At 37.7% G+C, this 72,089-nt stretch overlaps 1 long non-coding RNA gene across 1 annotated transcript; it reads right to left on the reverse strand.

Moving 5' to 3' along the window:
* Positions 1-3,909: 3,909 nt before the first annotated feature.
* LOC145981530 (uncharacterized) lies at positions 3,910-41,774 on the reverse strand. The gene is made up of 6 exons (XR_014440966.1): positions 41,751-41,774; positions 40,079-40,094; positions 25,208-25,231; positions 24,541-24,576; positions 13,547-13,564; positions 3,910-3,947 (listed from the first exon to the last, which is right to left on the reverse strand). It is a non-coding gene; the product is annotated as an uncharacterized LOC145981530 (long non-coding RNA).
* Between the last annotated feature and the right edge of the window lie 30,315 nt (positions 41,775-72,089).

Genomic DNA, 72,089 nt, shown 5'->3' on the forward strand with positions numbered 1-72,089 from the left:
ATCTGAGGAGGAACTGGCGGCTCCCCCATCTTCAGATCGGGCACAAGCTTGGGGTGAGGCTTACCAACACTTGCTGCGTTCTTGGCATTCACGCCGACGTAAATATGATCCTTCCCGTGTTCCGGTTTCCTATAAACCTGGGGACATGGTTCTTTACCGTGTTTTTCCCTTAAGTAACGCCTTCAATAAAACTTCCTCTAAACTTCAGGAACGATGGTCGGGTCCCGTACAAATATTCAAAATGTTAACACCAGTGACGGCCTTATTGGTGGATCCCGATACTCAACAGTTGATCCGTAAGGCACATGTGACTCATCTGAAACCGTATATTATACGGAACCTTGATTCTCCTATGTCACCTGTGGTCTTGGCACATACCCAGGTGGGTCAGACACTACATAATTCTCCTAACCCCTAGACCTACTTATGTATCAACATTTTGTTTTTTTTTCTATTATTTAAATTGTCAACATAAGCGGTGTCTTAGATGTAAGGGTGTTATGGTAATATTTATATGCATTGTTGTTGTTAAGTGTATTATCCTTATAATTGTGTCTCTTTTTCAATACAATGTTTATGGAGTGATATTATGTAAACGTATTATTGTCTCTGGATTGGGTATATTGATTAATCACAAGTATTTGTAATGCATGCGCTCTGTAATGATGCTACTTCCTTCTCTTCCTTCCTTTGTAGCATGTAGTCTTAACTTTCCTGTTTCTCTCTCTAACTTCTACCTTTATTATTCTTGTTTTGATTCCTTTCCTTTTCTTTTTTTTCATATCTTCACGAGGCTACTTCTATACTACAATTACGCCATGGGAGAATTCCGTTGCATCCTTGCTAGTGTGACCATCTTGCGACGAGTGTGTATTACGCCTCGGAACATTTCGTAGTGTTGCGCATCGCTTTAATTCTTGTGTAGGCATTTGCCTGGTGGTGATTTTGTGTTCTGGCGTCGTCCAGTTTGGAAAACATTTTTGCCATCTCTTTTGCTATTTAATCTACATGTGATAAATTTGGTAATTTTGCCTGTGTATGATCTCTTTGTAATATTGGATCCGGGATGGCCAATATGGAATTTAAGGTTAAATTATATGTCTTGTGGACTTTGATATATCATCTTGTTGCTATTTATGTTGGCATTTTTAACCGGTATGTTATTATACCTTGATGGATTTCTTTTTGCCAATATTAATATTAATCTAACTATTCTGGGTGTTATACTCTGAGTTGATATTTATATTATGTTTTTGGTTCTGATTACCATACGTAAACGCTTAGGAATTTTTTTCCCTGCAGGTTCTTTTTGGGGGATTGTACATATTTGGTGTGTATTTCTATTTTAATTGTAATTTCTCTGCTCACACTGTATTTTTGCGTTGAAGCTGAGCAAAAGGTCATTTTATAACATGTATATATTAGGGTGTTTGTTTTATGCATATTATCATAATATACGTGCAACTTTTGTCTTGTAAGACTTTGAAGCTACTTGGTCGTTTAGGCCATTATGTCATTGTTACTTTATTTTGCGGGCAGTTTTTTCTTTCTTTTCCCAGGGCCCGGGAGTTTGTAACATTCCAAATATTATATATTCAATTTGGGAATATTACTCGTACTTTTGTACGTTTATAGAGTTTATTTCGGAGAAAATAAACTCTCTACCGCAAAATACGATAGCGCTACGACATTTAGATGGTGTTGCCATCTGTCGTAGATACGCTAAACTATACTCTCCTCCCTCCCCTTTTTTTCTTGCACGATTCCCAATCGTCAGTAACCCAGTTCGTATCCGGTCTTCGAAACAGACACATACAGTCAGCTAGCAGCGGAGCAGGGTCGCCTTGCCTGTACGCAATTCCTTCGCCCACGCATTTGCAATGGTGAGATTGGAATACAACTTTGGAAGCCACGATTTCTAGAGTCGTGAAGAGCCGCACGAATGCAGTTGCGTAATCCATGCCATGTGCTTGCGATTGTGATAAGGACCATCAGAAGGATTGCTTCAAGGTAAAGTGGACGTTTGTAGATTTCTTTGATCCTGTTACCGACTTGCCCTGTTTGAACTGTACAATTACTCTCCCTTTTTGTGTGATTATTCGACGAGCTGTTTGTTCGGAGTTCTTTCTACAATACATTACTGTTCCTACCCCTTTTTTGACTTGGATGTAAATTAACGTGCCGAATATATTGGTACAGTGCTTTCGGAGAGTGAACTATAATAATTTATGTTGCATTTTGGGAACTGAGAATGATACCAAGTAAAAGTACGTCCGTCACGAAACATTAAACGTTTCTACTTCAATATTTCGTATAACCGTCCAATCCTAAAGAAAGATCGATTAACTCTATATTCTCATGCCCCCTTTTTGGAGTTTGAATAATCGATTGTGGCAAAAGAAAATAAATTTGTTTACGCAAGGAATTGCTGTGTAGATCCTGCGGAAAGACAGGAAGCAACAGTTTTAAAATCAAGTTTGTCAAATGACAATGTGCCCCTTTTTCTAATTCTCCCCCCTTTTATTCCCACTTTAACAAGTCATACCCCCGGAACACCTTACGCAGTAGCCTCAAAGCCATGCACAGTAAATAAGTATACATATGTACATGTAGGGGACTTATACTTGATTGTACGTAGATGCTAAGGATACATTTGTTATTGCGGAATACCTCCGTAGATTGTTATTGGCATTGCATTGCCTTTTGTTAAGCAATACAGTTACTGAAACGTTGAATTATCAATTGGACTTGTTCCTTGTACTCGTTTTTTGTAAAGAATATTCCCCCTCTTTTAAAATGAGAGGTTGAGGGTCATGTAATAATGTTTCGTGTGTTATTAGAAAGTCAAGACAGATTAAAATTGTTAAAATAAATAGGAGGTTAAAATTGAAGTCTTCTTTCCTTTATTTTTTTACTTCATTCCGTTAGAGTTAAATCGGACACATTGAATGAAAAGCAGTATATATATATATGTATAAATATGTTTTCTTGAATAGGAACCAGGATACTGTCCTCGAATGGTTAAAGTCATTTTGCAACTTTTTGACTGTTCTCTCCCCCCCCTTTATTCAGTCTGTTGGTCAATTAGTATTAAGTGAATTAATAGTGAATGAGTATATTTTGACGTAATCATTTGTTACAGGAACATTGCTGTTGACAATATAAATAAGCATAGTAGTAATTGGAACGGAATCTTCGTGATTTTGATCGTTCCTCGGATTCCTGCTTTTAGCGGAACGCGACGTTGCCTTTCTGTTGATGGTTTACATGTTTTGGAACTTGTTTACTCAACGGAAACGTAGCGTCGAAAGGTGTTTGTGACCCTTGTTTGGAATAGGCACTAACAGGGATATATTTACCACGCGCTTCCAAATAACTATCATTAACTTACCGGGTTTGTTAGTTGCCTTACCCACACAAGCGTCATAAGTTAGAGTCAAACTCACGTATTTAGGAAGGCCTTCCTGAGGGAGTAGTGGTAGCGTCGTCGCTTTGAAATCAAGGGGTTCTTATTTTGATACACGTGGAGGCACGTAGTGTTTTCTTCTTTTCTTTAATCTGTAGATCGAGTCCACATTAACCTATCTGCGTATAAAATTTACTTGAAACAAACTTGAATTTTCCAAACATTGGAAGAACATTATGATTATTCACTGAATAAAGTACCTCATTTCCCCTCTAAATCAGCCTTTAACCTGCCTCAAAACAAAAGTAATTTGTAGGATGTATGGCAACAATCATTATATTTTTCTCTCCTGCATTTGCTCACTCCCTCTCCGCTCTCTTTGTCTTTCCTTCCCTGTCACACACAAGCGTGTACACCCCCCCCCCCCACAAACACACACATGGACGTATATACCGACTTTATGATAATAAATTAGTAGTAATTTTATTCTAGGAATAATGATAACTTACTGCACCCATTCCTGCTTCCTCTTGTTTCTTAGCTGCAACAAAAAAATGTTAAAATTGTTGAAATTATGTCACATTGTCTCCCTTGCATATACTCTAAACTGTGTTAAATCAATATAAAATGGAGTGCATTAAGTTTAAAATTGTATCCACCGCAAAAGCATCATGAGAGTAATGTGCATATACCTATGTAGCAAAATAAATAATTTGGGTACAATAAGTGTTGGATATGATGTCACTGTATCGGGTAATAATTACATGTAAATAAATGCAATCTGTATTCGTCAATGTGCGGAGTGGGGTACAATTACCACTGTGTTGATGTTATCCGTCACAAAAATATCATTATTCGTTGTGAAATGTCAACTGGTAATCACTACTCAAGAATGAACATCATGATCAAATAACAAACCGTTTACCGCCTTCCTGTCTTTTAGCGCATACTGATTATGAACAGACGATGATATTTGGAATCGAAAGTGATCTTAGTTTTCTCCTTCCCAACACAGAAAGCAAAAGAGCAGTTTCGCTAACAGAAAGGAAAGTACAAGTGATATACTTTGCGGAAACTTTCGCTTCACATTATTTGTAACGATATCCAGGTAACCTGCTGTTTTGGGCCAAGGAGAGGATTGAACTACTTGCACTGTCAAAAATTTTAAACGTGATGAACATGTTTGAGTTTCGAACTGTGTCGCAAGTTAAATTGGAGGATTCTGTAGGGTGCTGCATAATTTGCCGTCGCCTCAAATACATAATCGTCAATTACAAATACGAGCTTCGGGGGATGACTCAAGAACATTAGCCATCGTGGATATTGTGAGCCTCTGAAGAACATAACAAGTTCACTTCCACATAACTCCGCCTTTCATGGTAGCACTTCAAACTCTCTTTGTTATCACGATATTCCAACGTCATCCAGCAAGAACCATTAGTGGGTTTAGTATTGTGAAATCGCATTGTTCATCACCTAATATGCTATGTAAGAAGTGAGGTTACTGGGATCATATTCGTTAGCCTTTTACTTGTTTGTTTTCACATAACGCAAAGGACGTTGAACAATATTAACTGAAATAGCTATCTGTTTGAAAGGTAAACGGTCTATGGTAGTGAGAACATCCAATTCAGGTCGACTGATTTTCAGTATTGCTTGTTATGACTACAGAAGCCAACAGCATCACATCCAGTTTTAGGTGGAGATTGTGGTAGTCACCCGTGGTCTTAAAGTTGAAGGCTTTTTGGAACATTTTGAGATTGTTGGTAATTGTCCTCAGAGCAATCCCTATCTGTAAGCCGGATGTGAATGATTCTCGTGGACAAAGCGGTGATGCAGAATTTGGCAAAATCGTTTATATACTATAGAGATATAAGCCCTTTCGTCTTTACAAGAATGCGTTTTCGTTGTCAAAACATTGCCAATGTTGGACGCGCGAAGATCACAATCTGCAAGTTGGTCTGTTATTTTGGCTAAGCTTTGCGATTGAAAATTGTATGGATCGAATGATCGGATTTGATTGGACGAGTTCCTTTGATGTACATAAAATTCCTCAACGAAATGTATTTTTCCTGGTTGCGTGTAAGACGATCAACGAGATTTTGGTCTCATCCACGTTCATTGATGATGAAACAGGCATCATAAGCTTCAAGATGGAAGATGGACACAGGGATCTATTCTGAGTTTGGAATCTGGAAATGGCACTTATTGCGCCGAGAGCTCCACTACTGTGTTGTGGTTAAGATAGTATACTATTTAGGCATTATCCGAGAAACACATTTCTCGTGTTACACGGTCTCTCTTTTAGTTTTGTTGCTCTTATGGTGTAGGTGGTGTAATTGGAATGTCCACATACAGTGTGAGTTAATAATCTCAAGAGTTGTACGATCGTCTCTAGAAATTTATTGATAGGATCCTTGCCACGGTACAGAGAAGTGCCCCTGCCGTGTTGTCATAGGTTCCTACTACTTGCAATGTAAAGCTGCAGGTTGTGATACGAAATATGTGATGAATTTCAAATTCTTCGGTTGGATTCACAAGAACATATAGGCGCCAACGAACTTTCAAAATATAAATTTATACTTCATGTCTTGATTCAGTACAATTCTGTGTGTGCTTCTGTTGTCGCACGGAGAATGTCAAGACGATAATCGAGTTTTTCACACCTTCCTTTTCGTCTTGCCGTCACCCACAGACAAAAGGAGCACACACAAAAGTGTACTGAATCAAGACATAAAGCTTGTTGAGTTTATTTATTTGTATCTTCATTAGTTTCTGATTTATTAATAATTAAAATGTGTCAGACACTTTCTGTAGACCATGTACAATAATTTGGTCATAAGGTGGACAAATCAACAGTCAGATTATATAAAACTAAGAGTAATTATAAATACAGGGGAATCAATCTGTTCAATATGCCCCTAAACTAAACATCGTGGTGCAACAGCCCCCGAAGGGCAAGGGGCCTGCAACAGCGTCTTTTCATTGGTGACGCGTTGTCAGCGCATCGCATCCCATCGCCGCTGTTTTTCTGGCTTTCGTAACCGGAGCCCGCTACTTCTTGAAGAAGTTTCCCAATTGTCTTCACGACGCTGGGTCACCGCCGAAATTTTGGGGCACCCATAGGGAATCGAACCCGGGACCGCTCGCACCAAAGGCGAGAGCTCTAAACACTTAGCTACGCGGTAGCCCCCAATATGCTCCTAGTGACTGCATAACATGAGTCCCCTGAAATGTTTAAAAAATTACTACTTTGGTTAATGGACCAGGCATGCCATGGTACAAAACAATTTGAGATTCATCACAAAAATGATTTGTCATTCTAGTGTTTATTATTTCTTTCTTAAGCTCCAAACTTGTCCTGTGTTCAATGCATAGAACTGCAACTACCACATTTGGTCCTACTCATATGCCTAATCAACTTATTGTCTGTATATTTAGTCTCAACTTTATTGAGTAGGTGTGTATATATGTATGTGTGTGTATGTATATACATATGTATATATGTATACATACAGTATATGTATTAGAGCGGGGGTGTAAGGGGTGATTTTACTCGTAGTACACCCAATTGTCAGCCTCACTTCCACGTTAGTACACCCTGGACTACGTTTTGCAGACGAACGAGGCTCTGGCGACTGGCACTCTGGCCAGTATAATTTTGTGTGTGTTGTCCTGTTTTTTGTCCTTGTGTGTGCTGAGGGCCCTTTATAGCCTCAGCTTTTAACGGAAGTCAGAACATTTTAAGCTTTTAAGATTTTACTTATGCAACTTTAGAATTGTTCTTTGTAAAGATAAGGGGCAGGACCCCGTATAATGTGACGGGTGTAAAATAGCCTAAGTGCTGACGCACCCAAAATTTTAAAATCAAATCAAAAAATCAATGTATTAGAGCGGTCCACAAATACACGAGTTTCTTTTCTTCACATAGATATTTAAAAACATTCCAAATTTACCTTCAAACAAACAATATTTGGATGTTAGCCCGCCCCAATTTACACTTTTATATAATTAAGTTGTACATCTTATTTAAGAGCTGCACATTAAGGAACATAAGTCATTAAATTTGCTTCTGATGGAATTGGAAACTTTCTTCTGTGATTTGCTTCGCTAACTTCGGATTGTTCACTTCATCTGTGATCTGCAGACGTCGAGGGGGATGGAAGATAAGGATGGGTGATGATATGATGAAATTAATGAAGGGACAGTCACCAATAACACCCATGTCCATGCCGGGATTTTACACCTAAGACATGTGGCGTCGTAGAGATGTTTATTTAAGTGCGAGCTCCAAGAATCCATCAAGTTAGTCGGCGCTAGAGAACAATAATAACCTGTGTGTGAAAATTGTTTTGAATTACTTCGTTTTTCCACAATAACTTGGAAATATTTCCTGAGAGCAAAGAAAAAAAACGTAGAATGGGGCGACCTCCAAATACGCATCAATTAATTTAAAATTGTACACAGAAGTAGGTCAGTATTAGAGAACAAAAATAAGGTATGTGGAGAATTGTTTTGAGCTACTTCAGCCTTTTACTAAATAATTTGGACCACCATAATACATTATAATAGGTATTTATATATATATATATATATATATATATATATATATATATATATATATATATATATATATATACGTAAATGAATGAACGCCAATTAAAAATTTGAAAGATGTTACTGTATGTAACTGATGGCTGAATGTTTAAAATTTATAATTTTTAATTAACAAATATTTGTTAACTCAGAAAGATGTATCACAATCTTTTAGATAATTTGTCAAAACTTACTCATGTACAAAAAACACATTTTATTCTAAGCCGCAGTTGTTGGAACGTAACAACTTACCTAAGGACAACGCATAGTATGCAGAACAGTAACATGTTTATTACCATGCACGAATGGCGTCAAAAGGGAGATATGCATGTTACGACATACGAATCAACTTGTGAGAATGGTACCAGTAAAAATCGGCATTATTTGGCACACACTATAATCCATCAAAAACTACAATTTCACTTCCCTACCTTCGTTTTATGCGTCGCAACTTATAGGTTCTGGCAGGGGACGACTTCCTTCACTCTTGGGTGTACGGGCATCGTGTGGTGAGAAACCGAAGTACCTCACTCTCCCATTTTCCATCTCACTGGCTGCATACAAATTGTCAAATGCCATATTCCTTCCTATGCTTCAATTCTGCAACTAGCACCATATTCCAAACGTATGTACGTCTATTTCGCATTGAAGACTTGATTAAATGTTCTACAAATCTCGGCAATTCATCAGGAGTTTCTGAAGACGACAAAGCCCAAACTACGTATCACGAGAGTCATTTTTACAGTGGAGCACGCGAATTACGTCTATTGCCGATACCAAGCACAAGACGCAACTGTTCTGTGGTCACGCACATACCTACACACTGCCTTCCTTCACTTCCTGTAACTTCCGAGCTGCAGATGGCGTGATAACAACGAAATATTTCACAAATAGTCAGTGTTGCCCTCTGGCGGAAGATCATGGAATTAACTGATAAGTCGTTTTTTATCGCTATTCTGAGCGGAGCAATTTCCAACACAACGAGTTGAACGTTGTAAGATTTAGCAATGTGAATTCCAGTAAATCGCTACAGTTTCAAGCGTCAACGTCAAGTCACAATTACTTGAGAACTACTTGACGTATTACAATGTAACAAAGGCCATTCTTAATGAATTTTTCCGTACTTTCAAATGAGCTAAAAATAAACTGTAGTTTCCATAAAAAAAAAACAAATTTGTGTTGAAAATCGTTCTTCCTTACGTAGTTGAACGTTTTTGGTTCACTAACATCACGAGTTCCTCTTATTCATACCTATACAGGGTGACTGGTAATTAGATGTATTCCCTGAAAGGGGTTAATGTATAGACAATTTGCAATAAATTTGACCATATGATACCCCGTCCGAAAATTAGTAGTTTTCGAGATAATCGAATTTCTTTCGTTTCTTTAAAAAATGACAATTTTCCACATAAAAAGATGAATTGAGAAAAAACTGCTCATCGTATGGAACTTATTTCAGCATTTTCTGATAGCTAACAAATAAGTGGTTCGTTGAAAAAAAAAGTCTTCCCAACTAACAATCACATGTAAGTTACGGGTGGGTCTAAACTTACAAGTGATGATAAAAAATGCACTCTCACTTTACTTGGCAACGTATTAATAACAAAAATGGTATGACACGAAGCGTACAAATTACTTAAATTACTTCCTTGTGTCATCAGCTATCCAACAAGGTACAAATGTTGCTAACATTCACATTTGTGTACAAGAAATAATACTTCATTCATCTTCAGTTGAATGGAATCAATGAACAATACAATTAAAGAACATTACACGTCTTGCTCAAAGTGGGCACCTCCGTTACGAATGCAGGCACGCAGGTTTTTACGGACATTTGGTCTCGTAACTCGTGATGTGATGGTGTCCTTGATGGGTTGACCAGCTGTTAAGATCTTCTCCCTGAGCTCTTCTTGCGAGTTTACCGGTGTCTTGTAAATTAAGTCTTTCATGTGGCTCCAAATGTAAAAGTCGCAAGACGTCAAATCGATCGGGGGATCGAGCCGGCCAGGGAATCGGGCAGCCTCGGCCAATCCATTTCTTTGGGTAATTTTCATCCAGCCACTGTCGCACGCACAGGCAGAAGTATGGATGGGCGTCATCAACAATCATTAGATCGAGCCACTTTTCCTGCCCCAAATCTTAAATGGCATCACTTATGAACATTTTTTGAGCAATGTAATGGCAATGTTATTGGAGGATGTGCCTCTGGCTACAAGACGTGACATGCTTTACCAGCATGATTGCTGCCCAGCCAAGGAAGTAATTTAAGTAATTTGTACGCTTCGTGTCATACCATTTTTTTTATTAATACGTTGCCAAGTAAACTAAGAGTGCATTTTTTTATCATCACTTGTAAGTTTAGACGCACCCGGCACTTACGTGTGATTGTTATTTGGGAAAAACTTTTTTTTTTCAACGAACCACTTATTTGTTAGCTATCAGAAAATACTGAAATAAGTTCCATACGATGAGCAGTTTTTTCTCAATTCATCTTTTTATGTGGAAAATTGTCATTTTTTAAAGAAACAAAAGAAATTAGATTATCTCGAAAACTACTAATTTTCGGACGGGGTATCATATGGTCAAATTTATTGCAAATTGTCTATACTTTAACCCCTTTCAGGGAATACATCTAATTACCAGTGACCCTGTATATCTGCGAAAGCAGTTTTTATGTATTTATTGTTGTTCACAAAATATTTCCGGTGGTAATTTTATCTGATTTACCCAGTATATATAGATTAATGAATAGGCAAATTGTAAACACATGTAGTTATTGACGAAGTCTATTTAATTAAAATGCTTCATGTGGAATGTGTTCTCTTCTGTTGTAGAAACTTATGATACACACGTATAGGCGTGTGTATTACTTTTTGTTTACATAAGAGGTGATCAACATACTTTCGCTTACCTGTTTTGTCTAAGAAGAGAACAAAACATTGTATTATTTGCTATCCTTCTTCCGTTTCATCAATAACTTTAAGTCAATGTAAAATACTTTCTACCTCAGACAATACGTCGGAACTTGTTTCTTCAATGACAAATATATTCTTTCGATTGGAATGAAATCACTACCAAAATAATATTTTATTCCTACGTATTGTATGTTCTTTTGGTTACCATACTCTAAACTCCATCTAATTCATTTCTCTCTCAAGAAGTAGTTAATGGTGTGTACTGAGCAATAGTATAAAATGTATTTAATGTATAAAACCTATTTATATAATTTAAAATTTTGGGTACTATTTTTTTACGTTGACATGGAAATACAATTCTAATCTCATACATGTTGTTCTTTTCAGATAATGATAAATATAATTTTTAGCAAATAGTTATTTTGATAAATTACGTTCAGTATAAGGGATTGATCATAATTCACGAGCACATCTAGTTTAAAATAGTACCACGTTTATAGAAGAGAATTAATGAAAAATAACTGGCGACTTATTCATTTTTTATTTCAACAGGTCAAAGTTCTTCTTGTGGACAGCGTCTGTCTTTATGTTAGCATTGAAATTTACCTAAAAAAGACTCAAAATTAATGACAGATCTTAACAAAATAAGCCTTATTGAGAGTAAACAAGTAACAACTAAAATGTTTCTAAATTTGAGAATGATTTATGAAAAGACGTGTTGTGCCTCTGGCTACAAGACGTGACATGCTTTACCAGCATGATTGCTGCCCAGCCAAGGAAGTAATTTAAGTAATTTGTACGCTTCGTGTCATACCATTTTTTTTATTAATACGTTGCCAAGTAAACTAAGAGTGCATTTTTTTATCATCACTTGTAAGTTTAGACGCACCCGGCACTTACGTGTGATTGTTATTTGGGAAAAACTTTTTTTTTTCAACGAACCACTTATTTGTTAGCTATCAGAAAATACTGAAATAAGTTCCATACGATGAGCAGTTTTTTCTCAATTCATCTTTTTATGTGGAAAATTGTCATTTTTTAAAGAAACAAAAGAAATTAGATTATCTCGAAAACTACTAATTTTCGGACGGGGTATCATATGGTCAAATTTATTGCAAATTGTCTATACTTTAACCCCTTTCAGGGAATACATCTAATTACCAGTGACCCTGTATATCTGCGAAAGCAGTTTTTATGTATTTATTGTTGTTCACAAAATATTTCCGGTGGTAATTTTATCTGATTTACCCAGTATATATAGATTAATGAATAGGCAAATTGTAAACACATGTAGTTATTGACGAAGTCTATTTAATTAAAATGCTTCATGTGGAATGTGTTCTCTTCTGTTGTAGAAACTTATGATACACACGTATAGGCGTGTGTATTACTTTTTGTTTACATAAGAGGTGATCAACATACTTTCGCTTACCTGTTTTGTCTAAGAAGAGAACAAAACATTGTATTATTTGCTATCCTTCTTCCGTTTCATCAATAACTTTAAGTCAATGTAAAATACTTTCTACCTCAGACAATACGTCGGAACTTGTTTCTTCAATGACAAATATATTCTTTCGATTGGAATGAAATCACTACCAAAATAATATTTTATTCCTACGTATTGTATGTTCTTTTGGTTACCATACTCTAAACTCCATCTAATTCATTTCTCTCTCAAGAAGTAGTTAATGGTGTGTACTGAGCAATAGTATAAAATGTATTTAATGTATAAAACCTATTTATATAATTTAAAATTTTGGGTACTATTTTTTTACGTTGACATGGAAATACAATTCTAATCTCATACATGTTGTTCTTTTCGGATAATGATAAATATAATTTTTAGCAAATAGTTATTTTGATAAATTACGTTCAGTATAAGGGATTGATCATAATTCACGCGCACATCTAGTTTAAAATAGTACCACGTTTATAGAAGAGAATTAATGAAAAATAACTGGCGACTTATTCATTTTTTATTTCAACAGGTCAAAGTTCTTCTTGTGGACAGCGTCTGTCTTTATGTTAGCATTGAAATTTACCTAAAAAGACTCAAAATTAATGACAGATCTTAACAAAATAAGCCTTATTGAGAGTAAACAAGTAACAACTAAAATGTTTCTAAATTTGAGAATGATTTATGAAAAGGATTCATGCTCAATACCCCTAATTAAATTCACAACTTGAAACACAAAGCTTCATAGAATAAATAACTTGATTATATGTCGTAAATATGACATAATGAAAACAAAACAAATGTTATTAATATTGTTAAACGTATAAGCTAGGTACAATAATTAAATGTTAATCGTAAATAATAAAATCAAAGTAAATTCTAATAAAAGTTTTGGAATTTAGTTTCTAATTAATCTCTCTTGGCGTCGTTGTGGCCTTCTGGTTAAACTAAAATTCACATATTTATTAGCGCCACCAAGTGCATAACTTTGCATCAACTTCCTCTTGATGGGTTTGCTTCCACACTTGTTTAGGGGAAATTCTTTCTTTCATTTGCTCCAACGTATCTTCGATACATGTATTTTATCAATTAAACTCTTATAGAAAACGATGGGAAAATTCACAATAAAATATATTACCAGAATATCAAAACTATGACTGAAAGTTCACTTACTGGACTTAGGTAGCGTATCTAGAGGAAACATAAAACATGACAATTTAATATATTAAGGTTTTACAGTGTGTTTCACAAACTGCACAACCATAATAAGTGCGTCTAAAATTAAAGTTGTTCGACATATTCACATCAGGCTTCTGCATTATGAAACTTTGTCCATTGGCATATTTATGAATATTTTTTGACGGTTAAAACAAACGTAAAATAAAATAAAAATATTTATTAATTAATTAATGGCTTGACTTATGAATACACTCCTACCTTTCCCCTTGGAAAATTGTTGTACACTGCATTCATTTTAACATTGAATATCTAAGAAACATAATGCAGTTTTTGTCAATCGCAAAGATCATATTTTAAACGCAAGGAGCCAATTTATATACATTATAGCAAGCAAATCTCCACTGCAGATACATAAATGTTGTACTCCTTGTACTCATATTAGCCATTGCTTTGCTCTCTAGACAACTGAATCTAACTGATTCCTACCTAGAAATTGCATATTATGCAGGTATAATAGATTGATTGATTGATTGATTTAGTTTATTTTACTTCGCGTTTTGTGCCTCTTGGCTAATTTGCGAAGATGAGGATGATAGGATGAAATTGATGAATGGACATTCACAAACAACCAAGCCCGACCGGGATTCGAATCCGGGACCCTTGGCGTCGCAGCGCGATGTGCTAACCGCTCGGCCATAGGGTCGGGCAGGTATAATAGAGTTCCCTACCCCTCAAACCCAAGAGAGAAAATTCCCCAACAGGACTTCTACACCACTGAATACAATAATATATTTTCACACACAAGAATAAAAAACTATATATACATTTTAGCTGGTCTTTTTTAATTCAGCGTCCTTGAAAATGTATATGACTTTCCGCAATGTCCATCATAGCATTTATATCCTCCATTTAGTAGAAATGGCCACTGTTTTGAATCTTAAGGCATTATTTTTTATATCAATTTCCGAAAAGTGCTATACTATCGTGATATGCAAGAAGTTGCACACGTTCCTACGTATTATGAATTCATTTGTTATAGCCTCCTACCCCTCTCTGACTCATTCCATTCCGGTTGATGTAGCTTTTTATTTCCGGGAAGGTAGGGAAGAAATTTCCTGGTAATTCAATAATTTCTCTCTTGTGTCCCTTCCTAACCCATTAGTGCCCAGAATTTTTTATTCAGATATTAGTTTTATACTTGAACATAAATCTATTGAGGGGGAGATATTATGCTTAACTTCAGTTTCAATATGATATGTTTACTTGTGAATGATTTGATTTGGTGTTTTAAGTGCAATTTATGCACAGTAAGGCTAATCGGGACTGGACCTACAGTTTAAAGTGGGATCCGAACCACTTATGCCTCCAAGGGGGCCAGAAATGTGGGCACTGGTCACCAATGGGTAGGGTGTTTACTTGCACACAAATGTGGGCACTGGACACTAGAGTGTGTTTTATTTTTTCAATTACTAGTGGGATATTTGGGTAATGTTAAGAACACTATAATATATGAGATTTTATGTTAAATCTCCTTATATTTATAATGATAGAGCAATTATAATAAGTCACTCTTCTACAAGAGCTTCAAAGTAATTTATAATGCAAATTTCTAGATTTAGGAAAGTATCTCTTGATATTTCAAAAGTTTAAGATGGCGTAAGATGGCGGCTGGTCGCTAGTGCGTAACGTTTGTGCTCCCGAAATAACGTAAACAACTGCAGTAAATTAACATTCTAATGGTCAAACTATTATTGTAAGGTGAGATTAATATCTGCGAAGTGCATTTGCAAATAACGCGCCTTCGGTTTATTACTTTGTGCCTTGTATTGTACTATTTTCTAATTCACCGTTCAGTATGGCACCGAAGAAATCTGGAAAGAACCAGGGATCACCGAACAGCGTAAGCAGTGTTTCCAACTTCAACAACGTAGAATTTGTGAAACGTCTTTGTGAAGAAGTGAAGATTGCTGTGCAGGCACCTGAAATGATGAAAATTATGGTGGACTCGATAGTCGAGGTAGTGACAAAATCAGTGCTTCAAAGTCTGGAGGAAACACTAAACTTTAACGTTGAAGAAATTCACAGCATGAAGGATGAACTAAAGAAGAAGGATGAGGAACTCCGAGGGCTCAGGGACAAATTGAACGACTTAGAGCAGTACCAGAGGAGGAACTCCATCCGGATATTCAGTATTCCCGAAACTTCCAACGAGAATACCGATAACAAAGCAACCGCCTTGTTTGAAGAGCAACTGGGCATCAAAATCCAGCATGGTGATATTTGCAGAAGCCACAGGGTAGGAGGACAGAAGAACAGAGGTAAGCCAAGAGCCATTCTTGTTCAATTTACTAGTTACCGTGCGAGAGCACGTGTGTTTCGAAATAAACGGAAACTGAAGGGTTCTAATATCACCATCACAGAAGATCTCTGCCGCGCACGTCTCGAGCTTCTGAAACTGGCGACGAGCAAATACAATTACAAGAACTGTTGTACCCAAGATGGGAATATCGTAATAAACATTGGAAACGTGAAGCACTTCATCACTTGCAGGAAGCAATTAGATGAACTTTGAACGCTTACCGGGAGGATATGAGTGATCCGTAAACTTTATCATTTTTTAAAATCTCTTTTACCTTTCATAACATAAAATTTAAATTTCACATTACTCTTATAATTTTTATTTATCGTTATTTATCGGGAACACATTTAGTCTTAAGTTTCAGCTTCTAAATGTTTGAGTTCCTCTTTTCTTTGATATATACGTGTTTTGCTTCTTTTATTATTGTTTACTACTTTCAATATTTTAATCGCAACTGCATAATTTTACAGTTTATTTTCGTAAATGTGAGATACGTTCTTGTACATAAGCAAAGTTTAATTGTTAGTAAATCAAAAAAACACATTCATAAGTTTCTAATGATCAAAAGTACCGTAAAAAGCAGAAAACTTTTTTTGTATTTGTATTTGTAACCTTTATGCATCTGCTGATAAATGTAGTGAGTTTGCAACCTCTCTCTGCTCTGCAACCCTCCAGAAGTTACTTATACCCTTATGCCTCCAACAGAACCTACCACCCCCCTTGAAATGAACTCCACTGCTCTAGGGCATGTCCTCCGTCACCCTCTCGCCCAGGACAAAAGAACCGGCTGCTCCCTGGGTCTCAAAATAGCAAATGTAAACGTCAGGTCATTATTCCCCAAACTTCAGGAAATATGCATCGAAATTACAGAGAAACAGATTGACATTCTTGTTATAACAGAAACGTGGTTAACTTGCAATATAACGGATAATGCATTGAAAATTCCAGGTTATGACTTAATACGCTCTGATCGCCATTACAGCATGGGTGGGGGTGTCTGCATATACGCACGGGAGGGACTAAAACTGCATCCGTTTTCTTTCGAAATTGAAGAAGAGTTTGACGTTGAGTACCTTGCAGCTACGGTTGAAATAAAAAAGGAACGTCTCGGTATTTGTGCCGTATACAGGCCTAAGCGTATTCCATATACACAGTTGTCAATTTTAGAAGATATATTGACCGAAATGTATCCCTTAGTTAATGACCTTGTTATAGCTGGAGATTTCAACATTAATTTCTTACATCCAGACTGTGCTGACGTCGTTTACATTCAAAATTTGTTTAATCAATTTCAATTAACGCAAATAATCAATAAACCGACCAGAATAACCTCCACGACTAAGTCATTAATTGATCTGACGTTTGTCAGCAACATGCAAAATGTAATCCAACAAGGTGTCGGTGAGCCAGTCAGCAATAGCGATCATAGAATGACCCACGTTGTACTTGCGTATACCAAACCAGAAAGCGTGAACAGAATTATATACGACAGAAAATACGGTGATATTGATTATGATAAATTCGTGAAGGATGCAGAAAAAATTAACTGGGGAAAAATATATAACACCGATAACTTGGATATGAAAGTAGAGTATTTCAATGTCAACTTACTTGATCTCTTTGACAAGCACGCGCCAGTTCGTAAAACACGAGTTCGTAACAAACGTATGCCGTGGATTACATCGAATGTGAAGCTGTTGATGAAACTAAGGGACAATGCGTTTCGTAAATTCAAGCGAATCGGAACTGAATCTGCATGGAAAGAATGCAAAGAATTGAGAAATTTCACGACATCCGTTATTCGGCAAGAAAAAAAGTATTATTTTGAGTATAAAATCAATAAAACACCAAGACAACCAAAGCATTTATGGAAGGAGATGAAATCTGTAGGCATTGGCTCAAATAAAAATGATCTCCCCTCCACGTTTGACAATGCGAACGAGATAAATGAGCACTTTATTAATTCAATTGATAGTCTAAATATCGACCAACGTCTGATATCTCAAGAATGTTTAAAATTTAGTAACCAAAAGTTTAATAATATGCTTCCCGAATTTGCTTTTAAAGAAGTGGATGGCTATACTGTAAGAAAATGTTTGTACGAAATCAAGTCTACTGCTATTGGTGCAGATGGAATATCAACTACAATGCTGAAGTTATCGCTACCTTTTATTTTGCCTATTATCACACATATTATTAACTTTTCGCTCGAGAAATCCGTATTTCCCAGGAAATGGAAAGAAGCTTTGATAACACCACTCCCTAAGACGACCCGGCCAACTAATGTAAACGACCTTCGACCTATTAGTGTTCTGCCTGTGTGTTCAAAACTGCTAGAAAAAAATAATCTATAAACAGACATTTATCTTCATTGCCCAAAACAATATTCTTCCACCCTCACAGTCAGGATTTCGGCCAGCACACAGCACTGCTACGGCTTTGCTGAAAGTCACAAATGACATCCTCCAGGCTATGGATAAGAAATTTCTCACTGCATTAATATTATTGGACCTGTCCAAAGCATTTGATACGGTACAACATAAATTACTGCTCAGTAAACTGAAATATTACAGTTTTTCACAATCTACCCTTAAATGGTATTTTTCATATCTAAGTAACCGAAATCAACGTGTAAAACTGTCGCCTACTTTATTATCTAATAATTTATATATTTCATCTGGCGTTCCACAAGGATCTATATTAGGTCCCTTATTGTTTACGATTTATATTGCAGACCTACCCTCAGTTGTCAAATACTGTAACGTACATTCATATGCTGATGACACTCAACTAACCAAATCATTCAATCCAACAGAAATTGCCATAAGTATTGAATACATAAGTAATGATTTGGGTGCGATAAAAACATGGTGTGATGCAAATGGCCTTAAAATTACTGCTAATAAGTCATGTTATACATTTATTGGAACTCGAAATGCTATTGGTTCGGTCGAGCACACTAATACAACAATTAAAATAAATGATGATGTCATACCTAGAGCTCAAGTAGTTAAAAGTCTTGGACTGATATTTGACACTCGTCTATCATGGAATGAGCATATTAGCCGCCAAATCAATAAATCATTTGGAACACTTAGATTCTTGTTTAAATTTAACAAACTATTATCTTCAGAAATCAAGCAGCGATTAGTTGAAACACTTATATATCCATTTCTCGACTATTGTGACGTAGTGTACTCTTGTAGAATAAATAAAACTTTACAAGCAAAGATTCAAAAATGCCAAAATGCGTGCATGCGGTTCATATTTTGCATCCCGAGACGTGAACATATTTTACCTTCCATATATAATAAGAATATCCTCAATATGTACCATAGGCGGCTACTGCATACATATTGCCTTATACATAAAATTATTACATCTGGCAAGCCGTCGTATCTGGCAGACATGTTGATCCCTCGCACCAGTATTCACAGCCACCATTCAAGAAATAATTTCAAATTTAACCTTCCACTCTGCAACACACAGGCACATCAGACGTCGTTTTCATATTTTGCTGCAAAAATATGGAGTGCCCTACCTAAGACCATGTCGAGCATATTTAAAATAGAATCTTTCCGAAATGAAGTAAAGAATTTTCTTTTGGCAGAGCAGAGACTGTAATCAAATACTATGATATAACGTGTATGTTTATGTTATGTATTTTGTCTACATGTTTTTATTTTTACTTATTTTTTATTCATTTTATTTTATTTTTATGGAGTTGTCTTTTCACAATTTTTGTATCATTTTTTTCATACATTTATTACAATTATTTTATCAATAGATTTTGTAACTAAATCATTTATTTATTTATTTTCAATAATGAACTCAAACGGCTGGCGCCCAGTTAGAGAGTTCAGAGATACAGGTTTTCATACATGCTTCAGTGACTGTTATTTGATATTGTTTTCATTACACAGTTTTTAAATTGTATATATGTCATAGAGAACTAATCAATATTTTTGTTACGCTTTTCTAAGGCATTGTAGAGAATACTCATTCTCCATATAGGGGATTTCTTGACAATGTTTGTTCGCGCTCTATTCACAAAAAAGGTTTGATGATTGGGTCGCGTCTTATTGTTAGGAACGCGTAATTTAAATTGTGAGATCCAAAGAGGAGAGCAAAGTTTTCCATTATATATTTTCCAGAGCAGCAGCAGGTCGCGCACTGTCTTTCGATCGTCAAGCCTGTGCATTCGGAGCTCCTCTATTAGATTACTGTACGAATCAAATTTGGGATAAGTACCTTCAAGTTTATACTTCATATAACGTAACATTTTTGATTGTACTCGCTCTATTTTTGTAGTCTGTACTATACTGTCAATGTTCCATACAACAGACCCGAATTCAAGTTTTGAACGCACTAATGAGTAATATAATACCTTAAGTGTTTGGGTGTCTCGAAAGTCTCTGCCCATTCTAATAATGAACCCGATAAGTTTGTAAGCGTTGCCTATTACTTTGTTAATATTGTGAGTGAAAGTTAGCTTAGAGTCAAAATATATTCCTAGGTCCTTTGCTGTTTCAGATTTTTTTAGATTGGTATTATTAAGTTTATATTGAAAATTTAAGATCGTTCTTTGTTTAGAATAAGTAACGGAAGAGCATTTTGCTGCATTAAGAGAAAGACCGTCGCGCAAGCACCACGCACTCAACCTATTTATGTCTTGTTGTAGACACACACAGTCTTCAATATTTTTATTCTTTGAAAGAATTTCAGGTCGTCTGCAAATAACAATTTCCTAGAACTAATCAAATGTTCTGGTAAGTCGTTGATTAATAGAAGAAATAGAAGAGGTCCCATGTTGGACCCTTGAGGTACTCCGGAACGTACTAGAAATTCGCTGGATGTGTGGCCTTTATACGAAACATATTGTTTTCTATTCATTAAATATGACGCCATAAGTTTCCTGAGGGGAAGGGAAAAGTTGAAAATGCCCAATTTACTTAGTAGTACATCATGATTTACAGTGTCAAAGGCTTTGGAAAAATCAGTGTATATTACATCCACCTGCCCCCCATCATCTAACACCGTGCTTATATAATGCAGTCTCTCGCCAAGGTTTGTTTCTATTGAGCAGTTTGGCAGAAAGTCATGCTGGTATTCAGAAAAAGTTTCTTTGACATGGTCATATATGTGGCAATATAAGATTTGCTCAAATATTTTAGCAGGGGCAGATAAAAGAGCTATACGACGATGGTTTTGTATGTTGCTGTTCTCCGAGGATTTCGGTACTGGACATACGGCAGTAAGTTTCCACCGTTCGGGAAACTGCATAGAAGATAATATCGCATTGTAGATAATAAAGAGTGGAATTTTTAAAATGTCTACACATCCTTTGAAGATGTAGGGTGGGATTTTGTCTGGCCCCGCCGACTTCTTTTGCTTTAATTTTTTTACAGCTGCTTCAATTTCAGACATACTGATCATCTGAATGTTGACTGAATCTAGCGTTTTGCACTCTGTGTGCCCCGCCATGATCTCGAGGTTATACTTTGCCGTATTGTTTGCGTACACAGATTGAAAGTATTTCGCAAATTCATCAACGACGGTATTCAGGTTTAATATGGGTTCATTGTTTGAAGAAACTGGAAACTGTTTGTTTTGCATGTTGCAATTCATGTACGACCAGAAAAGTGAAGGGTCACTTTGAATATTGCTTTCGATGTCGAACAGGTAATTATTATGGGCGGCTGATATTTCTTTTTTTATTTCTTTTCTGAGTTCTTTAAATTTGTTGGCATGGTGAACTGGGTTACCTACGTTTTGCTTCCATTTTTGGTGGTGGTGAGCCTTTGCTTTTATTTTTTTAAATTATATTTTGCGGTAAACCAGCATGGATATTTAGGAGGGGTTATGCGTCTTAAGGGGATGCACGCGTCAAATGCTTCGTATATTATGTTGTAAAACATATCTGTCATTTCGTTTACGTTATCACAGAGTTTTAGTGTATTCCAGTTAACGACCGATAGTTTGTTGTATAGTTTGTTAAAGTCAGCTTTTTTGAAATTGTACGAGAGGTTGTTTGGTGGATGGTTACTCTGTCCTTTTTCTGTGCTTTATTTCAATTACGAGACAAGGATGATGCTTATCCTCAGGCACGAGTGGCTGAGTTTCTCGTGTCAACTGCATGCCAAAAACGTTACTTAGCACAAGATCGAGAGTTTTGCCGTTACTATTTTGAATGTTATTTGCGCTGCGTAATTGAAAAAAGCACATATGATTGTATAAGTCGCGACATACGGGAGTGGCGTTAACGAGGTTGTATTCGTTGCTTGTTATGCAAGGGATATTGAAATCACCTATGAGGAGAATGTTATGTGCGGGTGTACAATGCCTTTCAAGAAAATTATAAAATAAGTTGTAAGACTTGTCATTACAGCATGGAGTAAAGTAAACAATACAGATGTATAAGGTAGGCAGTCCATGAATTACAATTTTCACAAGCAATGAGTCGACGTTAGGGTCGTCGTTAAATTTGCCTACGAGCGTCGCTGCGTATTTGTTATGAATTGCCAGAAGAGCACCCCCACCCAGATTTTTCCCAGAGTCAGTCGCGTTCCTGTCAGATCGGAACACGTTATAGCGATCATCAAAAAGTTCCGTGCTTAGATGGTTTTCATTAAGCCAAGTCTCTGTAATTGCTACGATGCTGTAATTGTTAGATAATATGTTCTGAGAGAACACTTGCATTTTGGTACGCAACCCGCGAACATTTTGGTACACTATGCTAAATATTTTAGTCTGAGAACTTACGTGTTTATGTTTGTGGGAGTTGCCCCCGGGCTGACATTCTTCCTCCGTTGCTGTCACTGCTACCACGTCACTTGGGGGGGGGGGGATTTGGGAGGGGGTGGGAATTTCCAACCTGCTTCCGAGATTCGGCCTTCGTCTTCATCCCTCCATAGAAGCTGCACGCACCTTCCGAAACTCATGGCCTGGGGGTTTTGGAGTCCACGTTCTATCAGATGCAGTTCCAGACGCTGGCGATTGTCCACTGTGTGGAGGGATGGGGGGAGTCCTGCTGTTTCCGCCGAGGTCGACGACTTCCTTCTTTCCTGGAGACGATTGGGGTCCTTTGTTCGAAGCTGATGCCAAATTTCCTTGTGCGTTTCTGGAACTTGCTGGAACTGGTTTTGACGAGACGTTGTTAGGGGATTTCAGTTCTTCCAAAGTAAATGGTTTTCCATTTATGAGTAGCTTGTTATATTGCAATTTAGCATGTTGACCGCGAGCCTTTGCTTCTATAAGGTACGGTTTGAGTTCTGAACGTACCATCCGCGTTCGGCGCGTGTAGTCTTCTTGGATATAGACTGGTGTATTCTTGGCTCTATAACTGTTCAATAAAATTTCCTCCCTCCTTTTATAAAATGCCAATTTTACAATTATTGGCCGGGTCCGTCCGTTTGGCATGCCGAGACGATGCGCTCTGTCAATATCGAAATCATCAGTATCGATTCCCATTTCCGTTGATAAAAACTCCCTTACCAAGTCTTCTGTTCTGGCCCATGTCTACTCACGTTCCTCCCTTATGTTGCAGAAAACGAGGTTATTTCTTCTTGATTGACTTTCCAATCTATCTATAGCATCCTCGTTCATAAGCACTTGTTGCTTAAGCCTGTCATTTTCTTGTCTCGTGTCATTCAGTTCCTTTGTGAGTTTGGATATTTCACCCTTCAACATGGCCGTATCTTTGGTCACTGAGTTAAGTTTTTCGTCCATGGAGTCAAGTTTTGCCATGACGTCCTCGATGGTGCAGGGGCCAGGATTCTCTTCCAAGCCACTCAACACTAATAACACCAGAGTAATCATGGCCACAAAAAGCAAACGCACTTCTTTAGCGGGGAGCTGCTCTCCCGCTTGCCCCGATTGGGGCCTCCATCTCCCGCTCCACGCGCCTATAGCCAGGCGCCACTGCACAACACTGTTTCCCATTCCGTTACACTTCACTGCACTCAGGATCTGCGCGAAAACACATCCGTTCAACTCAGCTGATTGCACACTGTATTAATACTGTAATAACGTATGTATAAGAAATGTAAATTTAAATGTAATCGATGACACGGGTTAGGTGGCAGAACAGCCTCAGGCTGAACCTTGCCCACGTAAATAAAGAATTTGAATTTGAATTTGAATTGTGAAACCCTTCAAAACATTTGATGCGACATCCCACGTTGCACTTTCTGACACTTTTTCCTAGTATTATTCTTGCACTCTCTACATCGTATTTGTGTTTTGTTGGTTTCTAAGATGCGAAGAGCACCATCTAGTCGAATATTATCGCAACTCGTTTCTTCCCAGTTGTGGATACTCGTGACTGCCTTGGAAGCTCTTGTGTGTACCTACCCAAATAATTCTAAACTACAAAGCGGGTGAATGCGAGAATATCTAGACCCTGCTGCTGCCCAATGGGAGTTAATCTGTACAGTTGCCAAGCATTTTTCATTGTAACATTTAAAAAATAAGCAAACAACATGGTTAATATGTTAAATATGAACTATGCAATATACAAAGTTAACACAAGAATGAACAAACATTGGGACTGTTCAGGTAAAGCCAATTGCAGATGACATAACGATGTACTTAACAAGATGCTGAAGCTACAAATCAGTATTTTACTTACTGCAAAATGCCGTGCACCCGCTATAGGTTGCAACGTCTGAAAGAAAAGAAAATATATGTTTTGTTAATTTCTATCCACGATACAGCAGATATGGCGTCTTATTGTCAGTTGGGAGACCTAGTTTGGATTGAGACACCTCTGAAAACAATGCATTTTCGATACACAACCATTCGATTCGGCCTATGAATTTCCATGTAGTGAACTTGAACATTTTTGGATCTTATTTACCGTTCAGAAGATATTATAATTTTTGACAGGGTTCACTGTCCCGCTGTTATATATTCACGAATTATTGCTTCATTTTGCAACAAAATGATTGCGAATCTGTGCATAAATTGGACTTAAAACAGCAACTCAAAAACAGCAACACTCCCATGTGAATTTACGTAGGTTATTTTCATATCAGGGAACTTTACGTCATCATATGTATACATTTTGAATACACAAGCAAACGACTTATCCTTATGGAATTTTAATAACCTTGCACAAATCTACCTCTGTTTACATTGATGCTTGGGTTTGTTCGGGGACTTTACACAGAGTCCCTCCCTCTCCCGTTAATTCACATTTCATATCTCACTAATTTTAATATCCGAAATTAGTATATTAAAGAAACTAATGAACATTAACAAGTACATCTTAAAAGAACAAATATGTTACAACTTACCTACGTCGAAATGCACAAACATTACTATTAAAGAAAATGAAGAAATAATAGTTAGATATCGTTGATGTTATTTCTGCATATTTTTGCAACTACAATGAATTCCTTATCCAGAGTGGTGCATCGGGTATCATACCACTTTACTCAGAACGAATTGCGAGAAAAGTGAAAATGGGAATTCAGCGCTACACAAGCTCTCTCTATGTACAGAAACATCAATGTTCACATAAACATTAGAAGAGTACATTCGCAAATCTCCATAATAGTGACATGCAACACCCATAAAAAGTATTTAAGAAGACAGAAACATTCAGTTAAACAGGAAAGATGTATTTTAATGTAAAACGATACAGAAGAAAGTTAAGAAAGTGGAGATAATTTCACATAGAAAAACATTCACTTCTTCTAAAAGAAGGCGATCTTCAAATCTTCAAATCTGAAGCGAGAAATGAAGTGCTTTACTGTATCCCGCTAGATTGTAGTTGATGAATTGATTTATTTTTTCAAAGTTTTCATAACAGGAGGAAATATGTTTAAATCTTTGTGGAAGGCCGAACGGGCAGATAATTTTCTGTTGTGTCACTTAGGGATGTCACTTAGGGACGTAACAGTAAAACAATACTCAACTGGTTTTTATAGGTTGAGGGTAGCACCCCTTGACTCGGTGAAGAGGTAAGGAAGGAGGACGAGCACTCACCTAATCGGGCAACGACCCCTCTGACGTCTCAGACACTGGTGACGACCACGGCACGAGTAAGCAACCACCCCGAATAGCAGGCGCCGGTTGTGTCGGGTGTTGGGAGTTTGCGCCGGTGGAATTTGAGCCGCGTAGAATTTGCGCCGGGATGGATTTTGCGTGAAGTGTTACCAACCCCACTTACATTCCTTTACCTGTTCTTTTCATTTTTTTCTACGAATATAATAGGTTAAGCAATAGAAAAGCACTTGTCACTTTTCGATACGAATAGAATAGAACTCCATCTTTCCCTTTCTCTGCGAATAGAAAAACATGTCACTTTTCCATACGAATAGAAATACACCTTTCACTTTTCCTACTAATAGAAATACTAACAGGACAATATATATATATATATATATATATATATATATATATATATATATATATATATATATATATAGACCAGACTTGTAAGTACTTCAATTCGTGAGTGAGAAATAGAGTTCCAAATTCGCTTCAAGAGGAGAAACCAGGGATCAGTGCTATGGGTAAGTCTCTTTAAAAATTGTAATAATAATCTTTTTCTTGTTTTGTTGTAGTTAATAGAACTAATTAATTAATTAATAGAAACCGTACACCATATAACCATTTTTTATATTATTTCAGGCCTGCCTGAACGAGAAGAGGGGTTGTCCTGGCGACAATATCAACAAATGGAGAAACAATTATTTCGCAGAAGGACCATACATGCGTACCAAATAAAGCAGCAGCTGAAGTGAGGAAGGTACTAACTCTTTGTAGGAAGAGAGTACGGGAAGATGTAGGTGTACCTGTTCCAGAAGTGTTCTCGCAAGAGATGAAAGCTGTACAGGATAACAGTTACGAAATGGTTACCGAACTTACCCTGTATTCGTCGGTAAAGTCGGGCTTGAACAAGCTACTAAAAGCCTCTCTGGGTGTCAGACAAGAACCCGAGAAGGCAGAGGACATTTTCATCCTGGAGGAACAAATGAGGTTTTTGACGGGAAAAAGTTTTCTGCAGGTTGCTTCCACTGATGGCTCCAGAATTTTCATGTTTGCTACGGAGGGAGTAAGGATTTTTTTGGAAAATACCAATTGTGCCTTTGCCGAAGGAACTTTCGACAGTTGTCCAAAACAGTACACTCACTTGTACACTATTCACGTAGATGCAGGGAGTACTGACGATGTGACTTGTGTTATACCAGCAGTGTACGCTCTTCTTCCAGATAAGAAATGTTGCACTTATCTACGACTTTTTAATTTAGCAAAGATGGTGTCCGGGGTTAAATCCCAATACCATAATGATGGACTTCAAATATACAACATTTTCAGAAGCAGCAAGGATGCTTGGCCTGAACTGGATATAAATAGATGTAATTTCCACTTCAATCAAGCTCTGTGGAGGGCAGTTCAGAAAGTGGGTCTAAGCGGAGAGTACACCGAGAAAGAAGATATTAGACGACATGTCAAGTTGTGCGCTGCATTGGCACATCTCCCAGCTACTGATGTCGAAGCTGGGTTTCTTGCAATCATGGATAATTCGCCGCAAAGCAGCCAGATTACACAGTTCAACGATTATTTAGTTGATACATGGCTTGGCAAACAAAACATTCCTGTGCGGTATTGCCACAACCAACGGCACAGAACTAACAACACTGTTGAGGGATGGCATCGAAAGTTAATTTCTTCCATTCTACCTTCTTTCTTTTCCTCGGTAAGTTGAAAGAAGATGCATGCCATCACACGACTTTACTGAAGGACATTGAGTTAGGTGGAGTTCGTGGAAAGCGATAAAAGTGTGCAGTCTGTTTGGATCAAAGGATGAGGAACATTCTACAGGATTATCAGAAATCAGGGGACTTCAGGAGATGTCTTTGAAGCTTGGGGTATGTTCAAAGAGTTTGATAATGTTTGTCATGTGTTTCATAATGTACTTTCTGTATGATGTAGAATGTAAAGTACTTTCTGTAACTGTAGAACGACAAATGATCAATGTTATGTAACGAAATTATGTTAACAATTATGATTTCTAATGTATGTAACTTGGAAATGTAAGCAACAAGTATGGTTCCGCATTGGTATCTGTATATTTATTATCTTCGACGATTTGGAGTATTTGATGTCAGGTTGGCAACAATGTGTCTTCGGCGCAACTTCTCCATTGATCACGGTGTTTCCGCAGTTTTTCTTGTCGGCGGAAGTTACACCGGCGCAAGTTCCACGGAGCCGTTGTGTCAGCACCTTAACGGCGGCCACGACAACCTTTGCACCCTCTTGATGTTTCCAAAGATCCGGGGTACTTATCCGATTCGCCGCGTGCCGTGTTTCTGATGAGCTTGCAACCTACAGTGCCACTACTTCCATCTGTCGATCAAGAAGAGCAATCCTGTAGTTGCAAGCTGGATTCTGTCTAGCCTGAGGAATTGTGTTATTGTCGCTGGGTCAGTGTGCTTGAGTTAAACTTTGGATTTTACTTTTAGCTTTTAATGCTCGTTCGCCTTTCATGACAATGTGTGTGTGTGTGTGTATATATATATATATATATATATATACCCGAGAGTATCTACAGTGTCCCAAGTGGGCGATTTTCTTCTGATCACCTGCACGTACGACAAATTTGATTATTATTTCCTTATTTATTTCAAGTTTATGATTCTTGGAAATTAATCTTTGTATGTTATGCTGATGAGGAAATTTACTAAGTTCAAAAGAAATGCATATTTTATTCCTTAGTGTTATACACTGGAGTTAGATCTTTGAATAAAATTCATTTTATAATATATACGGATCTATGCAGAGCATCAACACCGGTATTAAACGTCTTTGTAGGAGCAGCGAAAAAAAGTATAGGTGTCTTTAAAATGTGAAATTCCTCCCTTTTTTGCCTATGTTTCTTATCATATCTTTCTTATTTAATACAGCTTTATTAATATATTCATTCTTATGACTGAAGCTTATCTTCTAAATATATTCTTCAAAGTTCGTTTTAGGTATACTTTAATGTCAGATCGGTTTATATGGACTAGGCCCAAAGTTTATTGTGGGATCAACCAAAACCAATGCTATATGCCCCACTCGAAATTGATCTCACATACCCCTGCATTACAAATCGAGAGCCGTGGTTACTCCTCTATCAACAGACCCCTTACAGATGCTCTTCTAACGCTGTTTGGGACTGAATGATTGAACAGACTCTCAAGCTTTCAAATCTTTCACTACATGATAAAGATAGGCTGTGTCCGAAAGGTATGAAGTACAGATTTGAAGCGTGGTCTTGACGAAAGTGACGTCACCTACTGCGGTTCGAAAGCGCCAAGTACACAAGCTATCGAGACCACAGCTCGGAGCACAGATCGTTGCAGACTTGATCACGTGATCTCTGCACTCGTTGTTCATTTGTTTGAAATCACGGAGGTACAAAGCCAGAAGCACAGATTAGATATACGTTATAGGCCAGCAAGTTGTTGGTTGAAGTTCTTATAACTTGAGGAAATGTATGTATAAGAATATTTGATAATGCTGTGTGATTTATAGTGTGAAAAACAAGTTTTTAAAACGCGTGGAAAACAAGGTGTTCTCATTTTTATTTACTGATCGTGTTTGGCACTGCAGTCGAAGTGCAATTCGAAAGACTTTCGCTTCCAGTACACGACTTCAAGACCATTCTCGGAGGATGCTCGCTTCAAGTACGGTCTGACACCTTCCGAACACGGTGATACTTAAAATTTGTGTAGTCTTTAATATACTAGGAGACGAATATTAATACAATAATTGTATCTTGACTCATAAAGATCATATTTTAGGTAAATAACTGAATTATATTATATGGCAAGAGGTAAGCAAAGCAGTAGGAGCTATTGCCTGGATGCTTGTCAATGACAGCCGAGACAGGAAAAAAATCATAAATTCAGGTACAGAAGGTCGTTTCACGTCCATGGTTACAAAGTTAGAACCCACCTCACCTTAAGAAAAACCGTGACGCCATGAGCGGTGGTGCTCCACGTGATACCTCTGTCTTGCAGCAATGGCCCTTCAGCGGAGTTTCCATTGGAGGAGACTGCGTTGAAGAAGACATTGGTCCAAACGATCATATTCCTCCTGACAGGCTTTCCAAAGACCCTCAATTGTGCGGGGCCGTCTGCTTCCCCAAGGCTCATTTCAACAACGGAAACCCACAAAATTCCATGGAAGAGGCCTCGGGGGATTTCACAGGGATGTCTGTAAAGGGGATTGCATGAATGCCCGTTTCACGTGCCATCCGATCCATGTATGCCTGCGTGGACTTTGCCGTATGACTGGAAGCCTTGTCCTGGTGGGTGACAACACGAGATGTGTCGCTGCCATAGAGAGAAGGAATGTCATGTCTGTAAAGTGGCTTCACAATATTCGTCTGGTAATAGGCTGCATTTATTTTAGCCTTTTTTTTACTCTGCGCAGTGGAAGTTTGCCGTTATGGCAGTAACCACCAACAACCATGAACCCGCGTGAAAACTTTCAGCACATTCACGTACCCACGCAGATCAACCTCTTGCATCACGTGGACGATAGTAGATGGCCCTTTTTTTACCACATCCCGACAGATACACCCATGCTTCATCCAGGGACACCACACACTTCCAGCGGTCCCCTGCCAGATGGCGTTCGTAGAGCTTCCGACTGTTGGTTTTCCTCTCCTGGATATGTGAGGCACGAACTTATGAACTTGAGCCTTGTGTTTCCGCACAAGTTGTAAATCTTGGGCTATGATGCGATTTACAGTTGCAGGGAAACATTGCACTGCCTGTGCAATCACTCTTTGCGTTGCAGGGTTTTCACATCGCACCAAGGATCTCACTTTCCGCACAACATCGGAGAAACGCTTGGGCTTCCGATATGTCCGGGGCTCACTTTGACTGGTTCCAGCAACAGGTACGGTGCAAGCTTTATGGCGATTCAACACTGCATTGATGCCCTTCTTTGACACATGGAATGCTTTCATGTGGCACTGTTTAATTATATGGCTATAACTATAACCAACGTCGGAAGGGCACAGATGTACCGCTCCCAAAAGACTGGAATTGTTGGTGCCATATAAACACTCACTCACACACCAACCATCGTCTTTGTAAGTCAACACACAGTACTTTCGTCCTACTAGCTCTGGCTGCTATGTGCTATGCCTACGTGCTGCTCCCTGGTGATCTAAATCGTTACCATCAAAGTGAAACAACCTTCTGTATACTTAAATATAAAGTTCTCCAGTTCACACGCAGTCACGAACTTCCAATTGTGTTTATTACAGAACTAGTTTCTTATGTAAAATTTCCACCTTTTATATTAGTCTCTTTATATTTTCCCGCCTTGTAAACTTTTGACATTGAAATTTATAAATCGAGTTCACCATTCTTAGCCAACATGAAGAAATACTTAGAATACTCAGAATGTTGTTCAGAACTTCAGGATCGTCAGTTGGGCACGTACAAAACTAATTTATTATGTAAAATTTGCAGAAAAATAACCCGAATATGGCTTATATATATATATATGACAAGAACAGGCAGGATTTCGCTTGGAACCGGCATTACCTCTTCTTTGCACAGTTAGGGAAGTTTTCCCATGTGTATATGTTCTCAATTATTAAATTTGTCACTATATACTTGAATTGAGTAAGAAGTAAAAATAAAATATATAAAACTTTCTTCTTACACGAATACATTTGTATTATTATTTTAAAATACTGTTATAATCATATACCTGATTTGATATGTTGCTATCGTGTGATATTTACTTCACTGAAGTTTAAGTTTATACGTATATATATATACACACACACACACACACATTATACATACACGTATGTTAACTAGATGCAGACACTAGCGGGAAACTGGTTAATTATGGATAAGTTACACATATATAGTTTGAATACGAGGGTGGTTCAGCATGCTCCGCCCCTGACATAGAAGGAACCCTCGTAGGAAAGCCAAATCACTGTCACTTTTCAACATAGTCCCCTGCAACATTAACACACTTTTCCAATCGGCCTTCCAGTGCTTCAATCCCAGGAGAAAAAAATTATTTTGGTTGGTTCTGCAACCAAGCATTCACAACATCCATAACCTCGGAATCACTGGCAAAATATTTTCCATAAAGGTGTTTCTTCATGTTCGGGAACAGGTGGAAGTCACTGGGGGCTAGATCTGGAGAATAAGGGGCATGAGGGACAATTTCAAACCCTGCTGCATGAATTGCAGCCACCGCAACTTGGGAGGTGTGGGCCGGAGCATTGTCACAATGGAACAACACACCACGGGCGAACATTCCGCGGCGTTTCTCCTTGATGGCAGTACGTAATTCTTCAATTAGGGTTGCAAAATAAACACCTGTGATTGTCTTTCCCTGTTGGAGATAATCTATCAAAAGGATTCCTTCTGCATCCCAGAACACAGATGCGATCACTCTGCCCTTTGATGGTTGAACCTTGAATTTCATTGGGGGTGTTTCCATTGCATGCTTTGGCGTTTACTTTCGGGATCGAAGTGGTGAACCCACGTTTCATCCATTGTAACAAATCTCTTCAGAAACTTTGGCTTGTCAGCCTTTATTGTCCGCAACAGGTTCTGACTTTCACACGACGTGTCCTCTTTTGGTTGACTGTCAGCATTCTCGGGACCCAATGTGCAGAGATTTTTTCCATTAACAAATGATGATGAAAAATTGAATGCACACTGCCAGTTGAGATGCCACATGTGTCTGTTATATGGCGGACAGTCACTCGCCGGTCTGCCAAAATCATGTCATGCACTTTTGTAATCATTTCTGCTGTGGTCACCGTTGCAGATGAGCAACCACCATGCTCAACTTCACAGGTCTGCCGACCACATTTAAATTCACGGCACCATTTCTTCACTGGATCATATGAGTTGCTAGAGTCTCCAAGAGTTCCCACCATATCTGCATGGATGTCTTTCGGTGTTAGATTTTTCTTGAGTAAATATTTTATCACTGCTCGGACCTGAGATTATTCCATTGTATCACATGTGGCTACATTTCTTATTGATCATCAACGTGTAACAAAGAGAGAAATTGTTGTAAATTCTTGAAACTTTGTGGATATTAGTCTAACGAATGAACAATGTTACATATAAAATTACAGGTCTCTACTATCAATGGAAATGGGTCAGGGGCGGAGCATGCTGAACCACCCTCGTATAAACGTAATTAAGAAGAAAGTAATTGTTCTTGGAAGAGATAGTTTTATAATATTTAGATTCAGCATTTCAACAAAGATAATTATCATTAATTTAATGATTCTTCCCCCAATCTATTTCATGCAGTTCAATTAACTAACTTCTTTTTATTTTGGGAGCAGCTGCATACGGAAACATCTTGTAATGAAATGTACCGAAAACTTAAGTCAAGTCTTAAAACAACTGTTTCACACCAGACAGTAGTACGTAATATGGAGTTTTATTCGGAGGTGATATAGAAACAATGGTTATAAGGAGGTTAAAGGAAACATGAAAATAATATTCCGCTAATCAAATGTGAATAATACATGCGACTTTCACAGAAAATTAAATAAATGATTGGATACAGCTAGTATATGTCGCAGAAAAGCAAAATATGCATTAAAAATGCCAGAAGAGGCACCAAAATTTCGAAAATATCTCTTCTTAAATCATATTACCCAAAATATTTGTTGAAGTTGGAAAAATTACTAAATGACTCATGGGTATTACAGCGTTCGTAAAAAGAAATACCAACTAATATTGTGGCTGACAAGTGTAGAGCAGTGCTTATACTGCCACATTTTTTTAAAGTACGATTCGTATTACTAGCATGGAGCTAATCCTTAAATCTGTAAATTTTATTATGGTAGAAAACAAGATTGATTAAAAAATAGTTTCCATAGTTACCAAAATGGTAACTTATAATGATATTTTCTACAGATTTACCAATTACATGTACGTATAGCACAGAAAATAGCAGTTGAGAGGTTAGTGTTATGGACCGTAGCGCGGAGCCGTCATTTTGTTTATTTGTGTGCCAGATGGATGGAATCTTCTCAATTTTGCCACCAGAGGGCAATAGCATCGGTTACGCAATGACGTAACAAGGAAACCTTGGTGCGAAGTCGCAGCCCTTCAGGCAGCGCATTTTGGATTCTGACCCAGGGAGAGGAAGTAGTTTTTCCTCTAGACAGACACCTTAGGAAGGTGTCCGAGAAACCACGACATGGGAGGAGAAGGATAAGTACTTTTAAGTTTCGAATTGGCACTCACACACCCAAATTATATTTTGTTCATCTTTCTCGTCCGTTAAACTACGTGGAGAATTGACTTGACTGTAAAGGAATAGATTTAGTTCATCATTATTAATTATTTAGTTAAATTAATATCCATCCAACTGGCACAAGTGATACGACATGAAAATGTTTAGTTCAGCGAGTTTAACACCGACGATCTTTCTTTACGTAGACTAATGGTGCTTGCACATTATGTGAAAATGAATAAACTCGCATATTTTGGAAAAGGTGTTTTATGTGTACTTTCTATTAAAATAGCTGCCCCATAGCAAAATAAGTAGACCTATAAGGCGGAAATTTCCACTGCGCGCTTTCTAAAGGTTTGTATGCATTGAACAATCCAGTTTAACGTGCATATAGATGCAGAGCGTGGTTCTCTGTCGAATTGTAGGGGACAGTTAAAACTTCTGTCAAATGGCGCACTACCAGTTAAACCCATTTGTAACTGTAGATGAAACGGGGGTACTAGATACTCCACAGGGAATTCCTTTCGGCGGAATGTCTTCAACTAGAAGATCTGCGTTACATAATGAACTAAATCCTTTATCTGCAATGGAGTTCACGTGTGTAAACCGTGGTAACTCGAGTGGGGGAGATTTGATTAACTTTCAACCCATTTCTCGTCAAGAAAATGTCACGTCTGTTGTGAATACAGGGACCATATTCAAGGGACCAGAACTATCTAAAATATCAACTCAGGCAGCATCTAGCTCGATGCATAATCTCTTACAGAAAATTCCTCGCTTGATTAATTGTGATGCTATATCTATATTTGGTTTCTTGCTAGAAATTCAGAAAATTCTGGAACTTAAAATTTTCACTATACACGATGTTCTTGTTTCATTACTAGACAAAGTACACGAACGTTTAGTGCCTAAGTGGTTGCAACATCTTCGAGAAGGTGTGCAATGGCAACATTTAGTAACTGATATATTAGACGTTTTTGTGACCTCATTGGGCAGGGACGAGATTATCCAGACATATGTGCTATGCAAGCAGTCAGTGAAGGAATCCCCTCTCCAATTTTTCTTAGATAGAAAGCGGTGTGCATTGTTACTACAAGTGAATTGGACAGAATCTCAGTTCATTGCGCTTGTGATCGACAGGCTACTCCCAAATGTATCAGAAAGATTATTGTTTCTAGAAATTCCGGAAACTTATGCTCAATTCGAGATAATACTCGAAAAACTACAAAAGCACCTCACGGTAAAAAGTGACTTTTACCGAAGTTTCCAACAAAAGGGAAAAGACGAAGAACGGAATGTAACTTATTTTAAGGAAATTATCCCCAAATTCTGTCATAAGTGTGGTACAAGACATACAGCCTCACAAAAGTGTAATTACGGTTCGCGTAATGCTAACTTGCTACAAAATTTGCGTGTTCAAGAAACACCAGAAAAAAGTGAAAAAGCCACTGCAGTTTTTGTAGATAGTACATTAAACAAAGTGATAAATGTTAAAGCATGTCTTGATACTGGAAGCACAGAAAACTTAATTAGTAATAAAACATTTAATTTGTTACGTTCAAAGTGTCCAGTTAATGTTCAAGGTTGTTATTTAAAGATAACACAAGGAGAACAGAACGTCATCCTTAAAAAGGTAGTGCAATTCACTGTACAGCTTGAAACATTGACTTGGCCTATATGGGCATATTTATATGAAAACCTTCCAGTGGACATAGTGCTTGGTGTAAACTTTATGAAAAACAATAAGCTTCTTCTTGACTTTCAACAAAAGTGCGTTACGGTTCCTTACGCGAAAGTGAAAATACCGATAAAATGGCATTTGAACAGTTTGTTTACAGACTTTAATTCGTTACAGACAAGTTATCCACAGCAATATTCCAGGCAGCAGGAAGTCCCGTGTACTACGCCTCCAAGGTCAACTCCATCGGGGCAACGATACGGAACAGGTGGTGGAAGAAGAAGAAAACAGCCAAACATGCACCGGGCAAACTTTCGCTTTCATCGAGCTACAACACCTGGGCAGGCAAATTTCAACTTCGGGACTGAGTCAGGAGTACGATGTGACGTAGGCAGCACCAAACTCCAAACAAATCAGGATGAGGACTACTGGAAAGAACAACTTGGTGAGTTGTTACATTCTTATAATACGGTAGTGACTGAAAATGTAGGATGTTTCAATGGGTGGAAATATACGATCCATGTTACAGACACTATTCCTGTGCGTAAACCTCCTTATTATGCACCGAAGGAGAAACAAAAAGAAATAGACGATGCCGTTCAAGAATTAGTAGACGCAAAGCTCGTTGAACCGTGTAATTCTCCTTATGCGAGCCCTGCATTTATAGTTAAGGGGAAAGGTTCCAATAAACGATTAGTAGTAGATTATTCTGAACTGAATAAAAAGATCGTGTATGATTCGTACCCAACACAACCTATGCAAGAATCTCTTTCGTATCTCTCTCGGGGAAACGTCTATTCGGTTCTCGACGTCAGAAAGGCTTTTCACGAGGTCTTATTAGACGAAAAAAGTAGAGATCTTACTGCTTTCCTTACGCCAACGCAACAATTAAGATATTGTCGGGTTCCATTTGGTATGACCATTGGTACAGCTTGTCTCGCAAGAATGATGGAATGTATATTAGGAGATTTGCGAGGCAAGTGCCTAGAATATTATGCTGACGATATTATTGTCATAAGTAAGGATTTTGACACACATTTACGTGACCTACGTACTGTGTTTGAACGTTTGAAAAAATTCGGGGTGACAGTTTCAAAGAAAAAAGTACCTTTATGACTAAAGAAATTAAATTTATTGGTTTTTTAATTAAAGATCACAAAATAGAAATAGATCCTGATAGGATAGAAATAATTAAGAATTTACCACGTCCCAAAAATTTACGTGCATTGCGACGTTGTCTGGGATTTTTCAATTTTTTTCATACATGGCTCCCAGGGTTCGCTGAAATGGCAACACCACTGTACGAGCTTAGTTCGCCAAAAACACCGTTCCAATGGGAAACGATTCACGAAGATAGTTTCAACCAAATTAAAGGTTATTTATGGAAAATGCCATTTTGTCCCTTCCAGATTTTGAAAGAACGTTTGTATTAGATACTGATGCGTCTCTTAAGAGTTATGGGGGATGTTTGATGCAACCAGATGATGATGGGATACTCCAACCAGTTGCATTTTTCTCTAAAAAGATACCAGAAAGTTCCAAAAACAGAACAATTTATGAGCATGAATTAAAATCTCTTGTACTTTGCTTAGAGAAATTTTCATATTATCTAAAACATAAAAAATTTGTACTAAGGGTAGATAATATGGCATTATTTCATATGTTAAGAAAAGGCCAAAAATTCTCCAAATTTGCCAGGTGGGCAGAATTTATATCTGAATTTAAATTTGATTTGATCCATATATCTTCTAGTCGCAATTTAGTTGGTGACTTTTTAAGTCGTCTATATGATCAACGTGACTTTGAGAGTGATGAATTATATGAAAAAGAAATTCCTTCAACATATTTGTCACTTTGGAATAATAGTATACTAATTGACAATATTCGTCAAGAACAAAAAGGAGACCCTGAAATAGCTGAGATATTGCACAAGATACAGGTTCAAAAATTACAAGTTCCAAATTGTATTGTGAAAGATGGTATAGTCTTTAAGGAAACAAAAAACAAAAATAAGCCATTTAAAGTTCTTGTTCCAAAGCTAATGATTAAAGCATTGGTTGATTTCTATCATACAAATGCATTAGGCGGAATACATAGTAATTGGTCCCGAACACTGAAGAAACTGCAAAGATTTTATACTTGGGACAACATGTTAAATTATGTTAAACAAAAAGTAATGTCATGTCAAATTTGTCAAAAGGCAAAATACACTAACATATCTCCTGTAAATGTATTAACTTCGGAAGTTATTAAGAAGCCTTTACAGCGTATTTGCTGTGATATTGTGGGAGTTTTGCCTCAATCCCATGGGTATAAATACATTCTAGTAGTTGTAGATTGCGCAACTCGTTTCGTTTTGTTTCAACCCATACGAAACCTTACCTCAAAGATCATAGCTGATTATCTGTTAAGATATTTTCTGCAATTTGGATGGTGTGCTGAAATAACCACCGATAATGCAAGTTACTTTACATCAGAAAATTTTGCAGGATTCTTATATGGCAATGGTATAAGACATATCACTATCAGTGCTTATAATCCTCGTGCAAATTTAGCTGAAAGAGTTATCAAGAATCTGAAAACTTCTTTGAGATGTTTTTGCTATGATGATCACAATTCATGGTTCAAATATTTATATTATATTCAACTTGGACTTAATACTATTTGGCATCAAGCCCTTAATCTTACTCCATTTCAATTATTCCTGGGTAGAGCTCCCTTAGATCCTCTCATAAATAATTGGAGTTTAACTGAACAGGAACTCTTGCAGGATAAGGTTAATCTGAGTGAAAAATGGAATAAGGCAATTCACAAGATGAAATTAGAATGGAACAAGAGAAACAGGCTATATCAAAGAAAGTTTCAAATACCGAAGTATAAAATACATGATTTCGTTTTGGTAAAAACTCATCCAAGGTCTTCATTGCTAGAGAATAAGACAAAGTCTTTGTCATTAGTTTACGAAGGCCCATACAAAATTGTTAAAATGCTAACTGAAAATAGTGTTCTTCTGGAAGATCCTAAAAATAATACTAATATAAGACGTTGTCATGTAGATCAACTGAAACCATATATTGAATGTAATTAGTTGGAATCCAAAATGCGATTTGTCATTTCTTCTTCTTAGGGAATAAAAGGGAATAAATAAAGAAAAGAAACAAATTGAAGTTTTTGTGTGAAATTAAAGGAAGAGGAAATTACAAATTAAAATTAATTGGGTATTATAATTTTGTAATGTCAAATGATGCTGGTAATTTATTTTGTTTCCTTCAGGAATATATCCTGGAGATTCCAATTGTGAAATGGAAGAAGGAAGACCGTAGCCATAAAGCCTTACTCCAAAATCGACAGACATGGAAAAGTCGACACCTACCATCTATTATACCATCTGTCTGCGATCAACAATAAGGGCTGGCAAGAAACGATTTACACTTCCAATGTTATCCTTCCATTATTAAGTTTTCATTAATGTTTGTATATTTTTCTGTTTGAGGGTCTCGCCCGCACTGAGTCCATGTTTTTGATTTCACAGGGGGGAGGGGGAAGTGTATGGACCGTAGTGCGCGCGGAGCCGTCATTTTGTTTATTTGTGTGCCAGATGGATGGAATCTTCTTAATTTTGCCACCAGAGGGCAATAGCATCGGTTACGCAATGACGTAACAAGGAAACCTTGGTGCGAAGTCGCAGCCCTTCAGGCAGCGCATTTTGGATTCTGACCCAGGGAGAGGAAGTAGTTTTTCCTCTAGACAGACACCTTAGGAAGGTGTCCGAGAAACCACGACATGGAAGGAGAAGGATAAGTACTTTTAAGTTTCGAATTGGCACTCACACACCCAAATTATATTTTGTTCATCTTTCTCGTCCGTTAAACTACGTGGAGAATTGACTTGACTGTAAAGGAATAGATTTAGTTCATCATTATTAATTATTTAGTTAAATTAATATCCATCCAACTGGCACAAGTGATACGACATGAAAATGTTTAGTTCAGCGAGTTTAACACCGACGATCTTTCTTTACGTAGACTAATGGTGCTTGCACATTATGTGAAAATGAATAAACTCGCATATTTTGGAAAAGGTGTTTTATGTGTACTTTCTATTAAAATAGCTGCCCCATAGCAAAATAAGTAGACCTATAAGGCGGAAATTTCAACTGCGCGCTTTCTACAGGTTTGTATGCATTAAACAATCCAGTTTAACGTGCATAGTGTGAAATCTGGAGATAAATAAAATATCTTACTCGTACGATTCAGTAGCTGAAACAAAAAATTAGGAATGATTTGCATTTTCAATTTTTTGTATATTTTAAATTAAATGGAAGTGAAATTAAGATTACAATACATATGTATCAACTTCTTTGAAACCAGTGTTATATGTAAAGCATTTTTTAGTCTTGACTTCTAGTCAACAATAATACATTATTTGCCGTTAGTCAATTTGTAGATTTATTTACATCAAACTGATTTTCTGCAAGAAAGAACACATGTAACATTTCGATGTAGTAAATTATATTTTAAACCATTCTTGAGTGAAATATTTATGACTAGTATACTAATTGCTGTACACCCAATGTGTATTATAATTTTTACAAAAAATAGCAATAATAGATATGGTAATTTGTTGAAAATATTAGGTATTTAGATGGCATATAAATTTACCAATCAAAAAGTTTGGCAGTGAGGGACAACTGAGCAGGATTGTCCAGCAGCCCAGTTATGCAATTAAGACGTAACAGTAAAGGAGTGCAATTTTTTCGAATATTCGAATAGTCAGTTCTATATTTTGACATGTTTGCCAGCATTTGGCGTTCATTCAGAAATGCTGTGAACCACATGCTAAATAGCAGAGGGATGCGGTAACCAAACCATCAACTCCTCTTGTACTAGCGACGCAATTTTATCAATTTGTCAACCTCAACTATATCAGCTCTTGTTTGTTTGCTAGTCATGTCGGGTTTTGCATATTTGCTATGTATTTAGTTTTTTCTCTATATATATTTTCGTTGTGAATTTTCAACGGATTTGCTGTGAATTAATGTAATATTCAAACAAAACTGTACAAATAGCTCACCTAGGAATATACGCGATGAGGAAAAGTACTAGTAACAAGAAATGACAGCCTATGGTGAACAGACCATTAATGCATTTTTTTACTATATAAACTCAGGTATTAACGCCAGATTATGCAGTTTTGCACGGATGAAAAAACTGTTTGTGAAGGAACGTTTACGACACGAAGCTCACTGTGTTCAATTACGAACAAACCAATTGTTTCCAGATCTTATTTGAAATAATTTTCTGCTATACATATACATTCTTAGCAACGTTAACGAGTAGTATAATCTAACTGATTATATAACCCCTTTAAAAAATATTTTGCTTTTCTAAAAATAAATCTTCTGCTTAACATTTAAAAAATAATAAATTTTCACATAGATTCCTCTAGTATACCATTGATACATTGATGCTACCGAAGACATAAGCCTATCATTATCATGTCCAACATGTCTTACAGTAACTAAAAATTACTAACCGAATCAAACTTGGTAAAGTTTTCTTAACAATCATTTTGAAGGAGTATTACAATTCTATGTATATGGACTGTTACCACGTGTCGGCCTATCATCAGTGTTAGGCAACATCGCCAGCAATGTCATGCTCATCATTAATAACACCTTCCCAGAATACGCCACCAACATATTTCGAAGGTTTTTTTTCAGTCACCTGTCAGAGGTTATACAGTTTCTTATGCTAGAAGCTTACCCTTTACTTACTAAGAAGGAACCTTGTTATTGTATTCCGGTATTCAGAGACCATTCAAAATAATTTATTTCCTTAATAAATATTTAATATTTTGCTGTACATACTGTTCCATGTTCACACTTAGAATGTACTGTGTCTTACAATACTCACTTTATAATAATACTCTTTCATATCTGAAAGTAACACATTACAAATTACAAAATTCGTTAATTTTGGATCAGTAAATTAAGGAGGTTTACTTACGAATATCTCTATAGTATAACAGGTAATGGAGCTTAAGTATGAGGTTGATTTAAACTTGTCTTATTATTCTTTAGTATATGTTTTTAAATTATTTCTTGGTCTATTTAAATTATGTCAAAATCGTATTCAAAATAGAACCGGCATATTCGTCATCCCTGATGAATATTTTAAATAACCAGATCTTCTGTTTTATTTTCAGTACCCTGAAATGAAGAGTAGGATTACGAAACGTACATGTGTAAATACATGTGTGTATACACATACACACACACAAACATGTAGACAAAATATGATGTGTATATATCCCATTTGTGTTTCGTAATGACGTTCTCTATGGACTATTTTTTCTATTGTTTCAATTTCATTCGTAACGTTGGACAAAGATGGTGACCAAATGGGATTCGTGATAGGAAAGGGGCTAAAACAACCAAAACTGAAAATTTTAAAAACAAATTAAATATATTTTCAGAGATGATTAGAAATTTTTAATAGAAACAGAAAATTATAATGGAAGTGACTATGATATTAGTTTTTGCATAACCGCAAATATTTTTTGCTTCAAATTTATTTTGTTAGTGCATTGATTATTACTGTAAAGTGTAGTGATGGGTGCCAAATTTTTCAAAGGGCAGCATGATACATTTCCAAACACAAGTGTCTAAACATTACCGGTTTGTAGCTCTTATTCTGATAAGTTTTTTAAAAAAAAAAAATACAAAATTTATGGTAGGTGACCCTAATATGATCCATTTACCATAGTTTTGACGTTTGCTTGTAGAACCTCCAAAAGCATCATATTCTAAGGGATATCCTAATCTATGAAAAATTGATAATTGTATAAGAATTTCAAACTCAATCAACTTTAAGTTTCTTATATTGAAATATCTTCTATCGGTCAGATAGGTTGTTCCGCAAAGAACACTAAGAAAGTAATTGGATTAAGAAAATTCTGTTTTATTTTCCACGTAGCTCTCCTTTCGTTCCTCGATATAAACAAATGCTAAACTGTGAAAAACTTGCCTCAGAGCAATTAAAAATATGTATAATTTCAATGGGTTTGAATTAAGAGAAGTTGCAATTTTTCACATGTACAGAGAAAAATTCACACATAATTCCCGGAGAGGTCTAATCATAAGGTAGGTGAGACAAAGGTGGCCATAGTTAAGCTTGTAGGACAATTTACAAATATCCAATGAGCGATAAATTTATTACATTTTAAGAAATAATTCTTATAACTAATTAGCAACATGTACCATATAAATATTTTGTAAAATTGCTGTAACTTTCTAAAAATAAAAATATAATTACAAAACCGTTACATCTCTTCCCAAGGTGGCTCATGGATCTAGTGATTTAATAAGCCCACTGCTTTTAGTTTCGTAGGAAATGTTGCTTGTCCTCAAGAAAACATGATTATACATATTTATTCGTTTTTTAGAATTTAATAGATAAATTGTTTCTCAAAATTTTGATTTGGGACATGCATTATGTAGAGTAACGACGTATAGCCGACCTGCGTGGTGGTAGTGGTTACTTATTGACAGACCCTCGTATGTAGAATAATTTCCCCAAGCTTCCATCTCTTGGCATTTTGGATTTGAGTTGTCCTAACATTGGGGAACGTTTCTGGGGGGAAAAAACTTCTGTAGTGTTAATTTCGGTTCGAGCAAAATGTTAGCTAATTTCACCCCACTAATTGTCTTGGAAATAAATTTAAAAAACACTTCCGCAAAAAAGTTATCACTGAAGTATTTAACATTTAAACCCAACATATTAATAACATTTAGTGATTCATGAAAGTCTGTGCACATTTTAAGTAATCTTTAACAATAAGACGTATTTTAATGTGAAAATGTGTAAATTCCAGAGGCGAGTGTAACCTGTTCCCAAGGTGGCCCGCCATTGGTCAACTTAGGAACTCGCCTCGCCTCAGGGCAACGTTTTTCAGCAAGAATAGGTAGCGTTCCTTTGACACAAAAAGCATTTTTACAAGTAACTATGTGATCAAAAATATAATTAAACGAGCTTTCAATATATATATATATATATATATATATATATATATATATATATATTAACATATACATCCTGTGTATACCTATATTGCGCCGCCCGCAACACTTCTCCCGATCTCTCGGCCAAGGAAATGGACGCACGGTATATGACACACACACGACAAACACAGGACAACTCAACTCCACAAAGGATTATCCTGGTCGTGGACCCAGGCGCCAGAACCTCGTTGGCCTGCAAGAAGCAGTTACACCTGGATGTACTACGGGGAAGTAAGGTTCACCTTTGGGTGCCTTACCAGGAGATCACCCCTTACACTCCATATATATATATGTTACGGAAGAACCTGTTATGTGGTTGCATTCATCGACACCCCCAAACCGCGCGCGTTCATGGACATGTGAGGGGAAGAAAGGTTCTCTATTGTTACGGCCCCCATCGCTTGGTCTTCTTCCGAAGTTGAATGGAAGTCAAGTGTCGCCAAATTTTTACACACGAGTATTGATTTTCTTTGAGGTTCCAATTTTATTTGGCAGAAGTAATCTACGCGGTATTTCTGCCGCCTTTCGTAACATTGCAAAGACTATTTGACCAAAACCGTAAGGAATTTGGCTGAACTAGGAACATTCAGTTCCAGTATCTACAAGTTAAAGTGGATGGCATCCACTATTTGCCCTTATTTCGGGGTTGCGAACCACAGACCATTTGATTATTGCCTTATAAACATCAGGATTCACGTAAAATTGACCAGATGTTTTTACTGTTAGAGACAATATTTCGCATTTTTTTGTGTATTTTTACTCAGAAAACGCTATTTGAACGATTCAAGCAAGAGTTCGCATGGGAATTTAGACACACAAACTGTGTTTCTTCAACTTTAGCTGAAATTTAGGTTTATTTTTTTACTCTAATATCACAATTTCTTCTATTCAGGCAACATTTTTTATTAAATTTTGGACTCACAAAGACATTTTTCAACTTTTAACTTGATATTTTAAAAGTTTATTTCCATTTTTACTCTAATTTCACAATTTCTTCTATTCAGGCAACATTTTTTATTAAATTTTGGACTCACAAAGACATTTTTCAACTTTTAACTTGATATTTTAAAAGTTTATTTCCATTTTTTACTCTAATATCACAATTTCATCTATTCTTGCAGAAGTGTTTATTGCAATTTTGACTTGCAAAGATAATTTTTTCAACTTCTTTTATTATTTTTTCTATTTATGTGTGTGTTTTTTTTTTATATTGTGTAGTAGTTGTGGTGTGTGTGTGTTTATATTGTGTTATAGTTGTGATGTGTTTGTGTGTGTCTTGTGTAGTAGTTATGCTGTCTAATGTGTTTGTGTTCGTCTTGTGTAGTAATTGTGCTGTCTAATGTGTTTGTGTTTGTCTTGTGTAGTAGTTCCTCCATTCATATTGGGGGTTAGGCGTAGAGCTGACAACTCTGCACAGTAAAAAGACATGTCAAGAAACAGCAATATAAGGCCATGGATGTTCCCAAGGTAAAATATTCCGGAGGTAAAATAGTCCCTCGGTCGGATCTCCGGGTGGGGACTACTTTGGGAGGTCCCTGGACTAAGGATAAGATCTACATTAGGAATAAGGATATTAAATTAGGCACCTGGAATGTTCTGAGCCTTTACCGGCCTGGGGCATTTCAGTGTACAGTTAATGAGATAGGGAAGTATAAATTAGATGTAGTAGCTGTCCAGGAAGTTAGGTGGCCAGGAGAAGGGAATTGTAAAACTAAAAATTATACTTTTTTCTATGGTGGTACTGAAAATCATAATTTTGGAACAGGCTTTTTCATAAATAATAGAATTATCTCGGCTCTTAAAACAGTAGAATTTATTAATGATAGGATATCATATGCAGTTTTACAGGGTAGGTGGTGTAAAATTATTTTAATAAACATACATGCACCAACGGAAGATAAAGATGATAATACTAAAGATGATTTTTATACAGAGTTAGAACAGGTCTTTGATAAATTTTCTCAGTATGATATGAAAATTCTGTTAGGTGACTGTAATGCACAGATTGGCAAAGAAGAGACATTTAAACCCACGATTGGTAAAGAAAGTCTTCATGAATTAAGTAATGATAATGGTATAAGATTGATTACTTTTGCAACCTCAAAGAATTTAATTGTGAAAAGTACCACTTTTAAACATAAAGATATCCATAAATATACCTGGTCTTCTCCAGATGGTAAAACTCATAATCAGATAGATCATATTCTCATTGATAAGAGAAGGCATACTAGTATAATTGACGTTCGTACACATAGAGGTGCTGACTGTGCCAGTGACCATTATTTAGTAATTGCTAAATTAAGAGAAAGACTCTCAGTGATAAATCATAAGCAACAAAATCTTAAAGTTCTAAAATTTGATACAGGAAAGTTTGCTGATGAAAGAATTAAGAAAGATTACCAAATTAAACTGTCAAATAGATTTGAGGTTTTGCAGGATTTAAATGATGATGAAAATATAAATGAAACAGACGTAAACAAGAATTGGGAGCACATACGTAATGCAATAGAATCAGCAGCTAAGGAAAGTATAGGATACCATAAACCGAGAAAAAGTAAGCCATGGTTTGATAATGAATGTCATAATCTAATAGAAATAAGAAATCAGGCTAGACTTAGGTGGTTAAATAACTCTGATGATATAAATCTAAACAATTATAATAGAATAAAGCGAGAAGTGAACCGCACGTTTAGAAGTAAAAAAAGAGATTACTTGAAAAGCAAAATTAACGAAATTGAAACAAACAGCAAAAATAAAAATATCAGAGATTTATATAAAGATGTAAATGAGTTTAGAAAGGGGTGGCAACCTAAAGTAAACTTGATAAAAGATAAAGACGGTGATTTTCTAGCTGACCCAAGCGATATTCTAAATAGATGGAAGAACTACTTTAATGACCTTTTAAATGTCCATGTAGGAGATAAATCAGAAGTAAATGAAGTCCACACAGCAGAACCTTTAGTTCCAGAACCTAACTTGACTGAAGTTAATGATGCTATTAAAAGGCTAAAGAATAACAAAGCACCTGGCATTGATTTAATACCAGCTGAGTTAATTAAATATGGTGGAAATTCATTAATATGTCAAATTCATAAATTAATTTGTTTAATATGGAATAAAGAAGAAATCCCTCAACAGTGGAAAGAATCCATAATTGTTCCTGTGTTTAAAAAAGGTGATAAAATGAACTGCAATAATTACCGTGGAATTTCTCTACTCTCAACAACATACAAAATATTGTCTAACATTCTTTTAACAAAACTAACACCATATGCTAATGAAATTATAGGTGATTATCAATGTGGATTTAAACGTAACAGATCAACTACAGATCAAATTTTTCACATCAGACAGACACTTGAAAAAAAGTGGGAATATAATCAAAATGTCCATCAGCTATTCATTGATTTCAAAAAAGCATATGATTCGGTCAAAAGAGATAAATTATATAATATATTAGTAGAGTTTGGAATACCTAAGAAGCTTATTAGTATGATAAAAGTATGCACCAGTGAAACAGAAAGTAAAATTCGTGTGGGTAATAATATGTCTGACAAATTTATAATTCATGATGGGTTAAAACAAGGAGATTCATTATCTCCATTGCTCTTTAATTTTGCCTTGGAATATGCTGTTAGGAAAGTAAAAGAAACAAAAGAAGGACTAAAATTAAATGGTGTGACTCAGTTGTTAGCATATGCAGATGATGTAGACTTACTGGGGGATGATGTGAATACAATTGAGAATAATGCTAAAATATTTTTCAAAACTGCTAAAGAGATAGGTTTGGAAGTTAACAAAGAGAAAACTAAATATATGTTTACAGGCCGAAACCAAGTGTTAGGTAATAATCAAAATCTAATTATTGATAACAACTCGTTTGAACCAGTTTCCAAATTCAAATACTTAGGAGTAATATTAACAAATGAAAATTATATTAAAGAGGAAATAAAAAGTAGGCTTAATTCAGGAAATGCATGTTACTTCTCTCTTCATAAACTTTTGTCTTCTCGTTTAATATCTAAGAAACTAAAAGTTAAAATATACAAAACAGTAATTTTGCCTGTAGTATTATATGGGTGTGAAACGTGGTCCCTTACATTGAAAGAGGAACATAAATTGAGAGTATTTGAAAATAAGATCCTTAGGAAAATCTTTGGACCTAAAAGGGATGAGGAGACAGGTGAGTGGAGAAGGTTACATAATTTAGAACTACATAATTTGTACTCATGTCCAGATATTATTAGAATAATTAAATCAAGAAGACTTAGATGGGCAGGCCATGTGGCACGAATGGGAGAGGAAAGAGGAGTTTACAGGATTCTTGTTGGGAAACCAGATGGTAAGAGACCTGTAGGAAGGCCAAGACGAAGATGGAGGGACAACGTTGAGATGGACCTAAAGGAAATTGGTATTGATGGAAAAGAGTATATAGATCTTGCTCAAGATAGGGACAGATGGAAGGCCTGTGTTGCTGCAGCCATGAACCTTCGGGTTTAAGAAGGCTAGAGAGTTAGTTAGTTAGTTATATATATATTAAAATATTAACATTCCTTATTATTTAGAACGTACAAACATGCATTTATTACTTACTTTAAAATAATAACAACAACTGCTCGATCCCTGACACAATAACTTACATACAATGGCCGCTGGCAGAACGTGACAGTTCGTTTTCTGCATAGTGCACCAGAGGGGGACTGGGTACATTGATATAGTGTCATTTGTTAACTTTGATATGATTTTCATGAAGTGGGCCACCTTGGGAACTATGGCCACCTCTGGCTCACCTACCTTATTACAGGAACATTTTTTGTTTCAAATCAGGCATTCAAAATCTCACTTACCAATTCCACCTATTATAACAAAGAAGAAGGAAATATATCATAATTTTGCTCTTTTCACATGAATATCTATATTCATTATAATTTTATGCAACATTTGTTAATTTCAAGCAACAGTGAACTTCAGACCTATAAAAGTTTCACAAAATATATAGAACATCAACGCGAACAACTTCTTTTTTTCTAAAATTCACTTTTAAAATTTTGTGTGAATGAAACCACATTATTTACAATAGGTGGTAGGAAGATAGTGCTAATCACATCATCTCCTGTCTGAACTGACCACATTGTTGCCAAATTTATATGTACATTAATTATGTATTCCCTGACAACTTCGTCGTGCATACCAAGTGAATAAATTTCATAGCAAGAAAAGCATGAGAAGTGAATGTTGCATATTCATTGTTGTGCATTACATGAAGCATTGATATTGCATAGTTTAAGGGTTTGATTGGGTTTTGGCATTTGGCCCTTTGAACACAAGACGTAAAGGGAAGAAATGGAATGGGACAGTATTTGTTCTTCTTAATTTAAATTTAATCCAGTTGTTCTTTATGGTCAGTGTTGTTGGGACATAAGTGTAATTATTTTAGTACAGGGTGAACAAAAATACAGCATACAAATTTAAGTTATCTTAAAGTTTACTTTATTAAGTTTCACATTAATTATACTTCCATAGCGTGTACTACTGTTTGAGAAATTGTAGTATATTGTAATGTTAGAATTGACACTTTCAAATGATATATGTATATATATATTATCTCACTTGATTTACAATCTCAACTGAAAATATGTGTATAAAGTGTCGGAAAATAATTAAACATAACTATTTTTTCTTAGTGTTTATAATAGATGATTTTAAATAGATTGCATTATTGTTACCTTACAATGAGCATTAATGTTTCTTCCGTCTCCATTCTTCACTAGACAGTTACAGAACCAAGCTCAAAATGTTGAGAAGGCCTTCCTGATGGAGTAGCGGTAACGTCGTCTTTTTTGTCGTAGTTCGATAACATTGAGGTTCGTGATATTTCGGATTAAATACTTCAACTGTAAATCCAGTTCCGATTAGCCTATCTGTGCATAAAGTGCACTTAAACCTCAAACCTTCCTAACACTGGGAGAATATTACGATTGTCCAGTGCAAAAAGTACCCCACTTTTCCTTTACATGTACATTCCACTTGGTTCCAGAGCCGAGTAATTTGTAGGAAGGGCAGTATCAAATATTTTTGTTTTATCTCATACATTTTCTCTCACCATCTCCCTCCCTCTCTCTCTCTCTCTCTCTCTCTTCCTTACACCCACACATAACTGGACTATGTAGATAACCTCTTAATTATAATATGGGCCCTCCCCGATGGCGGAGTGGTAGCGTCGTTGCCTTGTAATCAAGGAGTCCCAGGTTCCATACCGGTGGAGGCACTTAGTCGTTAAGATCCCACTTTAAACTGTAAGTCCAGTCCCGATTAGTCTTACTGTGTACAAAGTGGACTTAAAACAACAAATCAAACCAAACCAATCTTAATTATAATACATTCATATTAATATAAAGCTAGGAAATATTACGAGGAATGATAACTTACTGCACCCTTTAGGAAGAACAATACCCAAGACCATAACTGAAAAAATTGTGATCCGTTAAAATTGTTATATTAGCAATCTCTCTCTCTCTCTCTCTCTCTCTCTCTCTCTCTCTGTCTCTTTCTATCTATCTATCTTTCTATCTAATTTATCTATCTTCTATCTTCCTATCTCTTATTTGTATATTTACACTCTATAATATAATATAAACTGTGTTAAGCAAAGGTAAAACACTATCCAGGTTTTTCATATTCTAGTGAAAAGTGTAAAAAACTGTAAAATACCAAGTTACTCAAGAGAAAGTGATAGAAGCATAGTCTTTACCAGAGATTACGACGACATATCGAAATTTAATTTTGAGCTTAATCTTCAACTTCTGTGTTGTTGGTTTGAACCACAATAGAAAAAGAACGTAAGTTGTGGAATGCAGGCGGGCCACTACTTTATGCACATTTGAATATCTTTCTCTCAAAAAAAAAAAAAACCCTTACACACACACATATGTATGTACATACATATATACAGGGTGTCCTTAACAAAGAACGGTTTGATGCTGGTAGGTATCATAAAAACCAGTAACATTTCCTCTAAGTACCTGAGCTATATGAGCTGAAAATCTACCTTTTCTGTATGCAACCCAGCAAACGACCACTCTGACGTAACGTCCAGGGAATCGTGGCAGGATTCCCTTGTTATTTGATATGGCATGAAAACGACACCTTCTGGTTCTTCCCTGAGCAAAATACAAAATAATAATGAAACTTGCGATGCTTTAAGAAGTATTTACAAACTTAGAACTTTTGAGGTAATGTTTTAGAGGAAACGGTACTGGTTTTTATGATACCTTCCAGCACCCATCATTGTTGAAGTTGTTTCAGGACACCATGTGTAGCTCCATATATACGCATTACGCCAAATAACACAATGTTCTCCGACTTTCAACTACAGAATTATTTCTGAACCAAAAAGTGACTTTATCAAATGAGAAGTTTTGTACCTTCTCGTCCATATATGACCATTAGCACGGTCTTAAATGTTCCTCAATAATTTCATTTCATTCATTTTACTATTGAATTTCTAATATTTCCGACACATTTTCCAAAATGACATGAAATACGTACATACATTTTTATGTTTTTGCTGATGTCTATCCAATTCGATTTCTGTTAAGTAAAACATTCTGTATCCAGCGTTTGAAGTGGAAATTGTCATGGGAGACGATGTTTTTGATCGAGCTTGGAATATGTGGTTGCTGCTAGTATAATTTTACAGGATGACAATGAAACTGATAAAAGGATGTAGACATTTAGGAGAATAATATTAGATCGACTAAAACTTTGACCCGGGCCACTTTCCAAAACGTAAGGTGGGACGCTGCTTAATGGACATTATCCGATCTTCCATCTTGTAGTTCATTTGACACATGAAAGCAGGTAACTTGGTAATTTCCACATTTTCCAGAGGAAAAGGACGAGAGATTTTCTGGCAATATCATTAGGGAATCTGCCTGAGGAGTAATGGTGGTAAAAAAAAGAATAATGGCATTAGAATGGCCATGTCTTATCCAAGATTCGAATATGAGACCCATGGCTTTGTAGCGCGCTACGTAACCACTTTGAAACACAGGCAGGCTAGTACTTAGATTATGAAAAAAGAACTTACTCCAAGTAACCTCGCCACTTTCCGAGTCATCTAGAAATACTTCCTTGCTTCCATTGAGCTGTGCCGCTAGAGCTGAAAAAAGATAAGTATTTTTTTCGAATATAGTTCTTATTTCACATCTGCAAAGTAACTTTGTTCTCTCGTTTTTAAATGAATGATTGTGTCTAATGCGTATATAGTATCTTATAATGCACTGTTTGTTTGTTAGGTGGCAGAAAAACTGAGAATATATGCGCATGGACGTGTGTATTACTTTTGTATAATAGAAGGCGACAAATACATGTCTACTTACCTGTTTTGTCTACGAAAAATGAAAAAAGAGTGTTACTTCGCTATTCTTCTTGTTTTAGGCAGTATAAAATAGATTCTGTAATTTCCACTTCATATAAAACGCTTGAATTGTTTCTTCAATCCAAAATTTATTTTTCTGATTGGAATGAAATCACTACCACGAGAATATTAAATTCCAAACCATTGTATTTCCTTTTGGTTTCCTTACTTCAAATCCCTTCCATTTCATTTCCCTTTGAGGATGTACTTAGGGATTTGTAAATATGGAAGATCATTGAAGAAATCGACACCTGTAGACAGTTTTACAAGAATGCTTAAAACCCATTAAAATAATTTAAAATTCTTGTTATTATTTGTTTAACGCCTCTATGGAAATTTAATTCTAATCCAATACATACGTAGTAGTTTTTTTTCCCGGAAAACCTTAAATACATTTTGAGCAACCTAATAATTTTGTTAAATTCCGTTCATTATAAGGGATTGTTTTGATGAATTTAAATTAGTACCACATTAACAAGAACAGAATTGTGGCGTATTCAGTTTTTCATATCAAAGGGACAACTTTTTCCTAGTGAATAGAATCTACAGGATGTATCAGAAGTCCGTTACCACCCCTTGTAAAATCCGCAGTGGTGTATTTTCATGGAATTTGATATGGGCGATATAAAATAGCCCTAGGGGGAAACCTTTTGGAGTATGTCATGCGGACGGCCGCCATCATGGTTCCGCCGTCATAAATTCATTTTTTTTATTTAAATTGATAGGTCTGTCATGTGATACACGGCTATTGGCTAGAATTTCGTCAGGATGACAAATCTGAAATCAGATTTCATGTTACTTCATTTGGTGATAAGTGATGTTCACCTGTTTGTTGCAGGTGCTGAACCATGCCGTTAACAACTGAAGAACGCACCCAGAACGTCAAACTGTAGTGTGGGAGAAATGCTCGTGCAGTGGCTGCCGATTTCAACCTTCGTCATGCAGAACTTCACCCTGTGTCACATGTTGCAGTGGCACAGTTATTAACCAAATTGGAGGAGACGGGCACGGTCTTGGACAGACCGCGTAGTGGACGACCGCAGACAGTCCCGGATGAAGCACAAGATACGGCAGTGCTGGCCTCTTTCTCGACGTCACAGCAGCGAAGCACACGTCATATAGCAATGCAATGCAATGTGAGTCACAGTTCAGTGCACGGGGTGCTACAGAGGCACAAGTGGCATCCGTATAAGGGGCAAATGCAGCAACACCTCTCCAAGGACGATCCAGATCGCTGCGTGTAGTTTTGCGAGTGGGCTATCAGTAGTGGAAACGTATTGGTTCTACGCCACCCTTGTAGGTATGGCTAGTATTTAACCTCAGTTCTGACAGACACTGCTGTTTGTGATAATTGCAACACCAAGAAGGAAACGTATGATTGAAATGAACTTTATACCACAGATTAGATACATGCCAATACACAAATGATTAGGGTTACAGACCTGTATATGATCTCTGACCTTGAGAATTCAGTATGGTGTGAAGCCCCCATGTGCTGCAAACAGAGCCTATACACGTCGTGGCATGGAATCAAGGAGGGCCTGGATATGTTCCTGGAGAATCTCCCTCCACGCGGTTTGTATGCGAGTCCACAAAGCATCAACAGTGGTTGCTGGAGGAACATGACGAACAAGTTGCCGACCAACCATATCCCGGACATGTTCGATGGGCGACATGTGAGGCGAACGTGCAGGCCAGTGAAGCAGTGGTAACAGTCGTTCTTCGAAGACGGCTTCCATATTCCTCGCCACATGTGGCCGGGCATTGACCCGCTGAAATATGGCATGTGGAGTTGCCTGAAGAAGAAGAAGTGCCTCGGGCTCTAAAACCTCCCTGACGTAGCGGTTGCTGTTCAGATTGCCTTCAATACGTAGGAGGCGAGATCGCATGTTGTATCCAATGGCGCCTCAAACCATCACACTTGGAGTTTGTCCGCTATACCTCTCAACAATGCAGGTTGCCAGATTGCGTTCACCACTGTATAGTCTAACACCTATGCGGCCATCACTGTAGGACACGTTTAAGCGGGACTCGTCCGAAAACACTACATTTTGCTTCTTAGCATGCCAGCGACGACATTCACGTGCCCATTGCAGTCTGAGGCGTTTGTGGTTTCTGGACAATGAAAGCCGACGCAATGGCATGCGTGCCACCAGCCCAACTCGCAGCAGACATCGTCGTACAGTCGACGCAGACAGGTCCACAACCGTTGTAGTGCTCCAGCGTCGAGACAACACTGTGGACGAAGCTGTACGGTCCGTTACAGCCATGAGGACAAGATGGCGGTCATCCCGTGCTGTGGTCACATTGCGTTGTCCAGTACTTGCTCGTCACTGTGTACGACCCTCTACTATTCACTGGCTCCACACACACATCACTGTCGTAGCAGCATGCCCTATACGAGCCGAAATGTCACGGTATGACAAACCCGCTTCCCGGAGACCGCTCATTCTGCCCCGTTCTAACACACTCAAATGCTGATATTGCACCCTTTGACGTCGACGAGGCATACCAGCACTTGCTTTCACGTTTCCACTTCGTTTGACGGCTCTTCACTTACTGAGCTTGGCGTAACACTGACCTTTCCGGTCACACAAGAGAGGGTAATGCTGAGCCTACATGCACGCCATCTCTCTGCAATCCTAATCACGTATTGCTGGTACACTGTTCTACACATCCTCCAAGTTTGGATTCATTTGGGCCATTATTTCTGGGTGTTGCAATTTTCACAAACAGCAGTGTATTTTGATGATTTTTTATGGATTTTATTGCGTTCGACGATGTTCTAGCCCTACTTTTTGCTCAATCTTATTTTTGGAGCCTCACCTTTGTAGGTATGCCATGATCTTACGTGATATAACTTAACCTATTCACTTTCTTACAGCCTTTTACGGGTTAAAATAACCTACAAAGTGTAGAAATGGTTGTTTCTATGTTATCCTTGTAGGTGGGCCTAGTATTTAACCTCAGTTGTGACATATTTTGATGATTTTGATGTATTTTTTGTTGATTTTATATCATTTGACGATGTTCTAGCCCTATTTTTTGCTCAATCTTATTTTGGGATATTATTTCTTTTAGGTGGGGCCCTCAACGTAAACGCCTACGATGTATTTGGGGGCCTTATTTTTTTTGTAGGTGGGGGCCCTCAGCGTAAACGGCTACGATGTATTTTTTATGGTGTGTGAGCACCCCTTTTCACGATGTATGTCGTGGCAATAGGTTCAATGCCCCCACTACTTTTGGAGGGGCACAGTGGGGGGCTCGCAGTGTTGCCAAATTACTCCACAAAAATTTCACCATATGATATTTCACAGGCGAAGTTAGCCTACAAATAGGAGTTGGCACTACTCAGTACTGCCATAAATTTCTATAGTATAGTGATTTTTATTTCATGTTAGAAGAATGTTTGGATCTAAGGTCAGTGTAATTTTTATAGAATTATGTAAGTTTTTTTCTTGTATCTAAAACTGTTCAGTCACTCTTCCATTCTTGACATCATTCACAAAAGTTTTCTCTGCAATAAGAATAACGCTGCATAGAGTATCGGAAGGCAAGGCGTCATGGAACTCGCACACAATTTTGATGTTGGTACGATCGTTAACAACCACCTGCTTTCTCTTCGATGTGTTAATGACGAAGATGGGTCAACGAGCTATGAACTCATTGGGGTTGTAGTAAACGTCCACATTGCCGGAGGTCACTCTCTTGTAAGCTGTGTATGCCTCGTACAGTTTCAGGTAGTCGTTGTTTGCAATGTTCAGGTTGTAGTTCTCACGCGGGAATATCTCGTTCCTGCAATTTTTGAGGTAGATGTTCTTGATCTTGCAGTTGTCGAACTGGCTCGAATCTTTTTCTTGGTTGTCCTCCCCTGTCTGGAAAAGCACGACCACAAACTCTGGCATATCGTACCGGATGCTGTTAAACTGTGTGGTCACGTCAAATTCAAAATGGTTGCCGGAAGCAGGTTTCTGCACGCACTGGTAACCGTAAAATTGGATGGGTACTTGGGGATTCATCAAAATGTCTGCTTTGTACTTGGGAGCGTAGTTAGTTTCGTATTCCACTACGGGCATTCGCAGCTCCATTGACTGGATGATGCACTTGGCAGGATCGGGTAGTGTGTTGGGAAGTACTGAACCGTCTGCACTCAAGGTGCTGTAACGCATCAGCGCATCGTTGTCGTTTGCGCTTCTGTTAAGAATGAGGCGCAAACCACCCTTCGACATAGTCAGAGAAGAAGCCAGGAAGGAGGCGCATGGTAAACAGTATTGTGTGACTTTGAGTTTTGATTTTTGTACCTGCTTCGAATCCCCCTGCCTGGTAGTATGCTGCATCGGTCTTGGAGAGTTTCAATGTTCCCACAGCTGTAGAGGTAATTCCGGGGTAGTCAACCCTATCGATGACGGTGCCATGCTTTCTTACTTCCACCTGCGAGAACAGGTACGGCACAAAATTATCTACAAGTCTTAAATTTGCATTGGCGAGGAATGCTTCGCCGTTGTCTCTATTCACAACATCAAACTTGATATACAAATCAGCTCTGTGAGGGTGAATGAACCCATCCTCGACGTCCACATCGAATTCTATCTCTCGATTTGCTTCGTTGAGGTTGGCAAACGTGCGACGATTGGGTGGGAAGGACTGCAACTCGTAACTTTCGATTTGCTCCATAATGGTTATTTATTATATGTTTATCTCCACGACGGCAGTGGTCGTGGCTCCTGCAAAATAAACCATCTCCCTTCTCGTTGGTAATTGCCAATTCTATGTTGTCTATGCGATTACGAGATACAGGAAAATATATGGGTGGGGAGGGTGTGTAGATAATTGGCTCCATGAACTCAGAATTTGGTTTGAACGTAGCGATAATACCTGTTTGCTTGTGACTCCCTGGTATGGCGTCCGAGGATTTGGTGGTCATACCTTCTGCCACATTGCAATGTATGTTCAGAGTCTCAATGGCTAGAAATTTAGGAATGTTAGCACCGATGTGCTTGATGTCAGGTTCGAGCTTTGTGTTGTTCTCGAATCGCAAAAGCTCTCCGATGGTACCCTTTTTCTACAGTTTCCGTGGCAGACACCAGTTCCACCCTGTGAGTTACAGAATTTTGCGACAGCAGTACACTTCCTGGCAATTGAGCCAGCAAGGTAGACAGATTTTACTGGCCAGGGGCGATGCTGATTTTTTCGCTGCCAATTTTGATGGTATTGTTGTGTACCGTCACATTAGGTATCAGGTACATGCTGTAGAACGCACGAAGAGGATAGATAATATCGTCATGGAATGCGAGTTTCAGAAGCGAAACCTCGCTTGTGAGATGGAATACTCCCATAGTGCTTCAGGTGCCACAATTCTCTCTGGAAATCCTCGATTGTTGGGTTATTTAATTGCGAGAGGAAGACAAGCATGGAAACGTAGAGATGGCCACAGTTCACATCGCTGAAGCCCTGGATGCGTTCGTCATTGTAGTAGAGGTTGACAACACTGAGATACTTTACCAACCCAGAGGTGGCATGCCTCCGAATGAATCGAAAACAAATGCTTTGTTGTTGTTGGCTTTGTGGTAGCATATCCAATGTGTACTTGGATTTTAGGAACTGTCTAGGTTAACCACACCACACTCTTTTTTCTTCATAACAGAGGGTAGAGAATCAGACATAAAAACGCCCCTGAAGTGCTTGATCCCCAACGATTCGATCAAAGATTCAATATCGAAGTTGTACAGAGGCTCTTGCTTTTTTAAACTTTTTCAAAGCTTCGAGGTTGTTCTTTCGCTTTTTGGTAACACCCTTCTTCTCCATGGCCAGGTTGTGGCGTTTCTGCTCTTCTAACTCGGCCTTGTTCTTTTTTGCATCGTTGACGGTCTTGGCAATGGCGGCACTGCCTCCTGCCAAGCTGCCTACAGAACCCAAAGCTGCCAAGATAGCCGGGATGCTGAATATGAAACTTCCAGTCTTCTGCTGCTCTCACGAACCTTGTAACCTCCTTAACGGAGGAATGCTGAGCAGCAATTTCATTCCATACCCTTTTGCCAAGCTGGATTGTTTATTCTCGTGCTGCTTTTTGGTGAGCATTCCATCTAATGTTCCGAGAGACTTGAGGTTTGCGTAGGGTATTTGGTAAACGACATCTTTGGACTTCATGATGATAGTATGTTATTTTTATATCGTGAGAGGGTAAGAAAAATCTCTGCTTTGTCAAATGCAATGAAGTGATGATAGTTTGGTTATAGAAGTTGCTTTCTTTTCACAACGGTTATTTAGTTACAATCCCCACCCTCATTTTTCTTTTGTGTTCATGGCGTTGGTCGTACCCTATGCGGAAAACCGTTCACCTAGCAAGGCATCTCTGCTGACGATTCTCCCGAAAGCAGCATGCTCCAACTTTCTGTCAGCATCATGACGTGCGTCAAGATCGGTGTCAGCATTGTAGTCAATGTCGTGGTCCTTGCATGCTGCATCCAGTGGGTTCACTCCCTTCTCTCCTCCTTCCAGTTGCTGTTCGACTTTCGTACCCGGACCGCAGTACTAATAACCTGGCTGGTGCATCTCGAAGGGTAGCTTGTTGATAATATCGTTCACCAAACCTCGACCCTCGGCTACATTTCAGAATTTGGGAGGCAGGGTGTTGATGATTTTGATAAGGTAACCTAAACCTTTGTTGTCGTTGACAATGAAGTTGGCAACCTTGGTGCTAATCATGTCCGTGATACCCACCTTCTCGTTGTGGAAGTTGCGATTGCCTGCATTTTCTTCGCCTGCGATAACCAGCAATCGATCTACAAGCTTTCTTACGTTGTTTACCCAAACAAACTCCTTGGGCAAGGTGTTGTAGAGTTTGACACCGCTGCCAGTTTTGAGCTGGGTCCATATTGACTTGATGAGGTTCCTGTACTTTTCTACACTGTTAGATTTCACGCGATTCTGTGTTGCATCGTTGTTTTGGTACAGTGCGTCCATCATGATCAAATGTTCTGTGTAACTTTGATAATCCAGGTATGTATAATCTTTAGGTTGCTTTTTAGTGATAAGTTCCCACAGTCCCACCGTACCAGGAAACCTGGTCCAGCTGTTCTTCTCGCCCAAGTTAACTTTTACATCGTCGCCCTCGAACGTGACTTTTGACTTTCCAATCTTCCAAACCACACCCTCGTTACGTTCCATGGTCGGGTACAATCCGAATACCTCGTATTTTTCGAATTTTCCGGTGCTTAGGTAATCCCTCCCCAACGGACCCAGCTCGGCTAGCTTGTCCGAAATGGTACTGCCTAGGGCCTGACGTCTCGGAGGTGGTGCAAGTTCGAACGGAGTAGTGTGAATGCTGGATATCGGTGTGGGTATGGTATAATTTTGAGCAGTAAGTGGCACAAGCTCGTTGAATAACTCTTTGTTTTGCTCGGTGAAATCTTTGATTTCTTTACCAATTCCACTAATGGCATCGATGATAGGTTGGTCCTGAAGCTTTTTCTCTTCTTCCACGATTCTCGGATTTCCAACCCTTAAACCGTTTTGCCAGGTAGGTAGGCAGCTTCAGGTTGTCGTCTGCAAGATTCATTTTTTTGTATATAGTTATTTATAATAGATAAAGACGTTTCTCATAACGTTGCAACGTTTAGAAAATTATTAATTTTGTTTCTGTATTTTCCGTTATTGGGTTTCCTCGTCATCTCTATTGTGACAAATCCGAAATTATCTTGGTTTCAGCATGAAGAGCAAAATTTGGAAAACTGATTTTACTTGATGTCCCCACCTACATAATCATCGTAAGCGTGTTTTAAATTGGCGTAGTCTTGACGAAACAAACAAATAAAATTATCATTGTCTCGGAGTAGCTGCTTGGGTATTTTGGAAGAAGTCTGAGCAAGGTAGAAGCAGTCCATGCCTCTGTGCCGACCCTGAGTAAAAAATTGCTAATTTCGTTCTGGTTCTTCAGGATCACATCGTCAAAAACCACCACCGAATTTTCTAGACAATAGTCTAGTGGTATCACTTCAGAAGCAAATATAGCTATGCCTAGTCCCTCGTACGGTTTCTACAGCTGGCGATACTTGGATTGCTCCAAACTTTTGGAGAAAACATACAGGTGCCTGTTCTTCCAGTTTAACCAGTTGGGTGCAAGAAGAAAATTATCAATAAGTAACGTTGTTTTTCCACATCCAGAAGATCCAACAATGAGGCAGCGAATGTTGTCGGGTAGAAGCTCGCCATTTTTCCTATCCTGATGTTCCGATGGAAAATCTGGCAGTCGCCGTACCACATCCGAAGCACCCGTTACACAATCACCTCGTTTGCGTCTATCCAACTTTTTTCCTCGAGTCCCAGCCATTTCACCAACAGTTTGTCACCTTTTCTACGTAATACTTTTTCAATAAGATACGTGTCGGGGAATTTTGTTTTAGAAAGTTCCTCTTCGTAAAATCTTCCTTTCAGAATTTCCTCGCGATTATATTTTATTATATACGTGTGACGGTTTCCGGGTAATACTCGAACTATGGTGAAAAGTTCCGTACTCCAATTATTAGTGAAGCCTTTTTCAAACACACGCTTAAATTTACCGATTCTCGCCTGATCTCCAATTTTGTATTTTTGTTTCTTGCTTGTAAATTTGAACTTTGGGCAATAAATCGTAGAAATGAAACGCTGCTCGTCAGATTTGTTGACGTCAGCTGGTTTCATGTTTATCGTGCGATGCAAATAGCTGTTAACAAGTTCCAGAAGCATGTCGAGCCACTTGTAATTCCCCTGAAGCGCGAATCGTTTCTACATGCGTGTTTTGAGAGTTCGGTTGAAACGTTTGATGTGACTAAAGGTGGAGTAATGTTGAATATTTTGTTTTTGAATAAATTGCCGAAATACAGAGTTGTAGAATTATTTTCCGTTGTCTGTTTGAAGAAATCGAGGTCGTCTGCCACTTTTATCGAAAATAGTTTTGAATGCTTCCACTACACATATTCCTGTTTTTTCCTTGAGGGTTAATGCCCACGCAAATTTTGAAAATGTGTCTATATCGATGAGAAGATACTTGTATCCCTTGTTGATTTTATGTAATTTTTTTAAGTTGCCACTGCTCAATTCCACAAGGTCAGCTTGCCACAGGTCATCTATGTTTTGGTTACTACCGCCAATCATTTATAATTTCGTCGTGCAGGTTTATGCAGCTCGTTCACAATAGCCTGCCTAGACATTGCGCGAAAATAAAAATATAGCTTGGATGGGATTTCTGGCTGCAGACAATGCCGGGTTTTCTATGTACAGATTGTCACCTATTTCTATGTCGATAATTTGAGTGGCATTTTCGGCATAGGCAGTCTCGCGAGTTACGGGGTGGGTGAAATCGACCAACTCCACTACTCTTATTTTAGGCTCGTCACCGATAATCGTCAAGGTCATGGTTGGGTAGTGGGTTGCGTGAGGCAAAAACCAGTAGGAAATCTTGACGAACTGAAGTGAGCCAGCGATGAAAAATTGGTGATAGGCTTTTGCAGGAGTCGGTATGTAGAATTTGGAACCTGGATTGATGAGCGAATAAAACTCTGTTTGGAATGCAGTACAGTTCGATGACAATTGTGGACTTGAGATTGTCAATGCTGGCGTTCAGGGTGTTCACGTTGGTTCGAACCTCGCTCTCTACGTTCTCCAATCTACCGTTCACTGATTCCAGGCGTTCCTCGATAGCATGAACAACAGTGTCATAGTCAGGCTTGATCTTCACATCTACAATTAGTCTGTTGAATTTTTCGTTTATGTCATGTAGTTGGGTGCTGAAATTGGCTATGGCCGATTCCTGGCTTGCCTCGATACTACCAATTTTCTCTTTTACGCTGGCAATAACCTGCTCTAAAATTTCCACAAGTGTCAACTTGGAGCTCTGTATTGCGAGGTCGTGGACCTGGGTTCTATTTTCCGCAAAGAATTCATGTAGCTCGCTGATGTTCTGGTTGGTGGGTAAGGTTGCGACAGACCCCCGAATCGATTCAATATCGGTTTGGATGTTTTTGATCGGATTTGAGTATCCGGTTGAGAGCCCTCTTCACGCTTTTCAATTCCTGCGAGCTAGGCAGGGTGGTCACCGTGTTTTGAGCGACTCCAAGGCTTTTTTCATCGCGTCCAACTCTGAGGCAGCAGCAGCTGTACGTATGCCTTCTTGTAATTGTGTTATGTTGTCCTGGGTGGCGGTGGATTGTTGCAAAGTTTCCAAATTAGTCTGTATGTAGTCGATCAAGTGATGAAAATGCGACAACTCTGATTCGGTATTCAGATTTTCAAGCTTGGAGATCTGCTGTTGGACGCTGGCCAGAGTATCCCTGATGCCAGGCAGTTCTGATTCCAGTGCTTCGTGTACGTTTGCTAGATCATTTCTAATGACAGCAAGAGCATCCTAAATATGGGCTATGGTGCGTTGCAGCTTCCCGAGATCTTCGTAGGTCTTAAGTTGGACTTTGATGTTGGCCGCGCAACGAGCCATGTCATTCAGCTAGCTGGACAAAGGTAGATTGTCAATAAAATCCTCTAGCGTTTGGAGTTTAGTTTTAACTTCGTTGATGGCTGCATGCAAAGCGTCCGTTTGAAGCTCAGCCTTGATGCTTTCCAACGTAGGAATTTCGAACGATTGAAACTGTTCGTGCAATTTGGCTATCTCGGTCTGGAGGCTAGTGTTGAGCGTGGACTGCAGAGCTTGCAGGTCACTTCACCCTGACGTCAAGCATGTGTAGCTCGTCGCCTTGATCATCGCGCTTGGTGGGACCAAAGATGTCATTAGGCATTGTTGCTATGGTTATTTATTATAGTTTGTCGTAGTCGTCCAAGAGCTCCACATACAGGCGATCGCCAACAGACACATCGTACGTTGTAGCCGCATCCATCCTATCATGCTTGATGCGATAGATGTTCTTGCCAGAGGAAACCTTGGCCTCCTCTTTGTTCTCGGGATTCATGTTGAACTTAAGTTTGTCAGAGATGGGGAACTGGTAATAATTCAAGTTGTTTTTGAATACATAGAAAGTTTTGCCCACGTCATCGTCGTACTGGGTCAGGATGCTATTCAAATGTATAATTAACAGACCTTTAAGTTTAGTTAGCATGGAAGGCAGGAGTTCGTTGAAGCACGACGACGACGTAGGCTGGACGGGCACTTCCATAGCTTGCTTCATGAAGCAAAACAGGTTCATAGGCATGGTTATTTTATATGCTTGTGTTGATATAAATATTTGCCAGCCGTAAGGTTGTGTACGATGTTTTTTATATGTGCATTGTATTCATTTCTTACTACTATTTAAACCATAATGCCCCAAAGGCAACGTGTGGATCCCAAGAGTCAAAATACATATTTTATCATCATGTGGATCTAATGCTACTTTCCTAACTTTGTTTGTTGTAATCACATGGTCTACACTTTTTCCAATCGTAACTGCGGCTTCAATTCCTTCACACAATCAATATAGTCTTGAAATGAAAGTTTGTTTTGTACAGTATTTTTAAAAACACCTTTAGCTTTCTTCGTGATGCTGCTCTCAGTTCTAAATGTATACATTTTGGAACGCAAACCGGCAAACTCGAGAATGATGTCAGCGTTACACTCGTCTTTTAATTTACTAGAACTTTTTTGTTACTAGATGGAATTCCAAATCTATTCGGTTGAGGGTAGGAAGAAGTATCATAATAAACAATCAAGGACGGATTTTTTAAATCTCCATATAGATTGGATGTTTAAATGCTACAAATAAAACTGTCGGTGTCCATGTAAAGTAATGAAATGCTATCTTTGTAGAAAGGTTTCATAACATTGTAGTGAAATTGAAAAAAGGTAAAGTGTTCCCCTGTGCATAGCACCACGCCATGAAGGCGTATAGGGGGTGTGGGGGTAACGCCCTACACTTTCTTGATCCGGTCGTGAAATTGAAACATGTGAAATTTCGATAAATCTAAAACTGTTGCCCCCACATAAATTGGTTTTCAGAATTTTATCACTTTTATATCTAGATTGAAAAGTGACAGATTCCCGTTGTAAATTCTTCGTGTTTTAATCCTGGATCAGCCACCCACTTACTGCATTTATTTTCATCTGAAACCAATCTCACGTCCACGCGATTTCTCACGTTCTCCATTTGAAAAAATTTGAAAAAATCTTTGTCTAAATCGGAAGTGGCAACCGTTCTATGTTGTGTGTTTGTTTCAATGTATGGTTTGAGCCACTCGGGTTGTTTAAACCTGAGGACTCCTCTAATATCCAATATCTTAACACCAATCGCAATAAAAAACTGTAGACTTTTGTAATGCAGAACGTATCTTTCATTCATCTCCAAAGTTAATAAAAGCTTGCGTTGATTATAATTATTTGGACATTTAAGTACGGGTTCCGGTGGTAAATTGGAAAAAATATCATGCAAATTGCCTGGAAATTCAATATCCACTTCTGCAAAAAAAAAACAAATTCACAATCGTCAAAATCAATAATATTTATGGAAGTTGGTTCAATCCATTCGAAACCTCCATAAGGAAGTTTCTGTACCATAGCATATCCATAGACATTATTAACGTCGATGTAAAAAATGTAATTAGATTTTTTATTCGCATCATATTTTCCTTCCATGTGTATGTTGTTGGCTTCTGCATGTCTCTGTGCACATTGTACCATACCACCCGAACCTCTCTCGCGATGAAAAGTAACATGTCTACATCTGTTAATAATTGTAACTTATTTTTTGTTTGCAACAACATTGCAGACCACGCTAATCCCGGGAGACTGAAGAAATGTGCAGGGTCCAACTTCTAAATAGACATTGACGTTTTCCTGAATGCTTGAAAAACATCCGCAAATATTGTTACGTCTAATTTCAAGTATGCGTTGTGATAATCTCCGAATGTTTTACATTCTAGTTTATCCCATATCAGTTGTGCATGTTCGTATTCTTTGTCCGTAATTCCTGCTATTCTCTGTTGACTGAAGAATTATTTTTTACGAGGGAGAGTGTCGTCATTAAATTTAGATTCATTGTTTACATATTCATACGGATAAATCCCTTTACTTTTATATCTATGTTGGGAATACTAGCTTTCGTAATTTTGAATTGTTCGTCACAGATTTTACTTGCTAGAGCGTCCAAACGTGCAGAGAGAAATCTGAACGAGTCAAGAAATCTCATCTCTATGGTTTTATTTGTCGCTGAAAACTTAACTTTCTTACTTATAGAAATATATCGTTCTTCGTTTTGATCAAGAATATCTTTTTTGTGTGTGCCATATCCAAGTTTCCAAATTAAAAAATGAAAATCGTAATTCGATCCATTATGAAAAAAATTGGGGACAAATTTGGGCTTTTGAATTTTGAGGTTGGAAGCATTACAGATTCCGCTGATGAAACGACCGTCTGTGTGCAAATGGTGAAACACTTTACGATTCTCGTTTGTGAAGTAATGATTGCACACTTTACATTCGACAGTTTCATCAAATATTTTTTGTTCCTCTGATGTCAACAAATTCATCGGTTTGGATATTTGCAAGAAGCTGCCAATTTTCTCAACCTCCTCTTCAATCTTTTCAAAAAAGTGTTCGATAACATTCGGTCCACGGTATACATATGTTTCATTTTTTTCATCTTGTCGTATGACAATGTAACTAAAACTATTTGGTTAATGAAGTTGGTATGGGGTTGTGGAGGAAATTTCTGGATTTGGTTTGCAGGTGGACAGTGGCTTAAGGAATGATTCAAAATCTGCGACGATAATTGCTGGATGATCAAACAAAGCCTTGTACATTTTTAATTCTTGACTTCGTTCTTTTTGGGCATCAACATGCGAGCTGGTTTGCTATCAATATATTTCATGTTCGACACGTTTTTCAATAGCAATTTTCCGTGCGGTATATATTTGGTGATTGAATTATCTTCGATCATTAAACGTGGTCAAACACCTTGGACAAACCTCGATGCGATTTGCATACTTTGTTGCTTGACTTCTGATTAGTCGTGATAGTGAACGAATAAGGCAGTACTGGTGAATATTGTTGTTTGAAATTAAAAGAAGAATAATTATATGAGCATTATTATCGTTGATATAATTTATCCTGATGGGATGCACAAGATGTTTTTCAGACGTATAAGAATGTACATTAATAGCAATGCGTTTTCCATCAGAATCTCGTGCGCGCGACTCGAACTTTGATATGTCTGACAATGCCACGGGGTATTCAACGCTAGACATTACATTTTCAAACTCTGTCTCGTACTGCTTGTAATGATAAACTCGCTCTGGATGATTTTTTCCAATGAACAGGATACAGAGCTGCCAAGATGCACCAAAGAAATCATTTTGAGTCATTATTTTGAATATTTAACACTGCTCTCTTGCTTTGAATGTTCTGTGGTAGAGGAACGTAACTCGATGCAGAAAAAGGCATGAATTTGTTCACCTAATCGGTTAATGCATGAGGACTACCACATAAAGACCATCCCGACCCCTTATCCTCGAAAGTGTCATGTTTCATAATCAACTCATTTGACAGATTAGAGTAAAACTCGTCCAAATTTTCAACATCTGCCAAATAAAGAGCCTGGTTTTTGGTACGATGATAACAAACTTTTGTTGTACCATCGACTTTCTCATATTCGTAACATAATCAAGGTATACTTTTATGGAATTATTTTCAAGATTACTTTTCGAAGTATTCAGTACAAAAGTTTTCGCTTCACGCAAGAAACTAGGAATGTCACGGCCTGCTTCCGACGTAAATGATAAATCCTGAAGTCGACAATTAAATGCAGACCTAACTGGTTTATATTTATTATTTGATTTAATTTGATTTGGAGCAGAAGCTTCAGCTTCAGAATAATCTATTTTTCTTTTCAATGTTCCTTCTCCGGTCGATGGTTTGCAAATTTTCAAATATCTACTTAGATGTGGAATGCTAATTTCTTTTCCACATTGAGCACAGGCTTTAGAAGGTAACAAACGATTTGCTCCGTTACAACTTTTCTTGTGTATCGATAAATTATTTTTTTGAAATTAGTTTCCCACAAGTGGCACATTCGATCTTATCATTCTTACGAGTAAAACAGGTAGATGATTCCATTTTTTATTTGCTTTAAAATATGAGCAAACAAGCGATAGAAATTTCAGATATGTTATTTATAAAAAAATATATAAAATTTAATGGGATATCACCAACTTAAAATTCAACCTAATAATACTATTCCCTATGAAAACACTGTGACCTTACTTGGGTTTTTCCGCCAAATTATATGCTTCTAGTCTCCTATACTTTGGTGGATCCCGTTCAGGTTTTATCCCCCGCGAAGTGGGTTCCTCTGCCGATACAGCAAAGGTGATAAATCAGTACTGTGCTCTGACTTATATAGATTTATAGAGCGAATAGAAATCTTGCTTGCTTAAACCTATCAGAAAACACCACGTATAAATTATTAGTCAATCAAAATGTCTGTTTCTTTTTAGCTATCATATAAAAAGAATGCAAAATATCCCAGTTTCAATTCGATCCATCTGTCTGAATCGAAGAAACCAACAATTTGTATATTCCCATATCACTGTATGCTTGACCCCTATTAGCACCTCTTTTGCTATTGTTGCTCAATTTATTTTCACTAATTGGCAATTTTCTTGAAGAGGTGTAATAGAAAAAGATACGGCGGTAAGAGAAATATGCAAATTTAAAGATATTTTAGCGAATTACGACGTCATAAGCTAAGTTCGTATTGCTAGAAGGCCTTCGTCGTTGCAAGTCACCTAACCCATTCACTGGCAAAAAGAGTTAAAAATGTTGACGTACTGACAAAAAATAACTAGTCCCCCTCAAGCATTCATCGAGTTCCAACATTTGCACATAGATGCCTCTGTTATTGCAAACGAAATAACTGACTGAATTTTATTGCCCAATTCACTTACCATGAGGTCTACAGTGGAGGTTTGCGAATGGAGTGCTAAAAAAGCTTTGGGAAGGTAAAAAATCAGTATGATAATGGGGATGTTGGTGGGTTGGAGTTTAAATTTTATACATGTGCACAGGGAAAACTTTCCTTTTTTATCTGTGAAGGTTGTAAGGTGGGTGAACATTTTGGAAAAGCACTAGTATATACATAGACCAGAGTTACATGGTTCTAGCTCCCATAGGAGTCGAGATACTCAACGTCTCATAAAAATGTCTTAAGACAAATATCTTAATCTTTAAGAAAGTCGACTTCCGGTCTGTCAAGAAAATTTTCTTAAGACAAATATCTTAAGACGTTTTCTAAGACATTAATTTTCTTGGATAGAATTTGACGAAAACTTCTCGACTAGCAAAGAAAATTAATTCCATCCCCTCAAGTTTCGGAAATATATACATTTTTTATTTTTTAAGGAACTTGATTTGCTGGCTTAGTTTTACCCTAATTCGAAAATTTTAATAGCATTCGATAAAAAATTAGAAGTACTCTACAACCTATTAGACAGATGATGATTAGTGCTTGCTGGTTCCGAGTTATTTTAGATTAAAATTTCAAGATGGAATTTGTAAGATGTTTTGTAATTCATAAACTATGGGCTGTAGAAAAACAATTCTTGCTTTATCTGCTATTGCTCGACGAGTTCTATAACTGCGACCCCCCACTGTGGAAACTTCTATTTGTAGGTTAGCTTAGCCTGTGAAATATCATATGGTGAAATTTTTGTGGAGTAAGTTGGCAACACTGCGAGCCCCCACCCCCACTGTGGCCCCTCCAAAAGTAGTGGGGGCATTGAACCTATTGCCACGACATACATCGTGAAAAGGGGGGCTCACACATCATAAAAAAGACATCGTAGCCGTTTACGCTGAGTGCCCCCACCTACAAAAAAAAATAACACCCCAAATACATCGTAGGCGTTTACGTTGAGGGCCCCACCTACAAATATAAGGTCCCAAAATAAGATTGAGCTAAAAATAGGGCTAGAACATCGTCAAATGCTATAAAATCAACAACAAATACATCAAAATCATCAAAATATGTCACAACTGATTTTAAATACTAGGCCCACCTACAAGGATAACATATAAACAACCATTTTTACACTTTGTAGGTTATTTTAACCCGCAAAAAGGCTGTAAAAAAGTGAAGAGGTTAAGTTATATCACGTAAGATCATGGCATACCTACAAAGGCGAGGCTGCAAAAATAAGATTGAGCAAAAAATAGGTCTAGAACATCGTCGAACGCAATAAAATCCATAAAAAAATCATCAAAATATGTCACAACTGAGGTTAAATACTAGCCATACCTACAAGGGTGGGGTAGAACCAATACGTTTTGACTACCGCTATCTCTTAACCCTCGGATGCATGTGTGGGGTCATTTTGACCCCATTGTCTGTTTATTTGCTAGTATTATAATAAAATCTAAATAAAAAATTCTGAATTTCTGTGACATCTTACCATTCTGCTTCAGCTATAGGAACATGTATAAATAAATTTCTTACAATTTATTTTAAATTAAATTTTTAACGTTTTTTTAACAATACCCCTCCTTTTCATTTTGACCCCAGCCTGAAAACAGCAGGAAAACATTCACAAGGGAAAATTGATCCTACATATTATGTTCAATTATGCCCAAACAAAATGCAATCATCTCAAGGTCAACCACCCAACGAGGAGAAACAAGCCACCAGTTATTGTGTAATGAGGCGGCGTGTGAGTCAGTCGGTATTTCTATAGTTCGTCGTTTAGATTGCATTTTTGTGTACGAAGAGTTGCCGTCAGTGTCTAGTAGGTCATCGCATTGTGTTTGTGACCATGTACTTTCTTAGTGCTGTTTTGTACCACTCTAAAATGGTCTGTGTATTACATTGATAGTGACACTGACAGTAATGACCACAATAGGATTAACTCTGAATAAAATTCACGAGCTGCTAGAAGAAGACGATGATAGTGTTGCCAGTTACCCGGACAGCTTTGACGAAGAGGATGGTGTTACAGAAGCGGAAGAGGTTCCGAAAGAGAGCAGTGATGTTGAAACAGACATAAGCAGTGAAGACCGTGAAGAGGATGATGCAAAATATGACGAAGAACCTTTTGGCATGATCTTAAAGAATGGAATTCAGTGGAAAAGCAAGCCGTCAAGCTCTTATCAGACTGCTGCACACAACATCATACGAGAACCAGCAGGTCTGCCACGGTTTGTAGTCTTGACGTCACCAAAATAAAGCTTTGACTTGTTCATTTCCTCAAACATTTTGGAGGAAATTGTAAAGTGCATGAATTTAGAGGGATGAAGAGTCGCAGTGAAATCTGGTAAAAAAGTGGACTGATCTAAATTTGGAAGAGCTTCAGGCTTTCATTAGCGTCCTCCTTATCGTAGGACTGAGAGAAGTTGGGATGTTCCTGTTCGTGAGCTTTTTCTCAACAAATTCTCCAACCCGAAGTACAAAGCAACCTTTGGAGTAAATCGTTTCGAATACATCAGATAACTGCTAATATTTGATGACAAACGTACTCGCGCTGCACGTCTGTAGACTGATCACATGGCTGCATTTCTATATATCTGGACACTTTTTATCGAAAACTGTCGCAGAATCATTGTACCCGACGCCTTTCTTACGATTGATGAACAGTTATTGCCTTACCGTGGGAGATGGAATTTCGTGCAATAATGCCAAGTAAGCTGGCCAAATACGGCATCAAAATCTTTTGGTTGTGCGATGCTGATAACTTTTAAAGACGGTCTAATCTACTTGGGACGACAGCCAAGAGAGCCAGTTCAAAAGAACCTCGCCAGCAACGTCGTGAAGAAACTGTGCTACAATCTGCGGAACTCTGGAAGAAATATCACAACTGACCAATTTTTCACAAGTCATGACTTGGCTAACGATCTCCTGTTACAAAATGTAACCATTCTTGGAATAGTAAAGAAAAACAAACGTGAAAGCCCACCTGCAGTGTGATTGTGGTGTGCTCAGAATGCAAGTGAGGTGTATTTAATTGCCATGAGAGGCCGGCACATTCTTCTTTTTATTTCTTTTTTATTATTATTTCTTTAAATTTATTTGTTCTAGAAAAAAGAATATTTAGTGCTGTATTGTGTTATCTCTAAAATACTTTTTCTCATGTCAACTGAAGTTCTGATAATTGCGAGCGAAGTGTAACTACCATTAATATGTAGAACAGTGAATTGTCAATACATTGTTAATTTTTTTTGGGGGGGAGGTAGATAATAATTAATAAAAGGGTAATTGTTTCCTGTGTTATATTCAGATAAATTATTGATCAATAAACCATATTAGATGAACTGTTTACTCTGTCGTACTTATTTCAATGCATAATTGCATTGGGGTCAAATTGACCCCACATATGTAAAGTTGTAAAAAAAAAGTGACATGCATCCGAGGGTTAATTACGGCTGAATCCAAACGTCGCTATGTAGGTACTCCATTCCGATGAACTTCTATGTAAATGGGGAGGTGAATAGGAAAAACATGTGCTATTGGTCGACTGACAACCCCGCATGGACAGATTCCTTCAAAATGACCGGTGCAGGCAAAATTATGGTGTGGGCAGGCATTTGGGGAACACGGATAATCAGTTCATTTTTCATTCAAGGAAATTTAAATGTGGAATGATACCTGTGGATGCTACAAGAACAGATACTGCCGGCTCCGATGTCGGAAGATGGTACATTTCCCAGTTTTTTTCAACAAGATGGTACGCCTCCCAATTATGGCGTCCAGGTGCGTCAGTACCTGGATGAACAATTTCCTAGGGCATGGGTTGGACGACGTGGGCCAGCTGAATGGCCTGCCCGATCACCAGA

The sequence above is a fragment of the Lepisma saccharinum genome, chromosome 29 (assembly GCF_977018435.1).
Source record: "Lepisma saccharinum chromosome 29, izLepSacc3.1, whole genome shotgun sequence".
Lineage (NCBI taxonomy): Eukaryota > Metazoa > Arthropoda > Insecta > Zygentoma > Lepismatidae > Lepisma > Lepisma saccharinum.